Source organism: Electrophorus electricus, chromosome 9 (assembly GCF_041902795.1).
Source record: "Electrophorus electricus isolate QZ-2024a chromosome 9, ASM4190279v1, whole genome shotgun sequence".
Taxonomy (NCBI): domain Eukaryota; kingdom Metazoa; phylum Chordata; class Actinopteri; order Gymnotiformes; family Gymnotidae; genus Electrophorus; species Electrophorus electricus.
Window position 1 is genome coordinate 25,100,730 of NC_137505.1, and position 72,089 is coordinate 25,172,818.

A 72,089-nucleotide genomic window follows, 5' to 3' on the forward strand; every position below is an offset into this window, starting at 1 on the left:
GCGTAACGCTTTATATGTTAATATTTCTGGTCTCCTTGGGAGTAGAAAGTCTGTTCATGGCTCTTTTGAAAGGGCTGCATCTCCCCTGTAATCGCCTTCGAGCGGCACGCGGATCGAACCCACGTTTTTCACGCTAAGATTTTTTTTAAATGTGTTGCGCGGCAGAGAAAAGACGCGCGCAGGACGTATTTGCGGCTTAATATCTCTTGTCTCATTGGGTGTAGAAAGTCTGTTCATGGCTCTTTGGAAAGGGCTGCATCTCCCCTGTAATCGCCTTCGAGCGGCACGCGGATCGAACCCACGGTTTTCACGCTATGATTTTTTTAAATGTGGTGCGCGGCGGAGGAAATGCGCGCGTCGGACGTCATTTCGGCTTAATATCTCTTGTCTCCTTGGGAGTAGAAAGTCTTTTCATGGCTCTTTGGAAAGGGCTGCATCTCCGCTGTAATCGCCTTCGAGCGGCACGCGGATCGAACCCACGGTTTTCACGCTATGATTTTTTTAAATGTGGTGCGCGGCGGAGAAAATGCGCGCGTCGGACGTCATTTCGGCTTAATATCTATTGTCTCCTTGGGAGTAGAAAGTCTTTTCATGGCTCTTTGGAAAGGTTTGCATCTCCCCTGTAATCGCCTTTAAGCGGCACGCGGATTGGACCCACCATTCTTCCGATACGATTTTTTAAATGTGGTGCGCGGCGTAGAAAAGACGCGCGTAGGACGTATTTGCGGCTTAATATCTTTGGGCTCCTTGGGAGTAGGAAGTCTGTTCATGCCTCTTTGGAAAGGGCTGCATCTCCCCTGTAATCGCCTTCGAGCGGCACGCGGATCGAACCCACGGTTTTCACGCTATGATTTTTTTAAATGTGGTGCGCGGCGGAGGAAATGCGCGCGTCGGACGTCATTTCGGCTTAATATCTCTTGTCTCCTTGGGAGTAGAAAGTCTTTTCATGGCTCTTTGGAAAGGGCTGCATCTCCCCTGTAATCGCCTTCGAGCGGCACGCGGATCGAACCCACGGTTTTCACGCTATGATTTTTTTAAATGTGGTGCGCGGCGGAGGAAATGCGCGCGTCGGACGTCATTTCGGCTTAATATCTCTTGTCTCCTTGGGAGTAGAAAGTCTTTTCATGGCTCTTTGGAAAGGGCTGCATCTCCGCTGTAATCGCCTTCGAGCGGCACGCGGATCGAACCCACGGTTTTCACGCTATGATTTTTTTAAATGTGGTGCGCGGCGGAGAAAATGCGCGCGTCGGACGTCATTTCGGCTTAATATCTATTGTCTCCTTGGGAGTAGAAAGTCTTTTCATGGCTCTTTGGAAAGGTTTGCATCTCCCTTGTAATCGCCTTTAAGCGGCACGCGGATTGGACCCACCATTCTTCCGATACGATTTTTTAAATGTGGTGCGCGGCGTAGAAAAGACGCGCGTAGGACGTATTTGCGGCTTAATATCTTTGGGCTCCTTGGGAGTAGGAAGTCTGTTCATGCCTCTTTGGAAAGGGCTGCATCTCCCCTGTAATCGCCTTCGAGCGGCACGCGGATCGAACCCACGGTTTTCACGCTATGATTTTTTTAAATGTGTTGCGCGTCGGAGAAAATGCGCGCGTCGGACGTCATTGCGGCTTAATATCTCTTGTCTCCTTGGGAGTAGAAAGTCTTTTCATGGCTCTTTGGAAAGGTTTGCATCTCCCCTGTAATCGCATTTAAGAGGCACGCGGATCGGACCCACCGTTCTTACGCTACGATTTTTTAAATGTGGTGCGCGGCGTAGAAAAGACGCGCGTAGGACGTATTTGCGGCTTAATATCTTTGGGCTCCTTGGGAGTAGGAAGTCTGTTCATGGCTCTTTGGAAAGGACTGCATCTCCCCTGTAATCGCCTTCGAGCGGCACGCGGATCGAACCCACGGTTTTCACGCTATGATTTTTTAAAATGTGCTGCGCAGCGGAGAAAATGCGCGCGTCGGACGTCATTGCGGCTTAATATCTCTTGTCTCCTTGGGAATAGAAAGTCTGTTCATGGCTCTTAGGAAAGGGCTGCATCTCCACTGTAATCGCCTTCGAGCGGCACGCGGATCGGAACCATCGTTATCACGCTACGATTTTTTAATGCCTCTAGGGACGGGCCGAAAGCGTGGCAGGTGGCGTTCGTTAGGGACAGTCATGGAGGTGATGCCCACCGAGTTGCAGGCCATTTGGACCTGGCCCGGCCTAGATGTGAGCGTTCAAATTCAGCGCGTTTGTTTTAACTTTTTCCTCCAATTCGTTGCAATTGTACAAGCGTTTCTCGCTCATCCGACTGGAGCGTAACGCTTTATATGTTAATATTTCTGGTCTCCTTGGGAGTAGAAAGTCTGTTCATGGCTCTTTGGAAAGGGCTGCATCTCCCCTGTAATCGCCTTCGAGCGGCACGCGGATCGAACCCACGGTTTTCACGCTATGATTTTTTTAAATGTGGTGCGCGGCGGAGAAAATGCGCGCGTCGGACGTCATTTCGGCTTAATATCTCTTGTCTCATTGGGAGTAGAAAGTCTGTTCATGGCTCTTTGGAAAGGGCTGCATCTCCCCTGTAATCGCCTTCGAGCGGCACGCGGATGGAACCCACGGTTTTCACGCTATGATTTTTTTAAATGTGGTGCGCGGCGGAGAAAATGCGCGCGTCGGACGTCATTGCGGCTTAATATCTCTTGTCTCCTTGGGAGTAGAAAGTCTGTTCATGGCTCTTTGGAAAGGGCTGCATCTCCCCTGTAATCGCCTTTAAGCGGCACGCGGATCGGACCCACCGTTCTCACGCTACGATTTTTTAAATGTGGTGCGCGGCGCAATAAATGCGCGCGTCGGACGTCATTGCGGCTTAATATCTCTTGTCTCGTTGGGAGTAGGAAGTCTGTTCATGGCTCTTTGGAAAGGGCTGCATTTCCCTTGTAATCGCCTTTAAGCGGCACGCGGATCGGACCCACCGTTCTCACGCTAAGATTTTTTAAATGTGGTGCGCGGCGTAGAAAAGACGCGCGTAGGACGTATTTGCGGCTTAATATCTTTGGGCTCCTTGGGAGTAGAAAGTCTGTTCATGGCTCTTTGGAAAGGGATGCATCTCCCCTGTAATCGCCTTTAAGCGGCACGCGGATCGGACCCACCGTTCTCACGCTACGATTTTTTAAACGTGGTGCGCGTCGGAGAAAATGCGCGTAATATCTCTTGTCTCCTTGGGAGTAGAAAGTCTGTTCATGGCTCTTTGGAAAGGGCTGTATCTCCCCTGTAATCGCCTTCGAGCGGCACGCGCATCGGAACCATCGTTATCACGCTACGATTTTTTAATGCCGCCAGGGATAGGCCGAAAGCGTGGCAGGTGGCGTTCGTTAGGGACAGTCATGGAGGTGATGCGCACCGAGTTGCACGCCATTTGGAGTTGGCCCGGCCTAGATGTGAGCGTTCAAAGTCAGCGCGTTTGTTTAAAGTTTCTCCTCCAATTCGTTGCAATTGTACAAGCGTTTCTCGTTCATCCGACTGGAGCGTAACGCTTTATATGTTAATATTTCTGGTCTCCTTGGGAGTTGAAAGTCTGTTCATGGCTCTTTTGAAAGGGATGCATCTCCCCTGTAATCGCCTTCGAGCGGCACGCGGATCGAACCCACGTTTTTCACGCTACGATTTTTTTAAAATGTGTTGCGCGGCGGAGAAAAGACGCGCGCCGGACGTATTTGCGGCTTAATATCTCTTGTCTCATTGGGTGTAGAAAGTCTGTTCATGGCTCTTTGGAAAGGGCTGCATCTCCCCTGTAATCGCCTTTGAGCGGCACGCGGATGGAACCCACGGTTTTCACGCTATGATTTTTTTAAATGTGGTGCGCGGCGGAGGAAATGCGCGCGTCGGACGTCATTTCGGCTTAATATCTCTTGTCTCCTTGGGAGTAGAAAGTCTTTTCATGGCTCTTTGGAAAGGGCTGCATCTCCCCTGTAATCGCCTTCGAGCGGCACGCGGATCGAACCCACGGTTTTCACGCTATGATTTTTTTAAATGTGCTGCGCGGCGGAGAAAATGCGCGCGTCGGACGTCATTGCGGCTTAATATCTCTTGTCTCCTTGGGAGTAGAAAGTCTTTTCATGGTTCTTTGGAAAGGGTTGCATCTCCCCTGTAATCGCCTTTAAGCGGCACGCGGATCGGACCCACCGTTCTTACGCTACGATTTTTTAAATGTGGTGCGAGGCGTAGAAAAGACGCGCGTAGGACTTATTTGCGGCTTAATATCTTTGGGCTCCTTGGGAGTAGAAAGTCTGTTCATGGCTCTTTGGAAAGGGCTGCATCTCCCCTGTAATCACCTTCGAGCGGCACGCGGATCGAACCCACGTTTTTCACGCTACGATTTTTTTTAAATGTGTTGCGCGGCGGAGAAAAGACGCGCGCCGGACGTATTTGCGGCTTAATATCTCTTGTATCATTGGGTGTAGAAAGTCTGTTCATGGCTCTTTGGAAAGGGCTGCATCTCCCCTGTAATCGCCTTCGAGCGGCACGCGGATCGAACCCACGGTTTTCACGCTATGATTTTTTTAAATGTGGTGCGCGGCGGAGGAAATGCACGCGTCGGACGTCATTTCGGCTTAATATCTCTTGTCTCCTTGGGAGTAGAAAGTCTTTTCATGGCTCTTTGGAAAGGGCTGCATCTCCGCTGTAATCGCCTTCGAGCGGCACGCGGATCGAACCCACGGTTTTCACGCTATGATTTTTTTAAATGTGGTGCGCGGCGGAGAAAATGCGCGCGTCGGACGTCATTTCGGCTTAATATCTATTGTCTCCTTGGGAGTAGAAAGTCTTTTCATGGCTCTTTGGAAAGGTTTGCATCTCCCTTGTAATCGCCTTTAAGCGGCACGCGGATTGGACCCACCGTTCTTCCGATACGATTTTTTAAATGTGGTGCGCGGCGTAGAAAAGACGCGCGTAGGACGTATTTGCGGCTTAATATCTTTGGGCTCCTTGGGAGTAGGAAGTCTGTTCATGCCTCTTTGGAAAGGGCTGCATCTCCCCTGTAATCGCCTTCGAGCGGCACGCGGATCGAACCCACGGTTTTCACGCTATGATTTTTTTAAATGTGGTGCGCGGCGGAGGAAATGCGCGCGTCGGACGTCATTTCGGCTTAATATCTCTTGTCTCCTTGGGAGTAGAAAGTCTTTTCATGGCTCTTTGGAATGGGCTGCATCTCCCCTGTAATCGCCTTTAAGCGGCACGCGGATCGAACCCACGGTTTTCACGCTACGATTTTTTTAAATGTGTTGCGCGGCGGAGAATAGACGCGCGCCGGACGTATTTGCGGCTTGATATCTCTTGTCTCATTGGGAGTAGAAAGTCTGTTCATGGCTCTTTGGAAAGGGCTGCATCTCCCCTGTAATCGCCTTCGAGCGGCACGCGGATCGAACCCACGGTTTTCACGCTATGATTTTTTTAAATGTGTTGCGCGTCGGAGAAAATGCGCGCGTCGGACGTCATTGCGGCTTAATATCTCTTGTCTCCTTGGGAGTAGAAAGTCTTTTCATGGCTCTTTGGAAAGGTTTGCATCTCCCCTGTAATCGCCTTTAAGCGGCACGCGGATCGGAACCACCGTTCTTACGCTACGATTTTTTAAATGTGGTGCGCGGCGTAGAAAAGACGCGTGTAGGACGTATTTGCGGCTTAATATCTTTGGGCTCCTTGGGAGTAGGAAGTCTGTTCATGCCTCTTTGGAAAGGGCTCCGTCTCCCCTGTAATCGCCTTCGAGCGGCACGCGGATCGAACCCACGGTTTTCACGCTATGATTTTTTTAAATGTGGTGCGCGGCGGAGAAAATGCGCGCGTCGGACGTCATTGCGGCTTAATATCTCTTGTCTCCTTGGGAGTAGGAAGTCTGTTCATGCCTCTTTGGAAAGGGTTGCATCTCCCCTGTAATCGCCTTTAAGCGGCACGCGGATCGGACCCACCGTTCTCACGCTACGATTTTTTAAACGTGGTGCGCGTCGGAGAAAATGCGCGTAATATCTCTTGTCTCCTTGGGAGTAGAAAGTCTGTTCATGGCTCTTTGGAAAGGGCTGTATCTCCCCTGTAATCGCCTTCGAGCGGCACGCGCATCGGAACCATCGTTATCACGCTACGATTTTTTAATGCCGCCAGGGATAGGCCGAAAGCGTGGCAGGTGGCGTTCGTTAGGGACAGTCATGGAGGTGATGCACACCGAGTTGCACGCCATTTGGAGTTGGCCCGGCCTAGATGTGAGCGTTCAAAGTCAGCGCGTTTGTTTAAACTTTCTCCTCCAATTCGTTGCAATTGTACAAGCGTTTCTCGTTCATCCGACTGGAGCGTAACGCTTTATAAGTTAATATTTCTGGTCTCCTTGGGAGTAGAAAGTCTGTTCATGGCTCTTTGGAAAGGGCTGCATCTCCCCTGTAATCGCCTTTAAGCGGCACGCGGATCGAACCCACGGTTTTCACGCTACGATTTTTTTAAATGTGTTGCGCGGCGGAGAATAGACGCGCGCCGGACGTATTTGCGGCTTGATATCTCTTGTCTCATTGGGTGTAGAAAGTCTGTTCATGGCTCTTTGGAAAGGGCTGCATCTCCCCTGTAATCGCCTTCGAGCGGCACGCGGATCGAACCCACGGTTTTCACGCTATGATTTTTTTAAATGTGGTGCGCGGCGGAGGAAATGCGCGCGTCGGACGTCATTTCGGCTTAATATCTCTTGTCTCCTTGGGAGTAGAAAGTCTTTTCATGGCTCTTTGGAAAGGGCTGCATCTCCGCTGTAATCGCCTTCGAGCGGCACGCGGATAGAACCCACGGTTTTCACGCTATGATTTTTTTAAATGTGGTGCGCGGCGGAGAAAATGCGCGCGTCGGACGTCATTTCGGCTTAATATCTATTGTCTCCTTGGGAGTAGAAAGTCTTTTCATGGCTCTTTGGAAAGGTTTGCATCTCCCTTGTAATCGCCTTTAAGCGGCACGCGGATTGGACCCACCATTCTTCCGATACGATTTTTTAAATGTGGTGCGCGGCGTAGAAAAGACGCGCGTAGGACGTATTTGCGGCTTAATATCTTTGGGCTCCTTGGGAGTAGGAAGTCTGTTCATGCCTCTTTGGAAAGGGCTGCATCTCCCCTGTAATCGCCTTCGAGCGGCACGCGGATCGAACCCACGGTTTTCACGCTATGATTTTTTTAAATGTGGTGCGCGGCGGAGGAAATGCGCGCGTCGGACGTCATTTCGGCTTAATATCTCTTGTCTCCTTGGGAGTAGAAAGTCTTTTCATGGCTCTTTGGAAAGGGCTGCATCTCCCCTGTAATCGCCTTTAAGCGGCACGCGGATCGAACCACGGTTTTCACGCTACGATTTTTTTTAAATGTGTTGCGCGCGGAGAATAGACGCGCGCCGGACGTATTTGCGGCTTGATATCTCTTGTATCATTGGGAGTAGAAAGTCTGTTCATGGCTCTTTGGAAAGGGCTGCATCTCCCCTGTAATCGCCTTCGAGCGGCACGCGGATGGAACCCACGGTTTTCACGCTATGATTTTTTTAAATGTGGTGCGCGGCGGAGAAAATGCGCGCGTCGGACGTCATTGCGGCTTAATATCTCTTGTCTCCTTGGGAGTAGAAAGTCTGTTCATGCCTCTTTGGAAAGGGCTGCATCTCCCCTGTAATCGCCTTTAAGCGGCACGCGGATCGGACCCACCGTTCTCACGCTACGATTTTTTAAATGTGGTGCGCGGCGCAATAAATGCGCGAGTCGGACGTCATTGCGGCTAAATATCTCTTGTCTCGTTGGGAGTAGGAAGTCTGTTCATGGCTCTTTGGAAAGGGCTGCATCTCCCCTGTAATCGCCTTCGAGCGGCACGCGGATCGAACCCACGGTTTTCACGCTATGATTTTTTAAAATGTGTTGCGCGGCGGAGTAAATGCGCGCGTCGGACGTCATTTCGGCTTAATATCTCTTGTCTCCTTGGGAGTAGAAAGTCTGTTCATGGCTCTTTGGAAAGGGCTGCATCTCCCCTGTAATCGCCTTTAAGCGGCACGCGGATCGGACCCACCGTTCTCACGCTAAGATTTTTTAAATGTGGTGCGCGGCGTAGAAAAGACGCGCGTAGGACGTATTTGCGGCTTAATATCTTTGGGCTCCTTGGGAGTAGAAAGTCTGTTCATGGCTCTTTGGAAAGGGCTGCATCTCCCCTGTAATCGCCTTCGCGCGGCACGCGGATCGGAACCATCGTTATCACGCTACGATTTTTTAATGCCGACAGGGACGGGCCGAAAGCTTGGCAGGTGGCGTTCGTTAGGAAAAGTCATGGACGTGATGCGGACCGAGTTGCAGGCCATTTGGACCTGGCCCGGCCTAGATGTGAGCCTTCAAAGTCAGCGCGTTTGTTTAAACTTTCTCCTCCAATTCGTTGCAATTGTACAAGCGTTTCTCGCTCATCCGACTGGAGCGTAACGCTTTATCTGTTAATATCTCTGGTCTCCTTGGGAGTAGAAAGTCTGTTCATGGCTCTTTGGAAAGGGATGCATCTCCCCTGTAATCGCCTTTAAGCGGCACGCGGATCGGACCCACCGTTCTCACGCTACGATTTTTTAAACGTGGTGCGCGTCGGAGAAAATGCGCGTAATATCTCTTGTCTCCTTGGGAGTAGAAAGTCTGTTCATGGCTCTTTGGAAAGGGCTGTATCTCCCCTGTAATCGCCTTCGAGCGGCACGCGCATCGGAACCATCGTTATCACGCTACGATTTTTTAATGCCGCCAGGGATGGGCCGAAAGCGTGGCAGGTGGCGTTCTTCAGGGACAATCATGGAGGTGATGCGCACCGAGTTGCACGCCATTTGGAGTTGGCCCGGCCTAGATGTGAGCGTTCAAAGTCAGCGCGTTTGTTTAAACTTTCTCCTCCAATTCGTTGCAATTGTACAAGCGTTTCTCGTTCATCCGACTGGAGCGTAACGCTTTATATGTTAATATTTCTGGTCTCCTTGGGAGTAGAAAGTCTGTTCATGGCTCTTTTGAAAGGGATGCATCTCCCCTGTAATCGCCTTTAAGCGGCACGCGGATCGGACCCACCGTTCTCACGCTACGATTTTTTAAACGTGGTGCGCGTCGGAGAAAATGCGCGTAATATCTCTTGTCTCCTTGGGAGTAGAAAGTCTGTTCATGGCTCTTTGGAAAGGGCTGTATCTCCCCTGTAATCGCCTTCGAGCGGCACGCGCATCGGAACCATCGTTATCACGCTACGATTTTTTTTAAATGTGTTGCGCGGCGGAGAAAAGACGCGCGCCGGACGTATTTGCGGCTTAATATCTCTTGTCTCATTGGGTGTAGAAAGTCTGTTCATGGCTCTTTGGAAAGGGCTGCATCTCCCCTGTAATCGCCTTCGAGCGGCACGCGGATCGAACCCACGGTTTTCACGCTATGATTTTTTTAAATGTGGTGCGCGGCGGAGGAAATGCGCGCGTCGGACGTCATTTCGGCTTAATATCTCTTGTCTCCTTGGGAGTAGAAAGTCTTTTCATGGCTCTTTGGAAAGGGCTGCATCTCCGCTGTAATCGCCTTCGAGCGGCACGCGGATCGAACCCACGGTTTTCACGCTATGATTTTTTTAAATGTGGTGCGCGGCGGAGAAAATGCGCGCGTCGGACGTCATTTCGGCTTAATATCTATTGTCTCCTTGGGAGTAGAAAGTCTTTTCATGGCTCTTTGGAAAGGTTTGCATCTCCCTTGTAATCGCCTTTAAGCGGCACGCGGATTGGACCCACCATTCTTCCGATACGATTTTTTAAATGTGGTGCGCGGCGTAGAAAAGACGCGCGTAGGACGTATTTGCGGCTTAATATCTTTGGGCTCCTTGGGAGTAGGAAGTCTGTTCATGCCTCTTTGGAAAGGGCTGCATCTCCCCTGTAATCGCCTTCGAGCGGCACGCGGATCGAACCCACGGTTTTCACGCTATGATTTTTTTAAATGTGGTGCGCGGCGGAGGAAATGCGCGCGTCGGACGTCATTTCGGCTTAATATCTCTTGTCTCCTTGGGAGTAGAAAGTCTTTTCATGGCTCTTTGGAAAGGGCTGCATCTCCCCTGTAATCGCCTTCGAGCGGCACGCGGATCGAACCCACGGTTTTCACGCTATGATTTTTTTAAATGTGGTGCGCGGCGGAGGAAATGCGCGCGTCGGACGTCATTTCGGCTTAATATCTCTTGTCTCCTTGGGAGTAGAAAGTCTTTTCATGGCTCTTTGGAAAGGGCTGCATCTCCGCTGTAATCGCCTTCGAGCGGCACGCGGATCGAACCCACGGTTTTCACGCTATGATTTTTTTAAATGTGGTGCGCGGCGGAGAAAATGCGCGCGTCGGACGTCATTTCGGCTTAATATCTATTGTCTCCTTGGGAGTAGAAAGTCTTTTCATGGCTCTTTGGAAAGGTTTGCATCTCCCTTGTAATCGCCTTTAAGCGGCACGCGGATTGGACCCACCATTCTTCCGATACGATTTTTTAAATGTGGTGCGCGGCGTAGAAAAGACGCGCGTAGGACGTATTTGCGGCTTAATATCTTTGGGCTCCTTGGGAGTAGGAAGTCTGTTCATGGCTCTTTGGAAAGGGCTGCATCTCCCCTGTAATCGCCTTCGAGCGGCACGCGGATCGAACCCACGGTTTTCACGCTATGATTTTTTAAAATGTGCTGCGCAGCGGAGAAAATGCGCGCGTCGGACGTCATTGCGGCTTAATATCTCTTGTCTCCTTGGGAATAGAAAGTCTGTTCATGGCTCTTAGGAAAGGGCTGCATCTCCACTGTAATCGCCTTCGAGCGGCACGCGGATCGGAACCATCGTTATCACGCTACGATTTTTTAATGCCTCTAGGGACGGGCCGAAAGCGTGGCAGGTGGCGTTCGTTAGGGACAGTCATGGAGGTGATGCCCACCGAGTTGCAGGCCATTTGGACCTGGCCCGGCCTAGATGTGAGCGTTCAAATTCAGCGCGTTTGTTTTAACTTTTTCCTCCAATTCGTTGCAATTGTACAAGCGTTTCTCGCTCATCCGACTGGAGCGTAACGCTTTATATGTTAATATTTCTGGTCTCCTTGGGAGTAGAAAGTCTGTTCATGGCTCTTTGGAAAGGGCTGCATCTCCCCTGTAATCGCCTTCGAGCGGCACGCGGATCGAACCCACGGTTTTCACGCTATGATTTTTTTAAATGTGGTGCGCGGCGGAGAAAATGCGCGCGTCGGACGTCATTTCGGCTTAATATCTCTTGTCTCATTGGGAGTAGAAAGTCTGTTCATGGCTCTTTGGAAAGGGCTGCATCTCCCCTGTAATCGCCTTCGAGCGGCACGCGGATGGAACCCACGGTTTTCACGCTATGATTTTTTTAAATGTGGTGCGCGGCGGAGAAAATGCGCGCGTCGGACGTCATTGCGGCTTAATATCTCTTGTCGCCTTGGGAGTAGAAAGTCTGTTCATGGCTCTTTGGAAAGGGCTGCATCTCCCCTGTAATCGCCTTTAAGCGGCACGCGGATCGGACCCACCGTTCTCACGCTACGATTTTTTAAATGTGGTGCGCGGCGCAATAAATGCGCGCGTCGGACGTCATTGCGGCTTAATATCTCTTGTCTCGTTGGGAGTAGGAAGTCTGTTCATGGCTCTTTGGAAAGGGCTGCATTTCCCTTGTAATCGCCTTTAAGCGGCACGCGGATCGGACCCACCGTTCTCACGCTAAGATTTTTTAAATGTGGTGCGCGGCGTAGAAAAGACGCGCGTAGGACGTATTTGCGGCTTAATATCTTTGGGCTCCTTGGGAGTAGAAAGTCTGTTCATGGCTCTTTGGAAAGGGATGCATCTCCCCTGTAATCGCCTTTAAGCGGCACGCGGATCGGACCCACCGTTCTCACGCTACGATTTTTTAAACGTGGTGCGCGTCGGAGAAAATGCGCGTAATATCTCTTGTCTCCTTGGGAGTAGAAAGTCTGTTCATGGCTCTTTGGAAAGGGCTGTATCTCCCCTGTAATCGCCTTCGAGCGGCACGCGCATCGGAACCATCGTTATCACGCTACGATTTTTTAATGCCGCCAGGGATAGGCCGAAAGCGTGGCAAGGGGCGTTCGTTAGGGACAGTCATGGAGGTGATGCACACCGAGTTGCACGCCATTTGGAGTTGGCCCGGCCTAGATGTGAGCGTTCAAAGTCAGCGCGTTTGTTTAAACTTTCTCCTCCAATTCGTTGCAATTGTACAAGCGTTTCTCGTTCATCCGACTGGAGCGTAACGCTTTATATGTTAATATTTCTGGTCTCCTTGGGAGTAGAAAGTCTGTTCATGGCTCTTTTCAAAGGGATGCATCTCCCCTGTAATCTCCTTCGAGCGGCACGCGGATCGAACCCACGTTTTTCACGCTACGATTTTTTTTAAATGTGTTGCGCGGCGGAGGAAATGCGCGCGTCGGACGTCATTTGCGGCTTAATATCTCTTGTCTCCTTGGGAGTAGAAAGTCTTTTCATGGCTCTTTGGAAAGGGCTGCATCTCCGCTGTAATCGCCTTCGAGCGGCACGCGGATCGAACCCACGGTTTTCACGCTATGATTTTTTTAAATGTGGTGCGCGGCGGAGAAAATGCGCGCGTCGGACGTCATTTCGGCTTAATATCTATTGTCTCCTTGGGAGTAGAAAGTCTTTTCATGGCTCTTTGGAAAGGTTTGCATCTCCCTTGTAATCGCCTTTAAGCGGCACGCGGATTGGACCCACCGTTCTTCCGATACGATTTTTTAAATGTGGTGCGCGGCGTAGAAAAGACGCGCGTAGGACGTATTTGCGGCTTAATATCTTTGGGCTCCTTGGGAGTAGGAAGTCTGTTCATGCCTCTTTGGAAAGGGCTGCATCTCCTCTGTAATCGCCTTCGAGCGGCACGCGGATCGAACCCACGGTTTTCACGCTATGATTTTTTTAAATGTGGTGCGCGGCGGAGGAAATGCGCGCGTCGGACGTCATTTCGGCTTAATATCTCTTGTCTCCTTGGGAGTAGAAAGTCTTTTCATGGCTCTTTGGAAAGGGCTGCATCTCCCCTGTAATCCCCTTTAAGCAGCACGCGGATCGAACCCACGGTTTTCACGCTACGATTTTCTTTAAATGTGTTGCGCGGCGGAGAATAGACGCGCGCCGGACGTATTTGCGGCTTGATATCTCTTGTCTCATTGGGAGTAGAAGGTCTGTTCATGGCTCTTTGGAAAGGGCTGCATCTCCCCTGTAATCGCCTTCGAGCGGCACGCGGATCGAACCCACGGTTTTCACGCTATGATTTTTTTAAATGTGGTGCGCGGCGGAGAAATTGCGCGCGTCGGACGTCATTTCGGCTTAATATCTCTTGTCTCCTTGGGAGTAGAAAGTCTTTTCATGGCTCTTTGGAAAGGGCTGCATCTCCCCTGTAATCGCCTTTAAGCGGCACGCGGATCGGACCCACCGTTCTCACGCTAAGATTTTTTAAACGTGGTGCGCGTCGGAGAAAATGCGCGTAATATCTCTTGTCTCCTTGGGAGTAGAAAGTCTGTTCATGGCTCTTTGGAAAGGGCTGTATCTCCCCTGTAATCGCCTTTGAGCGGCACGCGCATCGGAACCATCGTTATCACGCTACGATTTTTTAATGCCGCCAGGGATAGGCCGAAAGCGTGGCAGGTGGCGTTCGTTAGGGACAGTCATGGAGGTGATGCACACCGAGTTGCACGCCATTTGGAGTTGGCCCGGCCTAGATGTGAGCGTTCAAAGTCAGCGCGTTTGTTTAAACTTTCTCCTCCAATTCGTTGCAATTGTACAAGCGTTTCTCGCTCATCCGACTGGAGCGTAACGCTTTATCTGTTAATATCTCTGGTCTCCTTGGGAGTAGAAAGTCTGTTCATGGCTCTTTGGAAAGGGATGCATCTCCCCTGTAATCGCCTTTAAGCGGCACGCGGATCGGACCCACCGTTCTCACGCTACGATTTTTTAAACGTGGTGCGCGTCGGACGTCATTGCGGCTTAATATCTCTTGTCTCCTTGGGAATAGAAAGTCTGTTCATGGCTCTTAGGAAAGGGCTGCATCTCCACTGTAATCGCCTTCGAGCGGCACGCGGATCGGAACCATCATTATCACGCTACGATTTTTTAATGCCTCTAGGGACGGGCCGAAAGCGTGGCAGGTGGCGTTCGTTAGGGACAGTCATGGAGGTGATGCGCACCGAGTTGCTGCTTAATATCTCTTGTCTCCTTGGGAGTAGGAAGTCTGTTCATGGCTCTTTGGAAAGGGCTGCATCTCCCCTGTAATCGCCTTCGAGCGGCACGCGGATCGAACCCACGGTTTTCACGCTATGAATTTTTTAAATGTGCTGAGCGGCGGAGAAAATGTGCGCGTCGGACGTCATTGCGGCTTAATATCTCTTGTCTCCTTGGGAATAGAAAGTCTTTTCATGGCTCTTTGGAAAGGGTTGCATCTCCCCTGTAATCGCCTTTAAGCGGCATGCGGATCGGACCCACCGTTATCACGCTACGATTTTTTAATGCCGACAGGGACGGGCCGAAAGCGTGGCAGGTGGCGTTCGTTAGGGACAGTCATGGAGGTGATGCGCGCCGAGTTGCAGGCCATTTGGACCTGGCCCGGCCTAGATGTGAGCGTTCAAAGTCAGCGCGTTTGTTTAAACTTTCTCCTCCAATTCGTTGCAATTGTACAAGCGTTTCTCGCTCATCCGACTGGAGCGTAACGCTTTATCTGTTAATATCTCTGGTCTCCTTGGGAGTAGAAAGTCTATTCATGGCTCTTTGGAAAGGGCTGCATCTCCCCTGTAATCGCATTTAAGCGGCACGCGGATCGGACCCACCGTTCTTACGATACGATTTTTTAAATGTGGTGCGCGGCGTAGAAAAGACTCGCGTAGGACGTATTTGCGGCTTAATATCTTTGGGCTCCTTGGGAGTAGGAAGTCTGTTCATGGCTCTTTGGAAAGGGCTGCATCTCCCCTGTAATCGCCTTTAAGCGGCACGCGGATTGGACCCACCGTTCTTCCGATACGATTTTTTAAATGTGGTGCGCGGCGTAGAAAAGACGCGCGTAGGACGTATTTGCGGCTTAATATCTTTGGGCTCCTTGGGAGTAGGAAGTCTGTTCATGCCTCTTTGGAAAGGGCTGCATCTCCCCTGTAATCGCCTTCGAGCGGCACGCGGATCGCACCCACGGTTTTCACGCTATGATTTTTTTAAATGTGGTGCGCGGCGGAGGAAATGCGCGCGTCGGACGTCATTTCGGCTTAATATCTCTTGTCTCCTTGGGAGTAGAAAGTCTTTTCATGGCTCTTTGGAAAGGGCTGCATCTCCCCTGTAATCGCCTTCGAGCGGCACGCGGATCGAACCCACGGTTTTCACGCTACGATTTTTTTTAAATGTGTTGCGCGGCGGAGAATAGACGCGCGCCGGACGTATTTGCGGCTTGATATCTCTTGTCTCATTGGGAGTAGAAAGTCTGTTCATGGCTCTTTGGAAAGGGCTGCATCTCCCCTGTAATCGCCTTCGAGCGGCACGCGGATCGAACCCACGGTTTTCACGCTATGATTTTTTTAAATGTGGTGCGCGGCGGAGGAAATGCGCGCGTCGGACGTCATTTCGGCTTAATATCTCTTGTCTCCTTGGGAGTAGAAAGTCTTTTCATGGCTCTTTGGAAAGGGCTGCATCTCCGCTGTAATCGCCTTCGAGCGGCACGCGGATCGAACCCACGGTTTTCACGCTATGATTTTTTTAAATGTGGTGCGCGGCGGAGAAAATGCGCGCGTCGGACGTCATTTCGGCTTAATATCTATTGTCTCCTTGGGAGTAGAAAGTATTTTCATGGCTCTTTGGAAAGGTTTGCATCTCCCTTGTAATCGCCTTTAAGCGGCACGCGGATAGCACCCACCGTTCTTCCGATACGATTTTTTAAATGTGGTGCGCGGCGTAGAAAAGACGCGCGTAGGACGTATTTGCGGCTTAATATCTTTGGGCTCCTTGGGAGTAGGAAGTCTGTTCATGCCTCTTTGGAAAGGGCTGCATCTCCCCTGTAATCGCCTTCGAGCGGCACGCGGATCGAACCCACGGTTTTCACGCTATGATTTTTTTAAATGTGCTGCGCGGCGGAGAAAATGCGCGCGTCGGATGTCATTGCGGCTTAATATCTCGTTTCCTTGGGAGTAGAAAGTCTTTTCATGGTTCTTTGGAAAGGGTTGCATCTCCCCTGTAATCGCCTTTAAGCGGCACGCGGATCGGACCCATCGTTCTCACGCTACGATTTTTTAAAATCCGCCAGGGACTGAACGAACGCTTGGCAGGTGGCGTTCGTGACGGACAGTCAAGCAGTTAATGCGCACCGAGCTGCAGGCCATTTGGACCTGGCCCAGCCTAGATGTGAGTATTCAAAGTCAGCACGTTTGTTTCAAAGTTCTCCACCAATTCGTTGTAATTGCGTGTGTGCGCGTGAACACCAGGTTTGTGGAGGAGTTCGTCCTTGGACTGTACAAGGGGAGACAGTGTGTGGCCTGGCTGCGTGAGGTTGCAGTTTGCTGGGCATGAGAGATTGGCATGTGGTGCCCTGGAGGTGTGGTTGTTCCAGGACGGGCAAGGTGGGGTAGTGTGGCTGGGTGACGGTGCGCTTCACTGGGGATGTGGTTGTGAGTTGCAGGCCCATTCCTTTGAATGACAGAAAGGATCTGATTTGTTTCCAGGTTTAAACGTACTTTGCTGGGTATGACTGTGACCTCTTGGGCCAGGAAGTCTGTTTCTAGTTTTATTTAAACGGTCAAACTGCGTGAAGTGTGCCCAGGCCCAGAGCTACTTTGATGGGCATGATTCTGTGACCTCTTGGGCCTTGAAATGTGGTGCTTTGAACGATTTAAAGAGTGAAACGGTCTGAAGTGTGCTCACGTTTAAAGTAACCTTGCTGGGCATGACTGTGTGACCTCTTGGGCCAGGAAGTCTGTTTCTAGTTTTATTTAAACGGTCAAACTGCGTGAAGTGTGCCCAGGCCCAGACCTACTTTGCTGGGCATGACTGTGTGACCTCTTGTGCCTGGAAGTCTGGTTGTAGTATGATTTTAAAGGGTCAAATGGTCTCCATTGTGTGTCCAGGTTTAAGGCTACTTTGCTGGGCATGTGATTTGGACCCATCGGGTACGGAAGCTTTTCCGTCACGTGCTCGTTTTCCACGCCTTCAGCGCAGGTAGCCTGCGAATTTAAAACCGACGTGCATTTTATTCTTTTCCCCTTTTATCCTTTCATATCTCTCCGCTACATTGGAGAAGAGAGACGCACACGAGTAAATAAAATGTAAATATCTGTACATATCTGTATAATATCTAAATAAAAGGAAGAAGTGGTTGTATAGTGTAGTCGTTTGATTATAAATAATCTCATAATAATTTTATCCTCAAATTCTTACACATTTATACATGTTTATCTCTCTCTTTCTGTGTGTGTGTGTGTGTGTGTGTGTGTGTGTGTGTGTGTGTGTGTGTGGTTCTGTGTCACTAGTGGGGCCTGTGGCCCGATTGGAGTGTTTGCGGTGTGAGAAGGAGGAGTTGGAGAACAGTTTGTTGGAGCAGCTGAAGGAGTTGAGGTTGCAGAAGGAGCTGCAGGTTCTTCAGGAGATGCTGAAACACAAGCAGCAGGAGGAGACAGAGCTCCTGCAGAAACAGCAGGAGGAGGAGGAGCATAACAGGTCCATCAAGAGTAAGTACTATGGAAATGCAATAATACTAACATAACTAATAATGAATGTTAGCCTTTAGGCTCCAATAAAAGTGACACTAATATATGTATAGTACTATATATATTATATTTTATATATTCAGTAGTAATTATGTAGTATATACAATCTGTGTTATATCCAGCAGTAATGATACTTGCTCTGGCAGATATGAAAATGGCCTGTGAACAGGAGAAGAAATCTCTGGAGGAAGAACTTGAGAAGCTCAGACTGTCACTGCAGGTAGAGATCCCTTATAGTGTCAGTACACATCCACCAGTAGCTCCACCTTTCACTTATAACGTCAGTACACATTCAGTACACATTCCCACCTTTCCATTGTACTGGCTGTAGTGATGATTCGTGTGTGTTTTATACCAGCCCATAGAGGAGGACATTATGAGTCTGAAAGTAGCGCTGGAGATGAAGAACCAGGAGATCAAAGATCAGCACGATCTTTTGGTCAAACTATATACTCTGTATGTATACTATATACTCTGTATGTAGTACCTGGTTTAACACTATATCCTCTGTATATATACTATATACTGTTTATGTAGTACCTGGTTTAACACTATACCCTCAGCTTACTCTAGTCTGCAGATGTGAAGAAATTAAACAGAATGTGTATCTGTGTATATGTGCCCACCTGTATGTGTCTGGTTTAGTTTTATTTAAACGGTCAAACTGCGTCATGTGTGCCCAGGCCCAGAGCTACTTTGCTGGGCATGACTGTGTGACCTCTTGGGCCTGGAAGTCTGGTTGTAGTATGATTTTAAAGGGTCAAATGGTCTCCATTGTGTGTCCAGGTTTAAGGCTACTTTGCTGGGCATGTGATTTGGACCCATCGGGTACGGAAGCCTTTCCGTCACGTGCTCGTTTTCCACGCCTTCAGCGCAGGTAGCCTGCGAATTTAAAACCGACGTGCATTTTATTCTTTTCCCCTTTTATCCTTTCATATCTCTCCGCTACCTTGGAGAAGAGAGACGCACGCGGGTAAATAAAATGTAAATATCTGTACATATCTGTATAATATCTAAATAAAAGGAAGAAGTGGTTGTATAGTGTAGTCGTTTGATTATAAATAATCTCATAATAATTTTATCCTCATATTCTTATACATTTATACATGTTTATCTCTCTCTCTGTGTGTGTGTGTGTGTGTGTGTGTGTGTGTGTGTGTGTGTGTGTGTGTGTGGTTCTGTGTCACTAGTGGGGCCTGTGGCGCGATTGGAGTGTTTGCGGTGTGAGAAGGAGGAGTTGGAGAACAGTTTGTTGGAGCAGCTGAAGGAGTTGAGGTTGCAGAAGCAGAAGGAGCTGCAGGTTCTTCAGGAGATGCTGAAACACAAGCAGCAGGAGGAGACAGAGCTCCTGCAGAAACAGCAGGAGGAGGAGGAGCATAACAGGTCCATCAAGAGTAAGTACTATGGAAATGCAATAATACTAACATAACTAATAATGAATGTTAGCCTTTAGGCTCCAATAAAAGTGACACTAATATATGTATAGTACTATATATATTATATTTTATATATTCAGTAGTAATTATGTAGTATATACAATCTGTGTTATATCCAGCAGTAATGATACTTGCTCTGGCAGATATGAAAATGGCCTGTGAACAGGAGAAGAAATCTCTGGAGGAAGAACTTGAGAAGCTCAAACTGTCACTGCAGGTAGAGATCCCTTATAGTGTCAGTACACATCCACCAGTACCACCACCTCTCACTTATAACGTCAGTACACATTCAGTACACATTCCCACCTTTCCATTGTACTGGCTGTAGTGATGATTCGTGTCTGTGTTATACCAGCCCATAGAGGAGGACATTGAGTCTGAAAGTGGCGCTGGAGATGAAGAACCAGGAGATCAAAGATCAGCACGATCTTTTGGTCAAACTATATACTCTGTATGTATACTATATACTCTGTATGTAGTACCTGGTTTAACACTATATCCTCTGTATATATACTATATACTGTTTATGTAGTACCTGGTTTAACACTATACCCTCAGCTTACTCTAGTCTGCAGATGTGAAGAAATTAAACAGAATGTGTATCTGTGTATATGTGCGCACCTGTATGTTTCTGGTTGTAGTATTATTTAAAGGGTCAAACTGCGTGAAGTGTGCCCAGGCGCAGAGCTACTTTGATGGGCATGATTCTGTGACCTCTTGGGTCTTGAAATGTGGTGCTTTGAATGATTTAAAGAGTGAAACGGTCTGAAGTGTGCCCACGTTTAAAGCATCCTTGCTGGGCATGACTGTGTGACCTCTTGGGCCTGGAAGTCTGGTTGTAGTATGATTTTAAAGGGTCAAATGGTCTCCATTGTGTGTCCAGGTTTAAGGCTACTTTGCTGGGCATGTGATTTGGACCCATCGGGTACGGAAGCCTTTCCGTCACGTGCTCGTTTTCCACGCCTTCAGCGCAGGTAGCCTGGGAATTTAAAACCGACGTGCATTTTATTCTTTTCCCCTTTTATCCTTTCATATCTCTCCGCTACCTTGGAGAAGAGAGACGCATGCGGGTAAATAAAATGTAAATATCTGTAAATATCTGTATAATATGTAAATAAAAGGAAGAAGTGGTTGTGTAGTGTAGTCGTTTGATTATGAATAATCTCATAATAATTTTATCCACAAATTCTTATACATTTATACATGTTTATCTCTCTCTTTGTGTGTGTGTGTGTGTGTGTGTGTGTGTGTGTGTGTGTTTGTGTGTGTGTGTGTGGTTCTGTGTCACTAGTGGGGCCTGTGGCCCGATTGGAGTGTTTGCGGTGTGAGAAGGAGGAGTTGGAGAACAGTTTGTTGGAGCAGCTGAAGGAGTTGAGGTTGCAGAAGCAGAAGGAGCTGCAGGTTCTTCAGGAGATGCTGAAACACAAGCAGCAGGAGGAGACAGAGCTCCTGCAGAAACAGCAGGAGGAGGAGGAGCATAACAGGTCCATCAAGAGTAAGTACTATGGAAATGCAATAATACTAACATAATAATGAATGCTAGCCATTAGGCTCCAATAAAAGTGATACTAATATATGTATAGTACTATATATATTATATTTTATATATTCAGTAGTAATTATGTAGTATATACAATCTATGTTATATCCAGCAGTAATGATACTTGCTCTGGCAGATATGAAAATGGCCTGTGAACAGGAGAAGAAATCTCTGGAGGAAGAACTTGAGAAGCTCAGACTGTCACTGCAGGTAGAGATCCCTTATAGTGTCAGTACACATCCACCAGTACCTCCACCTTTCACTTATAACGTCAGTACACATTCAGTACACATTCCCACCTTTCCATTGTACTGGCTGTAGTGATGATTCGTGTGTGTGGGTTATACCAGCCCATAGAGGAGGACATTATGAGTCTGAAAGTGGCGCTGGAGATGAAGAACCAGGAGATCAAAGATCAGCACGATCTTTTGGTCAAACTATATACTCTGTATGTATACTATATACTCTGTATGTAGTACCTGGTTTAACACTATATCCTCTGTATATATACTATATACTGTTTATGTAGTTCCTGGTTTAACACTATACCCTCAGCTTACTCTAGTCTGCAGATGTGAAGAAATTTAAACAGAATGTGTATCTGTGTATATGTGCGCACCTGTATGTGTCTGGTTGTAGTATTATTTAAAGGGTCAAATGGTCTCCATTGTGTGTCCAGGTTTAAGGCTACTTTGCTGGGCATGTGATTTGGACCCATCGGGTACGGAAGCCTTTCCGTCACGTGCTCGTTTTCCACGCCTTCAGCGCAGGTAGCCTGCGAATTTAAAACCGACGTGCATTTTATTCTTTTCCCCTTTTATCCTTTCATATCTCTCCGCTACCTTGGAGAAGAGAGACGCACGCGGGTAAATAAAATGTAAATATCTCTAAATATCTGTATAATATGTAAATAAAAGGAAGATGTGGTTGTGTAGTGTAGTCGTTTGATTATAAATAATCTCATAATAATTTTATCCACAAATTCTTATACATTTATACATGTTTATCTCTCTCTTTGTGTGTGTGTGTGTGTGTGTGTGTGTGTGTGTGTGTGTGTGTGTGGTTCTGTGTCACTAGTGGGGCCTGTGGCCCGATTGGAGTGTTTGCGGTGTGAGAATGAGGAATGAGGAGTTGGAGAACAGTTTGTTGGAGCAGCTGAAGGAGTTGAGGTTGCAGAAGCAGAAGGAGCTGCAGGTTCTTCAGGAGATGCTGAAACACAAGCAGCAGGAGGAGACAGAGCTCCTGCAGAAACAGCAGGAGGAGGAGGAGCATAACAGGTCCATCAAGAGTAAGTACTATGGAAATGCAATAATACTAACATAACTAATAATGAATGTTAGCCTTTAGGCTCCAATAAAAGTGATACTAATATATGTATAGTACTATATATATTATATTTTATATATTCAGTAGTAATTATGTAGTATATACAATCTGTGTTATATCCAGCAGTAATGATACTTGCTCTGGCAGATATGAAAATGGCCTGTGAACAGGAGAAGAAATCTCTGGAGGAAGAACTTGAGAAGCTCAGACTGTCACTGCAGGTAGAGATCCCTTATAGTGTCAGTACACATCCACCAGTACCTCCACCTCTCACTTATAACGTCAGTACACATTCAGTACACATTCCCACCTTTCCATTGTACTGGCTGTAGTGATGATTCGTGTGTGTGTTATACCAGCCCATAGAGGAGGACATTATGAGTCTGAAAGTGGCGCTGGAGATGAAGAACCAGGAGATCAAAGATCAGCACGATCTTTTGGTCAAACTATATAGTCTGTATGTAGTACCTGGTTTAACATTATATCCTCTGTATATATACTATATACTGTTTATGTAGTACATGGTTTAACACTATACCCTCAGCTTACTCTAGTCTGCAGATGTGAAGAAATTAAACAGAATGTGTATCTGTGTATATGTGCGCACCTGTATGTGTCTGGTTGTAGTATTATTTAAAGGGTCAAACTGCATGAAGTGTGCCCAGGCCCAGAGCTACTTTGATGGGCATGATTCTGTGACCTCTTGGGCCTTGAAATGTGGTGCTTTGAATGATTTAAAGAGTGAAACGGTCTGAAGTGTGCCCACGTTTAAAGCATCCTTGCTGGGCATGACTGTGTGACCTCTTGGGCCAGGAAGTCTGTTTCTACTTTTATTTAAACGGTCAAACTGCGTGAAGTGTGCCCATGCCCAGAGCTACTTTGCTGGGCATGACTGTGTGACCTCTTGGGCCTGGAAGTCTGCTTGTAGTATGATTTTAAAGGGTCAAATGGTCTCCATTGTGTGTCCAGGTTTAAGGCTACTTTGCTTGGCATGTGATTTGGACCCATCGGGTACGGAAGCCTTTCCGTCACGTGCTCATTTTCCACGCCTTCAGCGCAGGTAGCCTGCGAATTTTAAACCGACGTGCATTTTATTCTTTTCCCCTTTTATCCTTTCATATCTCTCCGCTACCTTGGAGAAGAGAGACGCACGCGGGTAAATAAAATGTAAATATCTGTAAATATCTGTATAATATGTAAATAAAAGGAAGAAGTGAATTATGTAGTATATACTATCTGTGTTATATCCAGCAGTAATGATACTTGCTCTGGCAGATATGAAAATGGCCTGTGAACAGGAGAAGAAATCTCTGGAGGAAGAACTTGAGAAGCACAGACTGTCACTGCAGGTAGAGATCCCTTATAGTGTCAGTACACATCCACCAGTACCTCCACCTTTCACTTATAACGTCAGTACACATTCAGTACACATTCCCACCTTTCCATTGTACTGGCTGTAGTGATGATTCGTGTGTGTGTTATACCAGCCCATAGAGGAGGACATTATGAGTCTGAAAGTGGCGCTGGAGATGAAGAACCAGGAGATCAAAGATCAGCACGATCTTTTGGTCAAACTATATACTCTGTATGTATACTATATACTCTGTATGTAGTACCTGGTTTAACACTATATCCTCTGTATATATACTATATACTGTTTATGTAGTACCTGGTTTAACACTATACCCTCAGCTTACTCTAGTCTGCAGATGTGAAGAAATTAAACAGAATGTGTATCTGTGTATATGTGCGCACCTGTATGTGTCTGGTTGTAGTATTATTTAAAGGGTCAAACTGCATGAAGTGTGCCCAGGCCCAGAGCTACTTTGCTGTGCATGACTGTGTGACCTCTAGGCCCTGGAAGTCTGGTGGTAGTAGTAGTATGATTTAAAGGCACAAAGTGATTGAAGTGTGCCCAGGCCCAGAGCTACTTTGCTGGGCATGACTGTGTGACCTCTTGGGCCAGGAAGTCTGTTTCTAGTTTTATTTAAACGGTCAAACTGCGTGAAGTGTGCCCAGGCCCAGACCTACTTTGCTGGGCATGACTGTGTGACCTCTTGTGCCTGGAAGTCTGGTTGTAGTATGATTTTAAAGGGTCAAATGGTCTCCATTGTGTGTCCAGGTTTAAGGCTACTTTGCTGGGCATGTGATTTGGACCCATCGGGTACGGAAGCTTTTCCGTCACGTGCTCGTTTTCCACGCCTTCATCGCAGGTAGCCTGCGAATTTAAAACCGACGTGCATTTTATTCTTTTCCCCTTTTATCCTTTCATATCTCTCCGCTACATTGGAGAAGAGAGACGCACACGAGTAAATAAAATGTAAATATCTGTATAATATGTAAATAAAAGGAAGAAGTGGTTGTGTAGTGTAGTCATTTGATTATAAATAATCTCATAATAATTTTATCCACAAATTCTCTGTTTTATCGTTTTTTCCTGATCAATAATAGAAAAAAAGAAAAAAAAAAGATGAACAGCACCCTCTAGCGATGAACCTCAATTATTTCAAGATAACTGTAAAACATGGCTAGGTTAAGTCGGCGTTAGAACAAAAAATGCTCAGATTAACTTGTGTCTCATGGCACGCAGCTGAGTTTAAAATTAAACACAATGAAATCAAATTAAACTGACCCAGCTGCAACAGGCTCAGCAACCACATTTAATTTCACTGATTGGTCAGTTAGCCAGGCTATACAAAACAGGCTATTGTTAGAAATTCTGCACATGTGCTTCGCTTAGCTTCACATCTCACACTGCTTATAATTATAAGATAACGTATCCACGTTCGTAATAACGTGGTGAAATCTGCCAAAAATGGTGAGACTGAGCATAATACGTAATAAGACAATCTGAGCACTTAGTCCACATATTTCTAAATGAGAAGAAAAAGTTCCTCCAAACAATACACACAGACACCCCCATACCAACATAATCATAGTGCAACTCTTTGTTTACGCACCAGAGACTGAGTGGGCAAGTGCGTGTATATGCGAGTTTAAATTATTATACACAAATGTAAGTAGTAGGCTATTTATGTGAAAATGTTTCATATGTATGTACAAGTAGTGTTTCCCTGATTTCTCCCTAAATGGCCCCTCATAGTTCAGCAGTAATGAGGCTAGTTAGATTTTGCTCAGAATTAAGTACACTTTGGGATGTTATACGTATCACAGTCTCCGGTGAGCCGTACATGGTTGATCAATCCAGGTTGAGGTAGAGTCACTGCATTAATGACACGTCTGTTTGCATTGCCAGTTGTTGCTATGGCAGCAATGAAATTAGGAAATTCAAAGAAAAACAACTCATCTACGCTCTTGGAACTTTAGAACCCCATATGTCCTGTGGCCCGATGTCACACGTGAGGGGAATCCCATGAACACCTTTACAGATCAGTCTGTGGAAAGACACTGAAGAGGACAGAGGAAAAATGAGGCGTTTCTGGAGCTGGTGTGCTGGAAGCATCGAGGACGAATACACAGACACAAAGGATGTGGAGGGTAAATGTAAATATAATGCCACTCACACCTGCGGTTGCTGGTGCTGGCACTCATACCTGTGGTTACAATTCCTTTTTTGTCTTTAGCGCTGCATTGTCGCCTCTATCTCCCAATAATTCATACTCGAGGCTTTAGAAATCTAAGTTTTTGGGGGGTATATGCCATTTCCTGTTATTTGTGCAGAATACACACACTTTCACTTTGGAATCCACAAAGTTTTATAAATGAGGTCCCTGAATAACATCTATCTATTTCTACACTATATGGCTTGCTAATTTGTGTGTGTGTGTGTGTGTGTGTGTGTGTGTGTTATACCAGCCCATAGAGGAGGACATGAGTCTGAAAGTGGTGCTGGAGATGAAGAACCAGGAGATCAAAGATCAGCACGATCTTTTGGTCAAACTATATACTCTGTATGTAGTACCTGGTTTAACATTATATCCTCTGTATATATATTATATACTGTTTATGTAGTACCTGGTTTAACACTATACCCTCAGCTTACTCTAGTCTGCAGATGTGAAGAAATTAAACAGAATGTGTATCTGTGTATATGTGCGCACCTGTATGTGTCTGGTTGTAGTATTATTTAAAGGGTCAAACTGCGTGAAGTGTGCCCAGACCCAGGCATGACTCTGTGACCTCTTGGGCCAGGAAGTCTGTTTCTAGTTTTATTTAAACGGTCAAACTGCGTGAAGTGTGCCCAGGCCCAGAGCTACTTTGCTGGGCATGACTGTGTGACCTCTTGGGCCTGGAAGTCTGGTTTTAGTATGATTTTAAAGGGTCAAATGGTCTCCATTGTGTGTCCAGGTTTAAGGCTAGTTTGCTGGGCATGTGATTTGGACCCATCGGGTACGGAAGCCTTTCCCTCAAGTGCTCGTTTTATACGCCTTCAGCGCAGGTAGCCTGCGAATTTAAAACCGACGTGCATTTTATTCTTTTCCCCTTTTATCCTTTCATATCTCTCCGCTACCTTGGAGAAGAGAGACGCACGCGGGTAAATAAAATGTAAATATCTGAATAATATGTAAATAAAAGGAAGAAGTGGTTGTGTAGTGTAGTCGTTTGATTATAAATAATCTCATAATAATTTTATCCACAAATTCTTATACATTTATACATGTTTATCTCTCTCTCTGTGTGTGTGTGTGTGTGTGTGTGTGTCTGTGTGTGTGTGTGGTTCTGTGTCACTAGTTGTGCCTGTGGCCCGATTGGAGTGTTTGCGGTGTGAGAAGGAGGAGTTGGAGAACAGTTTGTTGGAGCAGCTGAAGGATGTGAGGTTGCAGAAGCAGAAGGAGCTGCAGGTTCTTCAGGAGATGCTGAAACACAAGCAGCAAAAGGAGACAGAGCTCCTGCAGAAACAGCAGGAGGAGGAGGAGCATAACAGGTCCATCAAGAGTAAGTACTATGGAAATGCAATAATAATAACATAACTAATAATGAATGTTAGCCTTTAGGCTCCAATAAAAGTGATACTAATATATGTATAGTACTATATATATTATATTTTATATATTCAGTAGTAATTATTTAGTATATACAATCTGTGTTATATCCAGCAGTAATGATACTTGCTCTGGCAGATATGAAAATGGCCTGTGAACAGGAGAAGAAATCTCTGGAGGAAGAACTTGAGAAGCTCAGACTGTCACTGCAGGTAGAGATCCCTTATAGTGTCAGTACACATCCACCAGTACCTCCACCTTTCACTTATAACGTCAGTACACATTCAGTACACATTCCCACCTTTCCATTGTACTGGCTGTAGTGATGATTCGTGTGTGTGTTATACCAGCCCATAGAGGAGGACATTATGAGTCTGAAAGTGGCGCTGGAGATGAAGATCCAGGAGATCAAAGATCAGCACGATCTTTTGGTCAAACTATATACTCTGTATGTAGTACCTGGTTTAACATTATATCCTCTGTATATATACTATATACTGTTTATGTAGTACCTGGTTTAACACTATACCCTCAGCTTACTCTAGTCTGCAGATGTGAAGAAATTAAACAGAATGTGTATCTGTGTATATGTGCGCACCTGTATGCGTCTGGTTGTAGTATTATTTAAAGGGTCAAACTGCGTGAAGTGTGCCCAGGCCCAGAGCTACTTTGATGGGCATGATTCTGTGACCTCTTGGGCCTTGAAATGTGCTGCTTTGAATGATTTAAAGAGTGAAACGGTCTGAAGTGTGCCCACGTTTAAAGTAACCTTGCTGGGCATGACTGTGTGACCTCTTGTGCCTGGAAGTCTGGTTGTAGTATTATTTAAACGGTCAAACTGCGGGAAGTGTGCCCAGGCCCAGAGCTACTTTGCTGGGCATGACTGTGTGACCTCTTGGGCCTGGAAGTCTGGTTGTAGTATGATTTTAAAGGGTCAAATGGTCTCCATTGTGTGTCCAGGTTTAAGGCTACTTTGCTGGGCATGTGATTTGGACCCATCGGGTACGGAAGCCTTTCCGTCACGTGCTCGTTTTCCACGCCTTCAGCGCAGGTAGCCTGCGAATTTAAAACCGACGTGCATTTTATTCTTTTCCCCTTTTATCCCTTCATATCTCTCCGCTACCTTGGAGAAGAGAGACGCACGCGGGTAAATAAAATGTAAATATCTGTATAATATGTATATAAAAGGAAGAAGTGGTTGTGTAGTGTAGTCGTTTGATTATAAATAGTCTCATAATAATTTTATCCACAAATTCTTATACATTTATACATGTTTATCTTTCTCTGTGTGTGTGTGTGTGTGTGTGTGTGTGTGTGTGTGTGTGTGTGTGTGGTTCTGTGTCACTAGTGGGGCCTGTGGTCCGATTGGAGTGTTTGCGGTGTGAGAAGGAGGAGTTGGAGAACAGTTTGTTGGAGCAGCTGAAGGAGTTGAGGTTGCAGAAGCAGAAGGAGCTGCAGGTTCTTCAGGAGATGCTGAAACACAAGCAGCAGGAGGAGACAGAGCTCCTGCAGAAACAGCAGGAGGAGGAGGAGCATAACAGGTCCATCAAGAGTAAGTACTATGGAAATGCAATAATACTAACATAACTAATAATGAATGTTAGCCTTTAGGCTCCAATAAAAGTGATACTAATATATGTATAGTACTATATATATTATATTTTATATATTCAGTAGTAATTATGTAGTATATACAATCTGTGTTATATCCAGCAGTAATGATACTTGCTCTGGCAGATATGAAAATGGCCTGTGAACAGGAGAAGAAATCTCTGGAGGAAGAACTTGAGAAGCTCAGACTGTCACTGCAGGTAGAGATCCCTTATAGTGTCAGTACACATCCACCAGTACCTCCACCTTTCACTTATAACGTCAGTACACATTCAGTACACATTCCCACCTTTCCATTGTACTGGCTGTAGTGATGATTCGTGTGTGTGTTATACCAGCCCATAGAGGAGGACATTATGAGTCTGAAAGTGGCGCTGGAGATGAAGAACCAGGAGATCAAAGATCAGCACGATCTTTTGGTCAAACTATATACTCTGTATGTATACTATATACTCTGTATGTAGTACCTGGTTTAACACTATATCCTCTGTATATATACTATATACTGTTTATGTAGTACCTGGTTTAACACTATACCCTCAGCTTACTCTAGTCTGCAGATGTGAAGAAATTAAACAGAATGTGTATCTGTGTATATGTGCGCACCTGTATGCGTCTGGTTGTAGTATTATTTAAAGGGTCAAACTGCGTGAAGTGTGCCCAGGCCCAGAGCTACTTTGATGGGCATGATTCTGTGACCTCTTGGGCCTTGAAATGTGGTGCTTTGAATGATTTAAAGAGTGAAACGGTCTGAAGTGTGCCCACGTTTAAAGTAACCTTGCTGGGCATGACTGTGTGACCTCTTGTGCCTGGAAGTCTGGTTGTAGTATTATTTAAACGGTCAAACTGCGTGAAGTGTGCCCAGGCCCAGAGCTACTTTGCTGGGCATGACTGTGTGACCTCTTGGGCCTGGAAGTCTGGTTGTAGAATGATTTTAAAGGGTCAAATGGTCTCCATTGTGTGTCCAGGTTTAAGGCTACTTTGCTGGGCATGTGATTTGGACCCATCGGGTACGGAAGCCTTTCCGTCATGTGCTCGTTTTCCACGCCTTCAGCGCAGGTAGCCTGCGAATTTAAAACCGACGTGCATTTTATTCTTTTCCCCTTTTATCCTTTCATATCTCTCCGCTACCTTGGAGAAGAGAGACGCACGCGGGTAAATAAAATGTAAATATCTGTAAATATCTGTATAATATGTAAATAAAAGGAAGAAGTGGTTGTGTAGTGTAGTCGTTTGATTATAAATAATCTCATAATAATTTTATCCACAAATTCTCTATTTTATCGTTTTTTCCTGATCAATAATAGAAAAAAAAGAAAAAAAAAGATGAACATCACCCTCTAGCGATGAACCTCAATTATTTCAAGATAACTGTAAAACATGGCTAGGTTAAGTCGGCGTTAGAACAAAAAATGCTCAGATTAACTTGTGTCTCATGGCACGCAGCTGAGTTTAAAATTAAACACAATGAAATCAAATTAAATTGACCCAGCTGCAACAGGCTCTGCAACCACATTTTATTTCACTGATTGGTCAGTTAGCCAGGCTATACAAAACAGGCTATTGTTAGAAATTCTGCACATGTGCTTCGCTTAGCTTCACATCTCACACTGCTTATAATTATAAGATAACGTATCCACGTTCGTAATAACGTGGTGAAATCTGCCAAAAATGGTGAGACTGAGCATAATAAGTAATAAGACAATCTGAGCACTTAGTCCACATATTTCTAAATGAGAAGAAAAAGTTCCTCCAAACAATATAAGGCACACAATTCTATATGGGAAAACAGTTACAGTTGTCATTAAGAGAAGCACTACTCATTACACAGATGTCAATAACCGTCCTAATATTAATAGTTCAACAGTCTTCCTCTGTCTATTATACGCACTGTACACATGTTAAATATCTGCCTTGAAATGACAATGAAATGACTTCCGGGCGCACTGAAAATTGTTATATACACACAGACACCCCCATACCAACATAAGCATAGTGCAACTCTTTGTTTACGCACCAGAGATTGAGTGGGCAAGTGCGTGTATATGCGAGTTTAAATTATTATACACAAATGTAAGTAGTAGGCTATTTATGTGAAAATGTTTCATATGTATGTACAAGTAGTGTTTCCCTGATTTCTCCCTAAATGGCCCCTCATAGTTCAGCAGTAATGAGGCTAGTTAGATTTTGCTCAGAATTAAGTACACTTTGGGATGTTATACGTATCACAGTCTCCGGTGAGCCGTACATGGTTGATCAATCCAGGTTGAGGTAGAGTCACTGCATTAATGACACGTCTGTTTGCATTGCCAGTTGTTGCTATGGCAGCAATGAAATTAGGAAATTCAAAGAAAAACAACTCATCTACGCTCTTGGAACTTTAGAACCCCATATGTCCTGTGGCCCGATGTCACACGTGAGGGGAATCCCATGAACACCTTTACAGATCAGTCTGTGGAAAGACACTGAAGAAGACAGAGGAAAAATGAGGCGTTTCTGGAGATGGTGTGCTGGACGCATCGAGGACGAATACACAGACACAAAGGATGTGGAGGGTAAATGTAAATATAATGCCACTCACACCTGCGGTTGCTGGTGCTGCCACTCATACCTGTGGTTAAAATTCCTTTTTTGTCTTTAGCGCTGCATTGTCGCCTCTATCTCCCAATAATTCATACTCGAGGCTTTAGAAATCTAAGTTTTTGGGGGGTATATGCCATTTCCTGTTATTTGTGCAGAATACACACACTTTCACTTTGGAATCCACAAAGTTTTATAAATGAGGTCCCTGAATAACATCAATCTATTTCTACACTATATGGCTTGCTAATTTCATATGTCTGTGTGTCTTTCTGTTTGTCTGTGTGTGTGTGTGTGTGTGTGTGTGTGTGTGTGTGTGTGTGTGTGTGTGTGTGTGTGTGTGTGTGTGTGTGTTATACCAGCCCATAGAGGAGGACATGAGTCTGAAAGTGGCTGGAGATAAAGAACCAGGAGATCAAAGATCAGCACGATCTTTTGGTAAAACTATATACTGTTTACATAGTACCTGGTTTAACATTATACCCTCAGCTTACTCTAGTCTGCAGATGTGAAGAAATTAAACAGAATGTGTATCTGTGTATATGTGCGCACCTGTATGTGTCTGGTTGTAGTATTATTTAAAGGGTCAAACTGCGTGAAGTGTGCCCAGGCCCAGAGCTACTTTGATGGGCATGACTGTGTGACCTCTTGGGCCAGGAAGTCTGTTTCTAGTTTTATTTAAACGGTCAAACTGCGTGAAGTGTGTATAGGCCCAGAGTTACTTTTCTGGGCATGACTGTGTGACCTCTTGGGCCTGGAGGTCTGGTGTTTCCATTATATAAAAGGTGAAATGGCCTGAAGTGTACACAGGCCCAGAGCTACTTTGATGGGCATGATTCTGTGACCTCCTGGGCTTTGAGTTCTGTTTCTAGTTTTGGTTAAAGGGTCAAATTGCATGGTCTGCCCAGGCCCATAGCGACTTTGCTGGGCATGACTCTGTGACCTCTTCGGCTTGGAAGTCTGGTTGTAGTATTATTTAAAGGCACAAAGTACATGAAGTGTGCCCTGGCCCAGCACTACTTTGCTGTGCATGACTGTGTGACCTCTTGTGCCTGGAAGTCTGGTTGTAGTATTATTTAAAGGGTCAAACTGCATGAAGTGTGCCCAGGCCCAGAGCTACTTTGCTGGGCATGACTGTGTGACCTCTTGTGCCTGGAAGTCTGGTTGTAGTATTATTTAAAGGGTCAAACTGCATGAAGTGTGCCCAGGCCCAGAGCTACTTTGCTGGGCATGATTCTGTGACCTCTTGGGCCTTGAAATCTGGTGCTTTGAACGATTTAAAGAGTGAAACGGTCTGAAGTGTGCCCACGTTTAAAGCAACCTTGCTGGGCATGACTGTGTGACCTCTTGTGCCTGGAAGTCTGGTTGTAGTATTATTTAAAGGGTCAAACTGTGCCCTGTAAACCGCACTGTGCCCTTCTGCGAAGAGCAAAGATGGTAAGGAAATCTCACAATTAATATCGTGATATGTCATCAGCTTGGCAAACGTCACATCCGGGTCAACCCAACACCATCTCAGCCTGCAGATGGCGTAAGTTTACACGACGGATTCTTTTATTCTCTTCAACGACAAAACTCAGGTCTATACACCAAAAATATGGCTGATTAAAATGCACGTAAATTAAATTTTGAGTCAATAAAATGCATATGAATTGACGTTTTGACTGATAAGTAGTTTTATTTGACTCAAGTTTAATCAACTTATCTTTCAACTTTATCCATTTTTATTACTTGCCTTATTTATCGTTTATTTGAAGTTTGCGGGCGCAACGTTCTGATTGACATTTTTGCCTCGAGAGGCGGAAGTAACGAAAATTGCTTGGGTTAAACCATGGATTGATTAATTAATGAATGTTATTGGATAAACAAGGCAACTAAAACAGTTACTAATGTTAAGTGATAAAAGAGTCCGGTAACACAAACGGCTTGAGTTAAACGTTAAATGACGTGACACAAAGTTATTCCAATTATTTAATTATATACCACTGTAGTATTTAGTTCACATGCATTTGTTGTTTACACCCTCATAGAAACTCCCTTGGTCATGAATGATCAAACTTGATATTTGATTTTTAAAAATATATCAAATCAAGACTGTTTTAATCCTATCACTTACATTTTAAATTCACAAGCATTTTTTCATGACCAGTTTATATTTTCATGGATTTTTATCAGCTTCGATTTCATCATTTAGAATTTGCTAGTTCCTCCACTCATGTGCCTGAAATGTTACTAAATTAGTAGATTCATTCCTGTTTGAGGAATTCTGGCTTGTGTTTATTGTCTGTGGGCAGAAAGGCTTTCCTAGATGCCAACTGGCAAAATGTTCCAAGATTTCTAAGAAATTATTAAACTTCCCTGAAAAAAACACACACACAAAAAAACCAAATAAGTAAGCTGAGAGAACTAAAACGAAAGCTATAAATACAACTTGACAGTTTTCAGCAGCAGGCGAATTTGTACGGTTACTGAGCTGCTAGCTAGCTAGCGAGCTACCGGCTGCAAGGTTAACAGTGCAAAGTCAGTAGCTAGCTAGCTACAGTAGCTACTACTAGCTAGCTACTGACTTTGCACTGTTAAAAGTGCTTCCGGTAGCTAGCTAGCTACAGTAGCTACTACTAGCTAGCTAATGACTTTGCACTGTGAAAAGTGCTTCCGGTAGCTAGCTAGCTACAGTAGCTACTACTAGCTAGCTACTGACTTTGCACTGTTAAAAGTGCTTCCGGTAGCTAGCTAGCTAGCTAGGTAGCTTGGTAATGGCTTTGCACTGTTAACCGTGCAGCCGGTAACTAGCGGTATCTAGTGGTTTAAATGCTTGCGGTTTAAATGCTTGGTGGACATTTGTATGGTTTACTGAGCTGATAGCTAGCTAGCTAGCTACGGTTACTGAGCTGAAAGCTAGCTAGCTACTTTACTGGGTATGATTCTGTGAGCTCCTGGGCTTGCAGGTCTGTTTCTAGTTTTGGTTAAAGGGTCAAACTGCGTGAAGTGTGCCCAGGCCCAGAGCTACTTTGCTGGGCATGACTGTGTGACCTCTTGGGCCTGGAAGTCTGGTTGTAGTATGATTTTAAAGGGTCAAATGGTCTCCATTGTGTGTCCAGGTTTAAGGCTACTTTGCTGGGCATGTGATTTGGACCCATCGGGTACGGAAGCCTGTCCGTTACGTGCTCGTTTTCCACGCCTTCAGCGCAGGTAGCCTGCGAATTTAAAACCGACGTGCATTTTATTCTTTTCCCCTTTTATCCTTTCATATCTCTCCGCTACCTTGGAGAAGAGAGACGCACACGGGTAAATATCTGTAAATATCTGTATAATATGTAAATAAAAGGAAGAAGTGGTTGTGTAGTGTAGTCGTTTGATTATAAATAATCTCATAATAATTTTATCCACAAATTCTTATACATTTATACATGTTTATCTCTGTGTGTGTGTGTGTGGGGGGTTCTGTGTCACTAGTGGGGCCTGTGGCCCGATTGGAGTGTTTGCGGTGTGAGAAGGAGGAGTTGGAGAACAATTTGTTGGAGCAGCTGAAGGAGTTGAGGTTGCAGAAGCAGAAGGAGCTGCAGGTTCTTCAGGAGATGCTGAAACACAAGCAGCAGGAGGAGACTGAGCTCCTGCAGAAACAGCAGGAGGAGGAGGAGCATAACAGGTCCATCAAGAGTAAGTACTATGGAAATGCAATAATACTAACATAACTAATAATGAATGTTAGCCTTTAGGCTCCAATAAAAGTGATACTAATATATGTATAGTACTATATATATTATATTTTGTATATTCAGTAGTAATTATGTAGTATATACAATCTGTGTTATATCCAGCAGTAATGATACTTGCTCTGGCAGATATGAAAATGGCCTGTGAACAGGAGAAGAAATCTCTGGAGGAAGAACTTGAGAAGCTCAGACTGTCACTGCAGGTAGAGATCCCTTATAGTGTCAGTACACATCCACCAGTACCTCCACCTTTCACTTATAACGTCAGTACACATTCAGTACACATTCCCACCTTTCCATTGTACTGGCTGTAGTGATGATTTGTGTGTGTGTGTTATACCAGCCCATAGAGGAGGACATTATGAGTCTGAAAGTGGCGCTGGAGATGAAGAACCAGGAGATCAAAGATCAGCACGATCTTTTGGTCAAACTATATACTCTGTATGTATACTATATACTCTGTATGTAGTACCTGGTTTAACACTATATCCTCTGTATATATACTATATACTGTTTATGTAGTACCTGGTTTAACACTATACCCTCAGCTTACTCTAGTCTGCAGATGTGAAGAAATTAAACAGAATGTGTATCTGTGTATATGTGCCCACCTGTATGTGTCTGGTTGTAGTATTATTTAAAGGGTCAAACTGCGTGAAGTGTGCCCAGGCCCAGAGCTACTTTGCTGGGAATGACTATGTGACCTCTTGGGCCTGGAAGTCTGGTTGTAGTATGATTTTAAAGGGTCAAATGGTCTCCATTGTGTGTCCAGGTTTAAGGCTACTTTGCTGGGCATGTGATTTGGACCCATCGGGTACGGAAGCCTTTCCGTCACGTGCTCGTTTTCCACGCCTTCAGCGCAGGTAGCCTGCGAATTTAAAACCGACGTGCATTTTATTCTTTTCCCCTTTTATCCTTTCATATCTCTCCGCTACCTTGGAGAAGAGAGACGCACACGGGTAAATATCTGTAAATATCTGTATAATATGTAAATAAAAGGAAGAAGTGGTTGTGTAGTGTAGTCGTTTGATTATAAATAATCTCATAATAATTTTATCCACAAATTCTTATACATTTATACATGTTTATCTCTGTGTGTGTGTGTGGGGGGGGTTCTGTGTCACTAGTGGGGCCTGTGGCCCGATTGGAGTGTTTGCGGTGTGAGAAGGAGGAGTTGGAGAACAATTTGTTGGAGCAGCTGAAGGAGTTGAGGTTGCAGAAGCAGAAGGAGCTGCAGGTTCTTCAGGAGATGCTGAAACACAAGCAGCAGGAGGAGACTGAGCTCCTGCAGAAACAGCAGGAGGAGGAGGAGCATAACAGGTCCATCAAGAGTAAGTACTATGGAAATGCAATAATACTAACATAACTAATAATGAATGTTAGCCTTTAGGCTCCAATAAAAGTGATACTAATATATGTATAGTACTATATATATTATATTTTGTATATTCAGTAGTAATTATGTAGTATATACAATCTGTGTTATATCCAGCAGTAATGATACTTGCTCTGGCAGATATGAAAATGGCCTGTGAACAGGAGAAGAAATCTCTGGAGGAAGAACTTGAGAAGCTCAGACTGTCACTGCAGGTAGAGATCCCTTATAGTGTCAGTACACATCCACCAGTACCTCCACCTTTCACTTATAACGTCAGTACACATTCAGTACACATTCCCACCTTTCCATTGTACTGGCTGTAGTGATGATTTGTGTGTGTGTGTTATACCAGCCCATAGAGGAGGACATTATGAGTCTGAAAGTGGCGCTGGAGATGAAGAACCAGGAGATCAAAGATCAGCACGATCTTTTGGTCAAACTATATACTCTGTATGTATACTATATACTCTGTATGTAGTACCTGGTTTAACACTATATCCTCTGTATATATACTATATACTGTTTATGTAGTACCTGGTTTAACACTATACCCTCAGCTTACTCTAGTCTGCAGATGTGAAGAAATTAAACAGAATGTGTATCTGTGTATATGTGCCCACCTGTATGTGTCTGGTTGTAGTATTATTTAAAGGGTCAAACTGCGTGAAGTGTGCCCAGGCCCAGAGCTACTTTGCTGGGAATGACTATGTGACCTCTTGGGCCTGGAAGTCTGGTTGTAGTATGATTTTAAAGGGTCAAATGGTCTCCATTGTGTGTCCAGGTTTAAGGCTACTTTGCTGGGCATGTGATTTGGACCCATCGGGTACGGAAGCCTTTCCGTCACGTGCTCGTTTTCCACGCCTTCAGCGCAGGTAGCCTGCGAATTTAAAACCGACGTGCATTTTATTCTTTTCCCCTTTTATCCTTTCATATCTCTCTGCTACCTTGGAGAAGAGAGACGCACGCGGGTAAATAAAATGTAAATATCTCTAAATGTCTGTATAATATGTAAATAAAAGGAAGAAGTGGTTGTATAGTGTAGTCGTTTGATTATAAATAATCTCATAGTAATTTTATCCACAAATTCTTATACATTTATACATGTTTATCTCTCTCTTTGTGTGTGTGTGTGTGTGTGTGTGTGTGTGTGGTTCTGTGTCACTAGTGGGGCCTGTGGCCCGATTGGAGTGTTTGCGGTGTGAGAATGAGGAATGAGGAGTTGGAGAACAGTTTGTTGGAGCAGCTGAAGGAGTTGAGGTTGCAGAAGCAGAAGGAGCTGCAGGTTCTTCAGGAGATGCTGAAACACAAGCAGCAGGAGGAGACAGAGCTCCTGCAGAAACAGCAGGAGGAGGAGGAGCATAACAGGTCCATCAAGAGTAAGTACTATGGAAATGCAATAATACTAACATAACTAATAATGAATGTTAGCCTTTAGGCTCCAATAAAAGTGATACTAATATATGTATAGTACTATATATATTATATTTTATATATTCAGTAGTAATTATGTAGTATATACAATCTGTGTTATATCCAGCAGTAATGATACTTGCTCTGGCAGATATGAAAATGGCCTGTGAACAGGAGAAGAAATCTCTGGAGGAAGAACTTGAGAAGCTCAGACTGTCACTGCAGGTAGAGATCCCTTATAGTGTCAGTACACATCCACCAGTAGCTCCACCTTTCACTTATAACGTCAGTACACATTCAGTACACATTCCCACCTTTCCATTGTACTGGCTGTAGTGATGATTTGTGTGTGTGTGTTATACCAGCCCATAGAGGAGGACATTATGAGTCTGAAAGTGGCGCTGGAGATGAAGAACCAGGAGATCAAAGATCAGCACGATCTTTTGGTCAAACTATATACTCTGTATGTATACTATATACTCTGTATGTAGTACCTGGTTTAACACTATATCCTCTGTATATATACTATATACTGTTTATGTAGTACCTGGTTTAACACTATACCCTCAGCTTACTCTAGTCTGCAGATGTGAAGAAATTAAACAGAATGTGTATCTGTGTATATGTGCCCACCTGTATGTGTCTGGTTGTAGTATTATTTAAAGGGTCAAACTGCGTGAAGTGTGCCCAGGCCCAGAGCTACTTTGCTGGGAATGACTATGTGACCTCTTGGGCCTGGAAGTCTGGTTGTAGTATGATTTTAAAGGGTCAAATGGTCTCCATTGTGTGTCCAGGTTTAAGGCTACTTTGCTGGGCATGTGATTTGGACCCATCGGGTACGGAAGCCTTTCCGTCACGTGCTCGTTTTCCACGCCTTCAGCGCAGGTAGCCTGCGAATTTAAAACCGACGTGCATTTTATTCTTTTCCCCTTTTATCCTTTCATATCTCTCTGCTACCTTGGAGAAGAGAGACGCACGCGGGTAAATAAAATGTAAATATCTCTAAATGTCTGTATAATATGTAAATAAAAGGAAGAAGTGGTTGTATAGTGTAGTCGTTTGATTATAAATAATCTCATAGTAATTTTATCCACAAATTCTTATACATTTATACATGTTTATCTCTCTCTTGTGTGTGTGTGTGTGTGTGTGTGTGTGTGTGTGTGTGTGGTTCTGTGTCACTAGTGGGGCCTGTGGCCCGATTGGAGTGTTTGCGGTGTGAGAATGAGGAATGAGGAGTTGGAGAACAGTTTGTTGGAGCAGCTGAAGGAGTTGAGGTTGCAGAAGCAGAAGGAGCTGCAGGTTCTTCAGGAGATGCTGAAACACAAGCAGCAGGAGGAGACAGAGCTCCTGCAGAAACAGCAGGAGGAGGAGGAGCATAACAGGTCAATCAAGAGTAAGTACTATGGAAATGCAATAATACTAACATAACTAATAATGAATGTTAGCCTTTAGGCTCCAATAAAAGTGATACTAATATATGTATAGTACTATATATATTATATTTTATATATTCAGTAGTAATTATGTAGTATATACAATCTGTGTTATATCCAGCAGTAATGATACTTGCTCTGGCAGATATGAAAATGGCCTGTGAACAGGAGAAGAAATCTCTGGAGGAAGAACTTGAGAAGCTCAGACTGTCACTGCAGGTAGAGATCCCTTATAGTGTCAGTACACATCCACCAGTACCTCCACCTCTCACTTATAACGTCAGTACACATTCAGTACACATTCCCACCTTTCCATTGTACTGGCTGTAGTGATGATTCGTGTGTGTGTTATACCAGCCCATAGAGGAGGACTTTATGAGTCTGAAAGTGGCGCTGGAGATGAAGAACCAGGAGATCAAAGATCAGCACGATCTTTTGGTCAAACTATATACTCTGTATGTATACTATATACTCTGTATGTAGTACCTGGTTTAACACTATATCCTCTGTATATATACTATATACTGTTTATGTAGTACCTGGTTTAACACTATACCCTCAGCTTACTCTAGTCTTCAGATGTGAAGAAATTTAAACAGAATGTGTATCTGTGTATATGTGCGCACCTGTATGTGTCTGGTTGTAGTATTATTTAAAGGGTCAAACTGCGTGAAGTGTGCCCAGGCCCAGAGCTACTTTGATGGGCATGATTCTGTGACCTCTTGGGCCTTGAAATGTGGTGCTTTGAATGATTTAAAGAGTGAAACGGTCTGAAGTGTGCCCACGTTTAAAGCAACCTTGCTGGGCATGACTGTGTGACCTCTTGGGCCAGGAAGTCTGTTTCTAGTTTTATTTAAACGGTCAAACTGCGTGAAGTGTGCCCAGGCCCAGAGGTACTTTGCTGGGCATGACTGTGTGACCTCTTGGGCCTGGAAGTCTGCTTGTAGTATGATTTTAAAGGGTCAAATGGTCTCCATTGTGTGTCCAGGTTTAAGGCTACTTTGCTGGGCATGTGATTTGGACCCATCGGGTACGGAAGCCTTTCCGTCACGTGCTCGTTTTCCACGCCTTCAGCGCAGGTAGCCTGCGAATTTAAAACCGACGTGCATTTTATTCTTTTCCCCTTTTATCCTTTCATATCTCTCCGCTACCTTGGAGAAGAGAGACGCACGCGGGTAAATAAAATGTAAATATCTGTAAATATCTGTATAATATGTAAATAAAAGGAAGAAGTGGTTGTGTAGTGTAGTCGTTTGATTATAAATAATCTCATAATAATTTTATCCACAAATTATTATACATTTATACATGTTTATCTCTCTCTTTGTGTGTGTGTGTGTGTGTGTGTGTGTGTGTGTGTGTGTGTGTGTGTGTGTGGTTCTGTGTCACTAGTGGGGCCTGTGGCCCGATTGGAGTGTTTTCGGAGTGAGAAGGAGGAGTTGGAGAACAGTTTGTTGGAGCAACTGAAGGAGTTGAGGTTGCAGAAGCAGAAGGAGCTGCAGGTTCTTCAGGAGATGCTGAAACACAAGCAGCAGGAGGAGACACAGAGCTCCTGCAGAAACAGCAGGAGGAGGAGGAGCATAACAGGTCCATCAAGAGTAAGTACTATGGAAATGCAATAATACTAACATAACTAATAATGAATGTTAGCCTTTAGGCTACAATAAAAGTGATACTAATATATGTATAGTACTATATATATTATATTTTATATATTCAGTAGTAATTATGTAGTATATACAATCTGTGTTATATCCAGGAGTAATGATACTTGCTCTGGCAGATATGAAAATGGCCTGTGAACAGGAGAAGAAATCTCTGGAGGAAGAACTTGAGAAGCTCAGACTGTCACTGCAGGTAGAGATCCCTTCTAGTGTCAGTACACATCCACCAGTACCTCCACCTTTCACTTATAAAGTCAGTACACATTCAGTACACATTCCCACCTTTCCATTGTACTGGCTGTAGTGATGATTCGTGTGTGTGGGTTATACCAGCCCATAGAGGAAGACATTATGAGTCTGAAAGTGGCGCTGGAGATGAAGAACCAGGAGATCAAAGATCAGCACGATCTTTTGGTCAAACTATATACTCTGTATGTATACTATATACTCTGTATGTAGTACCTGGTTTAACACTATACCCTCAGCTTACTCTAGTCTGCAGATGTGAAGAAATTAAACAGAATGTGTATCTGTGTATATGTGCCCACCTGTATGTGTCTGGTTGTAGTATTATTTAAAGGGTCAAACTGCGTGAAGTGTGCCCAGGCCCAGAGCTACTTTGCTGGGCATGACTGTGTGACCTCTTGGGCCTGGAAGTCTGGTTGTAGTATGATTTTAAAGGGTCAAATGGTCTCCATTGTGTGTCCAGGTTTAAGGCTACTTTGCTTGGCATGTGATTTGGACCCATCGGGTACGGAAGCCTTTCTGTCACGTGCTCGTTTTCCACGCCTTCAGCGCAGGTAGCCTGCGAATTTAAAACCGACGTGCATTTTATTCTTTTCCCCTTTTATCCTTTCATATCTCTCCGCTACCTTGGAGAAGAGAGACGCACGCGGGTAAATAAAATGTAAATATCTGTATAATATGTAAATAAAAGGAAGAAGTGGTTGTGTAGTGTAGTCGTTTGATTATAAATAATCTCATAATAATTTTATCCACAAATTCTTATACATTTATACATGTTTATCTCTCTGTGTGTGTGTGTGTGTGTGTGTGTGTCTGTGTGTGTGTGTGGTTCTGTGTCACTAGTGGGGCCTGTGGTCCGATTGGAGTGTTTGCGGTGTGAGAAGGAGGAGTTGGAGAACAGTTTGTTGGAGCAGCCGAAGGAGTTGAGGTTGCAGAAGCAGAAGGAGCTGCAGGTTCTTCAGGAGATGCTGAAACACAAGCAGCAGGAGAAGACAGAGCTCCTGCAGAAACAGCAGGAGGAGGAGGAGCATAACAGGTCCATCAAGAGTAAGTACTATGGAAATGCAATAATACAAACATAACTAATAATGAATGTTAGCCTTTAGGCTCCAATAAAAGTGATACTAATATATGTATAGTACTATATATATTATATTTTATATATTCAGTAGTAATTATGTAGTATATACAATCTGTGTTATATCCAGGAGTAATGATACTTGCTCTGGCAGATATGAAAATGGCCTGTGAACAGGAGAAGAAATCTCTGAAGGAAGAACTTGAGAAGCTCAGACTGTCACTGCAGGTAGAGATCCCTTATAGTGTCAGTACACATCCACCAGTACCTCCACCTTTCACTTATAACGTCAGTACACATTCAGTATACATTCCCACCTTTCCATTGTACTGGCTGTAGTGATGATTCGTGTGTGTGTTATACCAGCCCATAGAGGAGGACATTATGAGTCTGAAAGTGGCGCTGGAGATGAAGAACCAGGAGATCAAAGATCAGCACGATCTTTTGGTCAAACTATATACTCTGTATGTAGTACCTGGTTTAACATTATATCCTCTGTATATATACTATATACTGTTTATGTAGTGCCTTGTTTAACACTATACCCTCAGCTTACTCTAGTCTGCAGATGTGAAGAAATTAAACAGAATGTGTATCTGTGTATATGTGCCCACCTGTATGTGTCTGGTTGTAGTATTATTTAAAGGGTCAAACTGCGTGAAGTGTGCCCAGGCCCAGAGCTACTTTGCTGGGCATGACTGTGTGACCTCTTGGGCCTGGAAGTCTGGTTGTAGTATGATTTTAAAGGGTCAAATGGTCTCCATTGTGTGTCCAGGTTTAAGGCTACTTTGCTGGGCATGTGATTTGGACCCATCGGGTACGGAAGCCTTTCCGTCACGTGCTCGTTTTCCACGCCTTCAGCGCAGGTTGCCTGCGAATTTAAAACCGACGTGCATTTTATTCTTTTCCCCTTTTATCCTTTCATATCTCTCCGCTACCTTGGAGAAGAGAGACGCACGCTTGTAAATAAAATGTAAATATCTCTAAATATCTGTATAATATGTAAATAAAAGGAAGATGTGGTTGTGTAGTGTAGTCGTTTGATTATAAATAATCTCATAGTAATTTTATCCACAAATTCTTATACATTTATACATCTTTATCTCTCTCTCTCTGTGTGTGTGTGTGTCTGTGTGTCTGTGTGTGTGTGTGTGGTTCTGTTTCACTAGTGGGGCATGTGGCCCGATTGGAGTGTTTGCAGTGTGAGAAGGAGGAGTTGGAGAACAATATGTTGGAGCAGCTGAAGGAGTTGAGGTTGCAGAAGCAGAAGGAGCTGCAGGTTCTTCAGGAGATGCTGAAACACAAGCAGCAAGAGGAGACAGAGCTCCTGCAGAAACAGCAGGAGGAGGAGGAGCATAACAGGTCCATCAAGAGTAAGTACTATGGAAATGCAATAATACTAACATAACTAATAATGAATGTTAGCCTTTAGGCTCCAATAAAAGTGATACTAATATATGTATAGTACTATATATATTATATTTTATATATTCAGTAGTAATTATGTAGTATATACAATCTGTGTTATGTCCAGCAGTAATGATACTTGCTCTGGCAGATATGAAAATGGCCTGTGAACAGGAGAAGAAATCTCTGGAGGAAGAACTTGAGAAGCTCAGACTGTCACTGCAGGTAGAGATCCCTTATAGTGTCAGTACACATCCACCAGTACCTCCACCTTTCACTTATAACGTCAGTACACATTCGGTACACATTCCCACCTTTCCATTGTACTGGCTGTAGTGATGATTCGTGTGTGTGTTATACCAGCCCATAGAGGAGGACATTGAGTCTGAAAGTGGCGCTGGAGATGAAGAACCAGGAGATCAAAGATCAGCACGAACTCTTGGTCAAACTATATACTCTGTATGTAGTACCTGGTTTAACATTATATCCTCTGTATATATACTATATACTGTTTATGTAGTACATGGTTTAACACTATACCCTCAGCTTACTCTAGTCTGCAGATGTGAAGAAATTAAAAAGAATGTGTATATGTGCGCACCTGTATGTGTCTGGTTGTAATATTATTTAAAGGGTCAAACTGCGTGAAGTGTGCCCAGGCCCAGAGCTACTTTGATGGGCATGACTGTGTGACCTCTTGGGCCAGGAAGTCTGTTTCTAGTTTTATTTAAATGGTCAAACTGCGTGAAGTGTACCCAGGCCCGGAGCTACTTTGCTGTGCATGACTGTGTGACCTCTTGGCCCTGGAAGTCTGGTAGTAGTAGTATGATTTAAAGGCACAAATTGATTGAAGTGTGCCCAGGCCCAGAGCTACTTTGCTGTGCATGACTGTGTTTGACCTCTTGGGCCTGGAAGTCTGGTAGTAGTAGTAGTATGATTTAAAGGTACAAAGTGAATGAAGTGTGCCCAGGCCCAGAGCTACTTTGCTGTGCATGACTGTGTGACCTCTTGGGCCTGGAAGTCTGGTAGTAGTAGTAGTATGATTTAAAGGTACAAAGTGAATGAAGTGTGCCCAGGCCCAGAGCTACTTTGCTGTGCATGACTGTGTGACCTCTTGTGCCTGGAAGTCTGGTTGTAGTATTATTTAAAGGGTCAAACTGCGTGAAGTGTGCCCAGGCCCAGAGCTACTTTGCTGGGCATGACTGTGTGACCTCTTGGGCCTGGAAGTCTGGTTGTAGTATGATTTTAAAGGGTCAAATGGTCTCCATTGTGTGTCCAGGTTTAAGGCTACTTTGCTGGGCATGTGTTTTGGACCCATCGGGTACGGAAGCCTTTCCGTCACGTGCTCGTTTTCCACGCCTTCAGCGCAGGTAGCCTGCGAATTTAAAACCGACGTGCATTTTATTCTTTTCCCCTTTTATCCTTTCATATCTCTCCGCTACCTTGGAGAAGAGAGACGCACGCGGGTAAATAAAATGTAAATATCTGTAAATATCTGTATAATATGTAAATAAAAGGAAGAAGTGGTTGTGTAGTGTAGTCGTTTGATTATGAATAATCTCATAATAATTTTATCCACAAATTCTTATACATTTATACATGTTTATCTCTCTCTTTGTGTGTGTGTGTGTGTGTGTGTGTGTCTGTGTGTGTGTGTGTGTGGTTCTGTGTCACTAGTGGGGCCTGTGGCCCGATTGGAGTGTTTGCGGTGTGAGAAGGAGGAGTTGGAGAACAGTTTGTTGGAGCAGCTGAAGGAGTTGAGGTTGCAGAAGCAGAAGGAGCTGCAGGTTCTTCAGGAGATGCTGAAACACAAGCAGCAGGAGGAGACAGAGCTCCTGCAGAAACAGCAGGAGGAGGAGGAGCATAACAGGTCCCTCAAGGGTAAGTACTATGGAAATGCAATAATACTAACATAACTAATAATGAATGTTAGCCTTTAGGCTCCAATAAAAGTGATACTAATATATGTATAGTACTATTTATATTATATTTTATATATTCAGTAGTAATTATGTAGTATATACAATCTGTGTTATATCCAGCAGTAATGATACTTGCTCTGGCAGATATGAAAATGGCCTGTGAACAGGAGAAGAAATCTCTGGAGGAAGAACTTGAGAAGCTCAGACTGTCACTGCAGGTAGAGATCCCTTATAGTGTCAGTACACATCCACCAGTAGCTCCACCTTTCACTTATAACGTCAGTACACATTCAGTACACATTCAGTACACATTCCCACCTTTCCATTGTACTGGCTGTAGTGATGATTCGTGTGTGTGTTATACCAGCCCATAGAGGAGGACATTATGAGTCTGAAAGTGGCGCTGGAGATGAAGAACCAGGAGATCAAAGATCAGCACGATCTTTTGGTCAAACTATATACTCTGTATGTATACTATATACTCTGTATGTAGTACCTGGTTTAACACTATATCCTCTGTATATATACTATATACTGTTTATGTAGTACCTGGTTTAACACTATACCCTCAGCTTACTCTAGTCTGCAGATGTGAAGAAATTAAACAGAATGTGTATCTGTGTATATGTGCGCACCTGTATGCGTCTGGTTGTAGTATTATTTAAACGGTCAAACTGCGTGAAGTGTGCCCAGGCCCAGAGCTACTTTGCTGGGCATGACTGTGTGACCTCTTGGGCCTGGAAGTCTGGTTGTAGAATGATTTTAAAGGGTCAAATGGTCTCCATTGTGTGTCCAGGTTTAAGGCTACTTTGCTGGGCATGTGATTTGGACCCATCGGGTACGGAAGCCTTTCCGTCATGTGCTCGTTTTCCACGCCTTCAGCGCAGGTAGCCTGCGAATTTAAAACCGACGTGCATTTTATTCTTTTCCCCTTTTATCCCTTCATATCTCGCCGCTACCTTGGAGAAGAGAGACGCACGCGGGTAAATAAAATGTAAATATCTGTATAATATGTAAATAAAAGGAAGAAGTGGTTGTGTAGTGTAGTCGTTTGATTATAAATAATCTCATAATAATTTTATCCACAAATTCTCATACATTTATACATGTTTATCTCTCTCTGTGTGTGTGTGTGTGTGTGTGTGTGTGTGTGTGTGTGTGTGTGTGGTTCTGTGTCACTAGTGGGGCCTGTGGCCCGATTGGATTGTTTGCGGTGTGAGAAGGAGGAGTTGGAGAACAATTTGTTGGAGCAGCTGAAGGAGTTGAGGTTGCAGAAGCAGAAGGAGCTGCAGGTTCTTCAGGAGATGCTGAAACACAAGCAGCAGGAGGAGACAGAGCTCCTGCAGAAACAGCAGGAGGAGGAGGAGCATAACAGGTCCATCAAGAGTAAGTACTATGGAAATGCAATAATACTAACATAATAATGAATGTTAGCCTTTAGGCTCCAATAAAAGTGATACTAATATATGTATAGTACTATATATATTATATTTTATATATTCAGTAGTAATTATGTAGTATATACAATCTGTGTTATATCCAGCAGTAATGATACTTGTTCTGGCAGATATGAAAATGGCCTGTGAACAGGAGAAGAAATCTCTGGTGGAAGAACTTGAGAAGCTCAGACTGTCACTGCAGGTAGAGATCCCTTATAGTGTCAGTACACATCCACCAGTACCTCCACCTTTCACTTATAACGTCAGTACACATTCAGTACACATTCCCACCTTTCCATTGTACTGGCTGTAGTGATGATTCGTGTGCGTGGGTTATACCAGCCCATAGAGGAGGACATTATGAGTCTGAAAGTGGCGCTGGAGATGAAGAACCAGGAGATCAAAGATCAGCACGATCTTTTGGTCAAACTATATACTCTGTATGTATACTATATACTCTGTATGTAGTACCTGGTTTAACACTATATCCTCTGTATATATACTATATACTGTTTATGTAGTACCTGGTTTAACACTATACCCTCAGCTTACTCTAGTCTGCAGATGTGAAGAAATTAAACAGAATGTGTATCTGTGTATATGTGCGCACCTGTATGTGTCTGGTTGTAGTATTATTTAAAGGGTCAAACTGCGTGAAGTGTGCCCAGGCCCAGAGCTACTTTGATGGGCATGATTCTGTGACCTCTTGGGCCTTGAAATGTGGTGCTTTGAATGATTTAAAGAGTGAAACGGTCTGAAGTGTGCCCACGTTTAAAGCAACCTTGCTGGGCATGACTGTGTGACCTCTTGGGCCAGGAAGTCTGTTTCTAGTTTTATTTAAACGGTCAAACTGCGTAAAGTGTGCCCAGGCCCAGAGCTACTTTGCTGGGCATGGCTGTGTGACCTCTTGGGCCTGGAAGTCTGCTTGTAGTATGATTTTAAAGGGTCAAATGGTCTCCATTGTGTATCCAGGTTTAAGTCTACTTTGCTGGGCATGTGATTTGGACCCATCGGGTACGGAAGCCTTTCCGTCACGTGCTCGTTTTCCACGCCTTCAGCGCAGGTAGCCTGCGAATTTAAAACCGACGTGCATTTTATTCTTTTCCCCTTTTATCCTTTCATATCTCTCCGCTACCTTGGAGAAGAGAGACGCACGCGGGTAAATAAAATGTAAATATCTCTAAATATCTGTATAATATGTAAATAAAAGGAAGATGTGGTTGTGTAGTGTAGTTGTTTGATTATAAATAATCTCATAATAATTTTATCCACAAATTCTTATACATTTATACATGTTTATCTCTCTCTGTGTGTGTGTGTGTGTGTGTGTGTGTGTGTGTGTGTGTGTGTCTGTGTCTGTGTGTGTGTGTGTGGTTCTGTGTCACTAGTGGGGCCTGTGGCCCGATTGGAGTGTTTGCGGTGTGAGAAGGAGGAGTTGGAGAACAGTTTGTTGGAGCAGCTGAAGGAGTTGAGGTTGCAGAAGCAGAAGGAGCTGCAGGTTCTTCAGGAGATGCTGAAACACAAGCAGCATGAGGAGACAGAGCTCCTGCAGAAACAGCAGGAGGAGGAGGAGCATAACAGGTCCATCAAGAGTAAGTACTATGGAAATGCAATAATACTAACATAACTAATAATGAATGCTAGCCTTTAGGCTCCAATAAAAGTGATACTAATATATGTATAGTACTATATATATTATATTTTATATATTCAGTAGTAATTATGTAGTATATACAATCTATGTTATATCCAGCAGTAATGATACTTGCTCTGGCAGATATGAAAATGGCCTGTGAACAGGAGAAGAAATCTCTGGAGGAAGAACTTGAGAAGCTCAGACTGTCACTGCAGGTAGAGATCCCTTATAGTGTCAGTACACATCCACCAGTACCTCCACCTTTCACTTATAACGTCAGTACACATTCAGTACACATTCCCACCTTTCCATTGTACTGGCTGTAGTGATGATTCGTGTGTGTGGGTTATACCAGCCCATAGAGGAGGACATTATGAGTCTGAAAGTGGCGCTGGAGATGAAGAACCAGGAGATCAAAGATCAGCACGATCTTTTGGTCAAACTATATACTCTGTATGTATACTATATACTCTGTATGTAGTACCTGGTTTAACACTATATCCTCTTTATATATACTATATACTGTTTATGTAGCTCCTGGTTTAACACTATACCCTCAGCTTACTCTAGTCTGCAGATGTGAAGAAATTAAACAGAATGTGTATCTGTGTATATGTGCGCACCTGTATGTGTCTGGTTGTAGTATTATTTAAAGGGTCAAACTCCGTAAAGTGTGCCCAGGCCCTGAGCTACTTTGATGGGCATGATTCTGTGACCTCTTGGGCCTTGAAATGTGGTGCTTTGAATGATTTAAAGAGTGAAACGGTCTGAAGTGTGCCCACGTTTAAAGCAACCTTGCTGGGCATGACTGTGTGACCTCTTGGGCCAGGAAGTCTGTTTCTAGTTTTATTTAAACGGTCAAACTGCGTGAAGTGTGCCCAGGCCCAGAGCTACTTTGCTGGGCATGACTGTGTGACCTCTTGGGCCTGGAAGTCTGGTTGTAGTATGATTTTAAAGGGTCAAATGGTCTCCATTGTGTGTCCAGGTTTAAGGCTACTTTGCTGGGCATGTGATTTGGACCCATCGGGTACGGAAGCCTTTCCGTCACGTGCTCGTTTTCCACGCCTTCAGCGCAGGTAGCCTGCGAATTTAAAACCGACGTGCATTTTATTCTTTTCCCCTTTTATCCTTTCATATCTCTCCGCTACCTTGGAGAAGAGAGACGCACGCGGGTAAATAAAATGTAAATATCTCTAAATATCTGTATAATATGTAAATAAAAGGAAGATGTGGTTGTGTAGTGTAGTCGTTTGATTATAAATAATCTCATAATAATTTTATCCACAAATTCTTATACATTTATACATGTTTATCTCTCTCTGTGTGTGTGTGTGTGTGTGTGTGTGTGTGTGTGTGTGGTTCTGTGTCACTAGTGGGGCCTGTGGCCCGATTGGATTGTTTGCGGTGTGAGAAGGAGGAGTTGGAGAACAATTTGTTGGAGCAGCTGAAGGAGTTGAGGTTGCAGAAGCAGAAGGAGCTGCAGGTTCTTCAGGAGATGCTGAAACACAAGCAGCAGGAGGAGACAGAGCTCCTGCAGAAACAGCAGGAGGAGGAGGAGCATAACAGGTCCATCAAGAGTAAGTACTATGGAAATGCAATAATACTAACATAATAATGAATGTTAGCCTTTAGGCTCCAATAAAAGTGATACTAATATATGTATAGTACTATATATATTATATTTTATATATTCAGTAGTAATTATGTAGTATATACAATCTGTGTTATATCCAGCAGTAATGATACTTGTTCTGGCAGATATGAAAATGGCCTGTGAACAGGAGAAGAAATCTCTGGAGGAAGAACTTGAGAAGCTCAGACTGTCACTGCAGGTAGAGATCCCTTATAGTGTCAGTACACATCCACCAGTACCTCCACCTTTCACTTATAACGTCAGTACACATTCAGTACACATTCCCACCTTTCCATTGTACTGGCTGTAGTGATGATTCGTGTGCGTGGGTTATACCAGCCCATAGAGGAGGACATTATGAGTCTGAAAGTGGCGCTGGAGATGAAGAACCAGGAGATCAAAGATCAGCACGATCTTTTGGTCAAACTATATACTCTGTATGTATACTATATACTCTGTATGTAGTACCTGGTTTAACACTATATCCTCTGTATATATACTATATACTGTTTATGTAGTACCTGGTTTAACACTATACCCTCAGCTTACTCTAGTCTGCAGATGTGAAGAAATTAAACAGAATGTGTATCTGTGTATATGTGCGCACCTGTATGTGTCTGGTTGTAGTATTATTTAAAGGGTCAAACTGCGTGAAGTGTGCCCAGGCCCAGAGCTACTTTGATGGGCATGATTCTGTGACCTCTTGGGCCTTGAAATGTGGTGCTTTGAATGATTTAAAGAGTGAAACGGTCTGAAGTGTGCCCACGTTTAAAGCAACCTTGCTGGGCATGACTGTGTGACCTCTTGGGCCAGGAAGTCTGTTTCTAGTTTTATTTAAACGGTCAAACTGCGTAAAGTGTGCCCAGGCCCAGAGCTACTTTGCTGGGCATGGCTGTGTGACCTCTTGGGCCTGGAAGTCTGCTTGTAGTATGATTTTAAAGGGTCAAATGGTCTCCATTGTGTATCCAGGTTTAAGTCTACTTTGCTGGGCATGTGATTTGGACCCATCGGGTACGGAAGCCTTTCCGTCACGTGCTCGTTTTCCACGCCTTCAGCGCAGGTAGCCTGCGAATTTAAAACCGACGTGCATTTTATTCTTTTCCCCTTTTATCCTTTCATATCTCTCCGCTACCTTGGAGAAGAGAGACGCACGCGGGTAAATAAAATGTAAATATCTCTAAATATCTGTATAATATGTAAATAAAAGGAAGATGTGGTTGTGTAGTGTAGTTGTTTGATTATAAATAATCTCATAATAATTTTATCCACAAATTCTTATACATTTATACATGTTTATCTCTCTCTGTGTGTGTGTGTGTGTGTGTCTGTGTGTGTGTGTGTGTGTGGTTCTGTGTCACTAGTGGGGCCTGTGGCCCGATTGGAGTGTTTGCGGTGTGAGAAGGAGGAGTTGGAGAACAGTTTGTTTGAGCAGCTGAAGGAGTTGAGGTTGCAGAAGCAGAAGGAGCTGCAGGTTCTTCAGGAGATGCTGAAACACAAGCAGCAGGAGGAGACAGAGCTCCTGCAGAAACAGCAGGAGGAGGAGGAGCATAACAGGTCCATCAAGAGTAAGTACTATGGAAATGCAATAATACTAACATAACTAATAATGAATGTTAGCCTTTAGGCTCCAATAAAAGTGACACTAATATATGTATAGTACTATATATATTATATTTTATATATTCAGCAGTAATTATGTAGTATATACAATCTGTGTTATATCCAGCAGTAATGATACTTGCTCTGGCAGATATGAAAATGGCCTATGAACAGGAGAAGAAATCTCTGGAGGAAGAACTTGAGAAGCTCAGACTGTCACTGCAGGTAGAGATCCCTTATAGTGTCAGTACACATCCACCAGTACCTCCACCTTTCACTTATAACGTCAGTACACATTCAGTACACATTCCCACCTTTCCATTGTACTGGCTGTAGTGATGATTCGTGTGTGTGGGTTATACCAGCCCATAGAGGAGGACATTATGAGTCTGAAAGTGGCGCTGGAGATAAAGAACCAGGAGATCAAAGATCAGCACGATCTTTTGGTCAAACTATATACTCTGTATGTATACTATATACTCTGTATGTAGTACCTGGTTTAACACTATATCCTCTTTATATATACTATATACTGTTTATGTAGCTCCTGGTTTAACACTATACCCTCAGCTTACTCTAGTCTGCAGATGTGAAGAAATTAAACAGAATGTGTATCTGTGTATATGTGCGCACCTGTATGTGTCTGGTTGTAGTATTATTTAAAGGGTCAAACTCCGTAAAGTGTGCCCAGGCCCAGAGCTACTTTGATGGGCATGATTCTGTGACCTCTTGGGCCTTGAAATGTGGTGCTTTGAATGATTTAAAGAGTGAAACGGTCTGAAGTGTGCCCACGTTTAAAGCAACCTTGCTGGGCATGACTGTGTGACCTCTTGGGCCAGGAAGTCTGTTTCTAGTTTTATTTAAACGGTCAAACTGCGTGAAGTGTGCCCAGGCCCAGAGCTACTTTGCTGGGCATGACTGTGTGACCTCTTCGGCCTGGAAGTCTGGTTGTAGTATGATTTTAAAGGGTCAAATGGTCTCCATTGTGTGTCCAGGTTTAAGGCTACTTTGCTGGGCATGTGATTTGGACCCATCGGGTACGGAAGCCTTTCCGTCACGTGCTCGTTTTCCACGCCTTCAGCGCAGGTAGCCTGCGAATTTAAAACCGACGTGCATTTTATTCTTTTCCCCTTTTATCCTTTCATATCTCTCCGCTACCTTGGAGAAGAGAGACGCACGCGGGTAAATAAAATGTAAATATCTCTAAATATCTGTATAATATGTAAATAAAAGGAAGATGTGGTTGTGTAGTGTAGTCGTTTGATTATAAATAATCTCATAATAATTTTATCCACAAATTCTTATACATTTATACATGTTTATCTCTCTCTGTGTGTGTGTGTGTGTGTGTGTGTGTGTGTGTGTGTGGTTCTGTGTCACTAGTGGGGCCTGTGGCCCGATTGGATTGTTTGCGGTGTGAGAAGGAGGAGTTGGAGAACAGTTTGTTTGAGCAGCTGAAGGAGTTGAGGTTGCAGAAGCAGAAGGAGCTGCAGGTTCTTCAGGAGATGCTGAAACACAAGCAGCAGGAGGAGACAGAGCTCCTGCAGAAACAGCAGGAGGAGGAGGAGCATAACAGGTCCATCAAGAGTAAGTACTATGGAAATGCAATAATACTAACATAATAATGAATGTTAGCCTTTAGGCTCCAATAAAAGTGATACTAATATATGTATAGTACTATATATATTATATTTTATATATTCAGTAGTAATTATGTAGTATATACAATCTGTGTTATATCCAGCAGTAATGATACTTGTTCTGGCAGATATGAAAATGGCCTGTGAACAGGAGAAGAAATCTCTGGAGGAAGAACTTGAGAAGCTCAGACTGTCACTGCAGGTAGAGATCCCTTATAGTGTCAGTACACATCCACCAGTACCTCCACCTTTCACTTATAACGTCAGTACACATTCAGTACACATTCCCACCTTTCCATTGTACTGGCTGTAGTGATGATTCGTGTGCGTGGGTTATACCAGCCCATAGAGGAGGACATTATGAGTCTGAAAGTGGCGCTGGAGATGAAGAACCAGGAGATCAAAGATCAGCACGATCTTTTGGTCAAACTATATACTCTGTATGTATACTATATACTCTGTATGTAGTACCTGGTTTAACACTATATCCTCTGTATATATACTATATACTGTTTATGTAGTACCTGGTTTAACACTATACCCTCAGCTTACTCTAGTCTGCAGATGTGAAGAAATTAAACAGAATGTGTATCTGTGTATATGTGCGCACCTGTATGTGTCTGGTTGTAGTATTATTTAAAGGGTCAAACTGCGTGAAGTGTGCCCAGGCCCAGAGCTACTTTGATGGGCATGATTCTGTGACCTCTTGGGCCTTGAAATGTGGTGCTTTGAATGATTTAAAGAGTGAAACGGTCTGAAGTGTGCCCACGTTTAAAGCAACCTTGCTGGGCATGACTGTGTGACCTCTTGGGCCAGGAAGTCTGTTTCTAGTTTTATTTAAACGGTCAAACTGCGTAAAGTGTGCCCAGGCCCAGAGCTACTTTGCTGGGCATGGCTGTGTGACCTCTTGGGCCTGGAAGTCTGCTTGTAGTATGATTTTAAAGGGTCAAATGGTCTCCATTGTGTATCCAGGTTTAAGTCTACTTTGCTGGGCATGTGATTTGGACCCATCGGGTACGGAAGCCTTTCCGTCACGTGCTCGTTTTCCACGCCTTCAGCGCAGGTAGCCTGCGAATTTAAAACCGACGTGCATTTTATTCTTTTCCCCTTTTATCCTTTCATATCTCTCCGCTACCTTGGAGAAGAGAGACGCACGCGGGTAAATAAAATGTAAATATCTCTAAATATCTGTATAATATGTAAATAAAAGGAAGATGTGGTTGTGTAGTGTAGTTGTTTGATTATAAATAATCTCATAATAATTTTATCCACAAATTCTTATACATTTATACATGTTTATCTCTCTCTGTGTGTGTGTGTGTGTGGTTCTGTGTCACTAGTGGGGCCTGTGGCCCGATTGGAGTGTTTGCGGTGTGAGAAGGAGGAGTTGGAGAACAATTTGTTGGAGCAGCTGAAGGAGTTGAGGTTGCAGAAGCAGAAGGAGCTGCAGGTTCTTCAGGAGATGCTGAAACACAAGCAGCAAGAGGAGACAGAGCTCCTGCAGAAACAGCAGGAGGAGGAGGAGCATAACAGGTCCATCAAGAGTAAGTACTATGGAAATGCAATAATACTAACATAACTAATAATGAATGTTAGCCTTTAGGCTCCAATAAAAGTGATACTAATATATGTATAGTACTATATATATTATATTTTATATATTCAGTAGTAATTATGTTGTATATACAATCTGTGTTATATCCAGCAGTAATGATACTTGCTCTGGCAGATATGAAAATGGCCTGTGAACAGGAGAAGAAATCTCTGGAGGAAGAACTTGAGAAGCTGAGACTGTCACTGCAGGTAGAGATCCCTTATAGTGTCAGTACACATCCACCAGTAGCTCCACCTTTCACTTATAACGTCAGTACACATTCAGTACACATTCCCACCTTTCCATTGTACTCGCTGTAGTGATGATTCGTGTGTGTGTTATACCAGCCCATAGAGGAGGACATTATGAGTCTGAAAGTGGCGCTGGAGATGAAGAACCAGGAGATCAAAGATCAGCACGATCTTTTGGTCAAACTATATACTCTGTATGTATACTATATACTCTGTATGTAGTACCTGGTTTAACACTATACCCTCAGCTTACTCTAGTCTGCAGATGTGAAGAAATTAAACAGAATGTGTATCTGTGTATATGTGCGCACCTGTATGTGTCTGGTTGTAGTATTATTTAAAGGGTCAAACTCCGTAAAGTGTGCCCAGGCCCAGAGCTACTTTGATGGGCATGATTCTGTGACCTCTTGGGCCTTGAAATGTGGTGCATTGAATGATTTAAAGAGTGAAACGGTCTGAAGTGTGCCCACGTTTAAAGCAACCTTGCTGGGCATGACTGTGTGACCTCTTGGGCCAGGAAGTCTGTTTCTAGTTTTATTTAAACGGTCAAACTGCGTGAAGTGTGCCCAGGCCCAGAGCTACTTTGCTGGGCATGACTGTGTGACCTCTTGGGCCTGGAAGTCTGGTTGTAGTATGATTTTAAAGGGTCAAATGGTCTCCATTGTGTGTCCAGGTTTAAGGCTACTTTGCTGGGCATGTGATTTGGACCCATCGGGTACGGAAGCCTTTCCGTCACGTGCTCGTTTTCCACGCCTTCAGCGCAGGTAGCCTGCGAATTTAAAACCGACGTGCATTTTATTCTTTTCCCCTTTTATCCTTTCATATCTCTCCGCTACCTTGGAGAAGAGAGACGCACGCGGGTAAATAAAATGTAAATATCTCTAAATATCTGTATAATATGTAAATAAAAGGAAGATGTGGTTGTGTAGTGTAGTCGTTTGATTATAAATAATCTCATAATAATTTTATCCACAAATTCTTATACATTTATACATGTTTATCTCTCTCTGTGTGTGTGTGTGTGTGTGTCTGTGTGTGTGTGTGTGTGTGGTTCTGTGTCACTAGTGGGGCCTGTGGCCCGATTGGAGTGTTTGCGGTGTGAGAAGGAGGAGTTGGAGAACAGTTTGTTTGAGCAGCTGAAGGAGTTGAGGTTGCAGAAGCAGAAGGAGCTGCAGGTTCTTCAGGAGATGCTGAAACACAAGCAGCAGGAGGAGACAGAGCTCCTGCAGAAACAGCAGGAGGAGGAGGAGCATAACAGGTCCATCAAGAGTAAGTACTATGGAAATGCAATAATACTAACATAACTAATAATGAATGTTAGCCTTTAGGCTCCAATAAAAGTGATACTAATATATGTATAGTACTATATATATTATATTTTATATATTCAGTAGTAATTATGTAGTATATACAATCTGTGTTATATCCAGCAGTAATGATACTTGCTCTGGCAGATATGAAAATGGCCTGTGAACAGGAGAAGAAATCTCTGGAGGAAGAACTTGAGAAGCTGAGACTGTCACTGCAGGTAGAGATCCCTTATAGTGTCAGTACACATCCACCAGTAGCTCCACCTTTCACTTATAACGTCAGTACACATTCAGTACACATTCCCACCTTTCCATTGTACTCGCTGTAGTGATGATTCGTGTGTGTGTTATACCAGCCCATAGAGGAGGACATTATGAGTCTGAAAGTGGCGCTGGAGATGAAGAACCAGGAGATCAAAGATCAGCACGATCTTTTGGTCAAACTATATACTCTGTATGTATACTATATACTCTGTATGTAGTACCTGGTTTAACACTATACCCTCAGCTTACTCTAGTCTGCAGATGTGAAGAAATTAAACAGAATGTGTATCTGTGTATATGTGCGCACCTGTATGTGTCTGGTTGTAGTATTATTTAAAGGGTCAAACTCCGTAAAGTGTGCCCAGGCCCAGAGCTACTTTGATGGGCATGATTCTGTGACCTCTTGGGCCTTGAAATGTGGTGCATTGAATGATTTAAAGAGTGAAACGGTCTGAAGTGTGCCCACGTTTAAAGCAACCTTGCTGGGCATGACTGTGTGACCTCTTGGGCCAGGAAGTCTGTTTCTAGTTTTATTTAAACGGTCAAACTGCGTGAAGTGTGCCCAGGCCCAGAGCTACTTTGCTGGGCATGACTGTGTGACCTCTTGGGCCTGGAAGTCTGGTTGTAGTATGATTTTAAAGGGTCAAATGGTCTCCATTGTGTGTCCAGGTTTAAGGCTACTTTGCTGGGCATGTGATTTGGACCCATCGGGTACGGAAGCCTTTCCGTCACGTGCTCGTTTTCCACGCCTTCAGCGCAGGTAGCCTGCGAATTTAAAACCGACGTGCATTTTATTCTTTTCCCCTTTTATCCTTTCATATCTCTCCGCTACCTTGGAGAAGAGAGACGCACGCGGGTAAATAAAATGTAAATATCTCTAAATATCTGTATAATATGTAAATAAAAGGAAGATGTGGTTGTGTAGTGTAGTCGTTTGATTATAAATAATCTCATAATAATTTTATCCACAAATTCTTATACATTTATACATGTTTATCTCTCTCTGTGTGTGTGTGTGTGTGTGTCTGTGTGTGTGTGTGTGTGTGGTTCTGTGTCACTAGTGGGGCCTGTGGCCCGATTGGAGTGTTTGCGGTGTGAGAAGGAGGAGTTGGAGAACAGTTTGTTTGAGCAGCTGAAGGAGTTGAGGTTGCAGAAGCAGAAGGAGCTGCAGGTTCTTCAGGAGATGCTGAAACACAAGCAGCAGGAGGAGACAGAGCTCCTGCAGAAACAGCAGGAGGAGGAGGAGCATAACAGGTCCATCAAGAGTAAGTACTATGGAAATGCAATAATACTAACATAACTAATAATGAATGTTAGCCTTTAGGCTCCAATAAAAGTGATACTAATATATGTATAGTACTATATATATTATATTTTATATATTCAGTAGTAATTATGTAGTATATACAATCTGTGTTATATCCAGCAGTAATGATACTTGTTCTGGCAGATATGAAAATGGCCTGTGAACAGGAGAAGAAATCTCTGGAGGAAGAACTTGAGAAGCTCAGACTGTCACTGCAGGTAGAGATCCCTTATAGTGTCAGTACACATCCACCAGTACCTCCACCTTTCACTTATAACGTCAGTACACATTCAGTACACATTCCCACCTTTCCATTGTACTGGCTGTAGTGATGATTCGTGTGCGTGGGTTATACCAGCCCATAGAGGAGGACATTATGAGTCTGAAAGTGGCGCTGGAGATGAAGAACCAGGAGATCAAAGATCAGCACGATCTTTTGGTCAAACTATATACTCTGTATGTATACTATATACTCTGTATGTAGTACCTGGTTTAACACTATATCCTCTGTATATATACTATATACTGTTTATGTAGTACCTGGTTTAACACTATACCCTCAGCTTACTCTAGTCTGCAGATGTGAAGAAATTAAACAGAATGTGTATCTGTGTATATGTGCGCACCTGTATGTGTCTGGTTGTAGTATTATTTAAAGGGTCAAACTGCGTGAAGTGTGCCCAGGCCCAGAGCTACTTTGATGGGCATGATTCTGTGACCTCTTGGGCCTTGAAATGTGGTGCTTTGAATGATTTAAAGAGTGAAACGGTCTGAAGTGTGCCCACGTTTAAAGCAACCTTGCTGGGCATGACTGTGTGACCTCTTGGGCCAGGAAGTCTGTTTCTAGTTTTATTTAAACGGTCAAACTGCGTAAAGTGTGCCCAGGCCCAGAGCTACTTTGCTGGGCATGGCTGTGTGACCTCTTGGGCCTGGAAGTCTGCTTGTAGTATGATTTTAAAGGGTCAAATGGTCTCCATTGTGTATCCAGGTTTAAGTCTACTTTGCTGGGCATGTGATTTGGACCCATCGGGTACGGAAGCCTTTCCGTCACGTGCTCGTTTTCCACGCCTTCAGCGCAGGTAGCCTGCGAATTTAAAACCGACGTGCATTTTATTCTTTTCCCCTTTTATCCTTTCATATCTCTCCGCTACCTTGGAGAAGAGAGACGCACGCGGGTAAATAAAATGTAAATATCTCTAAATATCTGTATAATATGTAAATAAAAGGAAGATGTGGTTGTGTAGTGTAGTTGTTTGATTATAAATAATCTCATAATAATTTTATCCACAAATTCTTATACATTTATACATGTTTATCTCTCTCTGTGTGTGTGTGTGTGTGGTTCTGTGTCACTAGTGGGGCCTGTGGCCCGATTGGAGTGTTTGCGGTGTGAGAAGGAGGAGTTGGAGAACAATTTGTTGGAGCAGCTGAAGGAGTTGAGGTTGCAGAAGCAGAAGGAGCTGCAGGTTCTTCAGGAGATGCTGAAACACAAGCAGCAAGAGGAGACAGAGCTCCTGCAGAAACAGCAGGAGGAGGAGGAGCATAACAGGTCCATCAAGAGTAAGTACTATGGAAATGCAATAATACTAACATAACTAATAATGAATGTTAGCCTTTAGGCTCCAATAAAAGTGATACTAATATATGTATAGTACTATATATATTATATTTTATATATTCAGTAGTAATTATGTTGTATATACAATCTGTGTTATATCCAGCAGTAATGATACTTGCTCTGGCAGATATGAAAATGGCCTGTGAACAGGAGAAGAAATCTCTGGAGGAAGAACTTGAGAAGCTGAGACTGTCACTGCAGGTAGAGATCCCTTATAGTGTCAGTACACATCCACCAGTAGCTCCACCTTTCACTTATAACGTCAGTACACATTCAGTACACATTCCCACCTTTCCATTGTACTCGCTGTAGTGATGATTCGTGTGTGTGTTATACCAGCCCATAGAGGAGGACATTATGAGTCTGAAAGTGGCGCTGGAGATGAAGAACCAGGAGATCAAAGATCAGCACGATCTTTTGGTCAAACTATATACTCTGTATGTATACTATATACTCTGTATGTAGTACCTGGTTTAACACTATACCCTCAGCTTACTCTAGTCTGCAGATGTGAAGAAATTAAACAGAATGTGTATCTGTGTATATGTGCGCACCTGTATGTGTCTGGTTGTAGTATTATTTAAAGGGTCAAACTCCGTAAAGTGTGCCCAGGCCCAGAGCTACTTTGATGGGCATGATTCTGTGACCTCTTGGGCCTTGAAATGTGGTGCATTGAATGATTTAAAGAGTGAAACGGTCTGAAGTGTGCCCACGTTTAAAGCAACCTTGCTGGGCATGACTGTGTGACCTCTTGGGCCAGGAAGTCTGTTTCTAGTTTTATTTAAACGGTCAAACTGCGTGAAGTGTGCCCAGGCCCAGAGCTACTTTGCTGGGCATGACTGTGTGACCTCTTGGGCCTGGAAGTCTGGTTGTAGTATGATTTTAAAGGGTCAAATGGTCTCCATTGTGTGTCCAGGTTTAAGGCTACTTTGCTGGGCATGTGATTTGGACCCATCGGGTACGGAAGCCTTTCCGTCACGTGCTCGTTTTCCACGCCTTCAGCGCAGGTAGCCTGCGAATTTAAAACCGACGTGCATTTTATTCTTTTCCCCTTTTATCCTTTCATATCTCTCCGCTACCTTGGAGAAGAGAGACGCACGCGGGTAAATAAAATGTAAATATCTGTACATATCTGTATAATATCTAAATAAAAGGAAGAAGTGGTTGTATAGTGTAGTCGTTTGATTATAAATAATCTCATAATAATTTTATCCTCAAATTCTTATACATTTATACATGTTTATCTCTCTCTGTGTGTGTGTGTGTGTGTGTGTGTGTGTGTGTGTGTGTGTGTGTGTGTGTGTGTGTGGTTCTGTGTCACTAGTGGGGCCTGTGGCCCGATTGGAGTGTTTGCGGTGTGAGAAGGAGGAGTTGGAGAACAGTTTGTTGGAGCAGCTGAAGGAGTTGAGGTTGCAGAAGCAGAAGGAGCTGCAGGTTCTTCAGGAGATGCTGAAACACAAGCAGCAGGAGGAGACAGAGCTCCTGCAGAAACAGCAGGAGGAGGAGGAGCATAACAGGTCCATCAAGAGTAAGTACTATGGAAATGCAATAATACTAACATAACTAATAATGAATGTTAGCCTTTAGGCTCCAATAAAAGTGACACTAATATATGTATAGTACTATATATATTATATTTTATATATTCAGTAGTAATTATTTAGTATATACAATCTGTGTTATATCCAGCAGTAATGATACTTGCTCTGGCAGATATGAAAATGGCCTGTGAACAGGAGAAGAAATCTCTGGAGGAAGAACTTGAGAAGCTCAGACTGTCACTGCAGGTAGAGATCCCTTATAGTGTCAGTACACATCCACCAGTACCTCCACCTTTCACTTATAACGTCAGTACACATTCAGTACACATTCCCACCTTTCCATTGTACTGGCTGTAGTGATGATTCGTGTGTGTGTTATACCAGCCCATAGAGGAGGACATTATGAGTCTGAAAGTGGCGCTGGAGATGAAGATCCAGGAGATCAAAGATCAGCACGATCTTTTGGTCAAACTATATACTCTGTATGTATACTATATCGAACCCACGGTTTTCTCGCTACGATTTTTTTAAATGTGGTGAGCTGCGGAGAAAAGTCGCGGTCCGGACGTATTTGTGGCTTAATATCTTTGGGCTCCTTGGGAGTAGGAAGTCTGTTCATGCCTCTTTGGAAAGGGTTGCGTTTCCCCTGTAATCGCCTTTAAGCGGCACGCGGATCGGACCCACCGTTCTTACGCTACGATTTTTTAAATGTGGTGCGCGGCGTAGAAAAGACGCGCGTAGGACGTATTTGCGGCTTAATATCTTTGGGCTCCTTGGGAGTAGGAAGTCTGTTCATGGCTCTTTGGAAAGGGCTGCATCTCCCCTGTAATCGCCTTCGCGCGGCACGCGGATCGGAACCATCGTTATCACGCTACGATTTTTTAATGCCTCTAGGGACGGGCCGAAAGCGTGGCAGGTGGCGTTCGTTAGGGACAGTCATGGAGGTGATGCGCGCCGAGTTGCAGGCCATTTGGTCCTGGCCCGGCCTAGATGTGAGCGTTCAAAGTCAGCGCGTTTGTTTAAACTTTCTCCTCCAATTCGTTGCAATTGTACAAGCGTTTCTCGCTCATCCGACTAGAGCGTAACGCTTTATCTGTTAATATCTCTGGTCTCCTTGGGAGTAGAAAGTCTGTTCATGGCTCTTTGGAAAGGGCTGCATCTCCCCTGTAATCGCCTTCGAGCGGCACGCGGATCGAACCCACGGTTTTCACGCTATGATTTTTTTAAATGTGCTGCGCAGCGGAGAAAATGCGCGCGTCGGACGTCATTGCGGCTTAATATCTCTTGTCTCCTTGGGAATAGAAAGTCTGTTCATGGCTCTTAGGAAAGGGCTGCATCTCCCCTGTAATCGCCTTCGAGCGGCACGCGGATGGAACCCACGGTTTTCACGCTATGATTTTTTTAAATGTGGTGCGCGGCGGAGAAAATGCGCGCGTCGGACGTCATTGCGGCTTAATATCTCTTGTCTCCTTGGGAGTAGAAAGTCTGTTCATGGCTCTTTGGAAAGGGCTGCATCTCCCCTGTAATCGCCTTTAAGCGGCACGCGGATCGGACCCACCGTTCTCACGCTACGATTTTTTAAATGTGGTGCGCGGCGCAATAAATGCGCGCGTCGGACGTCATTGCGGCTTAATATCTCTTGTCTCGTTGGGAGTAGGAAGTCTGTTCATGGCTCTTTGGAAAGGGCTGCATCTCCCCTGTAATCGCCTTCGAGCGGCACGCGGATCGAACCCACGGTTTTGACGCTATGATTTTTTAAAATGTGTTGCGCGGCGGAGAAAATGCTCGCGTCGGACGTCATTTCGGCTTAATATCTCTTGTCTCCTTGGGAGTAGAAAGTGTTTTCATGGCTCTTTGGAAAGGGCTGCATTTCCCTTGTAATCGCCTTTAAGCGGCACGCGGATCGGACCCACCGTTCTCACGCTAAGATTTTTTAAATGTGGTGCGCGGCGTAGAAAAGACGCGCGTAGGACGTATTTGCGGCTTAATATCTTTGGGCTCCTTGGGAGTAGAAAGTCTGTTCATGGCTCTTTGGAAAGGGCTGCATCTCCCCTGTAATCGCCTTCGCGCGGCACGCGGATCGGAACCATCGTTTTCACGCTACGATTTTTTAATGCCGACAGGGACGGGCCGAAAGCGTGGCAGGTGGCGTTCGTTAGGGACAGTCATGGAGGTGATGCGCGCCGAGTTGCAGGCCATTTGGACCTGGCCCGGCCTAGATGTGAGCGTTCAAAGTCAGCGCGTTTGTTTAAACTTTCTCCTCCAATTCGTTGCAATTGTACAAGCGTTTCTCGCTCATCCGACTGGAGCGTAACGCTTTATCTGTTAATATCTCTGGTCTCCTTGGGAGTAGAAAGTCTGTTCATGGCTCTTTGGAAAGGGATGCATCTCCCCTGTAATCGCCTTTAAGCGGCACGCGGATCGGACCCACCGTTCTCACGCTACGATTTTTTAAAGTCTGTTCATGGCTCTTTGGAAAGGGTTGCATCTCCCTTGTAATCGCCTTTAAGCGGCACGCGGATTGGGCCCACCGTTCTTACGATACGATTTTTTAAATGTGGTGCGCGGCGTAGAAAAGACGCGCGTAGGACGTATTTGCGGCTTAATATCTTTGGGCTCCTTGGGAGTAGGAAGTCTGTTCATGTCTCTTTGGAAAGGGCTGCATCTCCCCTGTAATCTCCTTCGGGCGGCACGCGGATCGAACCCACGGTTTTCACGCTATGATTTTTTTAAATGTGGTGCGCGGCGGAGGAAATGCGCGCGTCGGACGTCATTTCGGCTTAATATCTCTTGTCTCCTTGGGAGTAGAAAGTCTTTTCATGGCTCTTTGGAAAGGGCTGCATCTCCCCTGTAATCGCCTTTAAGCGGCACGCGGATCGAACCCACGGTTTTCACGCTACGATTTTTTTTAAATGTGTTGCGCGCGGAGAATAGACGCGCGCCGGACGTATTTGCGGCTTGATATCTCTTGTCTCATTGGGAGTAGAAAGTCTGTTCATGGCTCTTTGGAAAGGGCTGCATCTCCCCTGTAATCGCCTTCGAGCGGCACGCGGATGGAACCCACGGTTTTCACGCTATGATTTTTTTAAATGTGGTGCGCGGCGGAGAAAATGCGCGCGTCGGACGTCATTGCGGCTTAATATCTCTTGTCTCCTTGGGAGTAGAAAGTCTGTTCATGGCTCTTTGGAAAGGGCTGCATCTCCCCTGTAATCGCCTTTAAGCGGCACGCGGATCGGACCCACCGTTCTCACGCTACGATTTTTTAAATGTGGTGCGCGGCGCAATAAATGCGCGCGTCGGACGTCATTGCGGCTTAATATCTCTTGTCTCGTTGGGAGTAGGAAGTCTGTTCATGGCTCTTTGGAAAGGGCTGCATCTCCCCTGTAATCCCCTTCGAGCGGCACGCGGATCGAACCCACGGTTTTCACGCTATGATTTTTTAAAATGTGTTGCGCGGCGGAGAAAATGCTCGCGTCGGACGTCATTTCGGCTTAATATCTCTTGTCTCCTTGGGAGTAGAAAGTCTTTTCATGGCTCTTTGGAAAGGGCTGCATTTCCCTTGTAATCGCCTTTAAGCGGCACGCGGATCGGACCCACCGTTCTCACGCTGATTTTTTAAATGTGGTGCGCGGCGTAGAAAAGACGCGCGTAGGACGTATTTGCGGCTTAATATCTTTGGGCTCCTTGGGAGTAGAAAGTCTGTTCATGGCTCTTTGGAAAGGGCTGCATCTCCCCTGTAATCGCCTTCGCGCGGCACGCGGATCGGAACCATCGTTATCACGCTACGATTTTTTAATGCCGACAGGGACGGGCCGAAAGCGTGTCAGGTGGCGTTCGTTAGGGACAGTCATGGAGGTGATGCGCGCCGAGTTGCAGGCCATTTGGACCTGGCCCGGCCTAGATGTGAGCGTTCAAAGTCAGCGCGTTTGTTTAAACTTTCTCCTCCAATTCGTTGCAATTGTACAAGCGTTTCTCGCTCATCCGACTGGAGCGTAACGCTTTATCTGTTAATATCTCTGGTCTCCTTGGGAGTAGAAAGTCTGTTCATGGCTCTTTGGAAAGGGATGCATCTCCCCTGTCATCGCCTTTAAGCGGCACGCGGATCGGACCCACCGTTCTCACGCTACGATTTTTTAAAGTCTGTTCATGGCTCTTTGGAAAGGGTTGCATCTCCCTTGTAATCGCCTTTAAGCGGCACGCGGATTGGGCCCACCGTTCTTACGATACGATTTTTTAAATGTGGTGCGCGGCGTAGAAAAGACGCGCGTAGGACGTATTTGCGGCTTAATATCTTTGGGCTCCTTGGGAGTAGGAAGTCTGTTCATGTCTCTTTGGAAAGGGCTGCATCTCCCCTGTAATCGCCTTCGAGCGGCACGCGGATCGAACCCACGGTTTTCACGCTATGATTTTTTTAAATGTGGTGCGCGGCGGAGGAAATGCGCGCGTCGGACGTCATTTCGGCTTAATATCTCTTGTCTCCTTGGGAGTAGAAAGTCTTTTCATGGCTCTTTGGAAAGGGCTGCATCTCCCCTGTAATCGCCTTTAAGCGGCACGCGGATCGAACCCACGGTTTTCACGCTACGATTTTTTTTAAATGTGTTGCGCGCGGAGAATAGACGCGCGCCGGACGTATTTGCGGCTTGATATCTCTTGTCTCATTGGGAGTAGAAAGTCTGTTCATGGCTCTTTGGAAAGGGCTGTATCTCCCCTGTAATCGCCTTCGAGCGGCACGCGCATCGGAACCATCGTTATCACGCTACGATTTTTTAATGCCGCCAGGGATAGGCCGAAAGCGTGGCAGGTGGCGTTCGTTAGGGACATTCATGGAGGTGATGCGCACCGAGTTGCACGCCATTTGGAGTTGGCCCGGCCTAGATGTGAGCGTTCAAAGTCAGCGCGTTTGTTTAAACTTTCTCCTCCAATTCGTTGCAATTGTACAAGCGTTTCTCGTTCATCCGACTGGAGCGTAACGCTTTATATGTTAATATTTCTGGTCTCCTTGGGAGTAGAAAGTCTGTTCATGGCTCTTTTGAAAGGGCTGCATCTCCCCTGTAATCGCCTTTAAGCGGCACGCGGATCGGACCCACCGTTCTCACGCTACGATTTTTTAAATGTGGTGCGCGGCGCAATAAATGCGCGCGTCGGACGTCATTGCGGCTTAATATCTCTTGTCTCCTTGGGAGTAGAAAGTCTTTTCATGGCTCTTTGGAAAGGTTTGCATCTCCCCTGTAATCGCCTTTAAGCGGCACGCGGATCGGACCCACCGTTCTTACGCTACGATTTTTTAAATGTGGTGCGCGGCGTAGAAAAGACGCGCGTAGGACGTATTTGCGGCTTAATATCTTTGGGCTCCTTGGGAGTAGGAAGTCTGTTCATGCCTCTTTGGAAAGGGCTGCATCTCCCCTGTAATCGCCTTCGAGCGGCACGCGGATCGAACCCACGGTTTTCACGCTATGATTTTTTTAAATGTGGTGCGCGGCGGAGAAAATGCGCGCGACGGACGTCATTGCGGCTTAATATCTCTTGTCTCATTGGGAGTAGAAAGTCTGTTCATGGCTCTTTGGAAAGGGCTGCATCTCCCCTGTAATCGCCTTCGAGCGGCACGCGGATGGAACCCACGGTTTTCACGCTATGATTTTTTTAAATGTGGTGCGCGGCGGAGAAAATGCGCGCGTCGGACGTCATTGTGGCTTAATATCTCTTGTCTCCTTGGGAGTAGAAAGTCTGTTCATGGCTCTTTGGAAAGGGCTGCATCTCCCCTGTAATCGCCTTTAAGCGGCACGCGGATCGGACCCACCGTTCTCACGCTACGATTTTTTAAATGTGGTGCGCGGCGCAATAAATGCGCGCGTCGGACGTCATTGCGGCTTAATATCTCTTGTCTCGTTGGGAGTAGGAAGTCTGTTCATGGCTCTTTGGAAAGGGCTGCATCTTCCCTGTAATCGCCTTCGAGCGGCACGCGGATCGAACCCACGGTTTTCACGCTATGATTTTTTAAAATGTGTTGCGCGGCGGAGAAAATGCGCGCGTCGGACGTCATTTCGGCTTAATATCTCTTGTCTCCTTGGGAGTAGAAAGTCTTTTCATGGCTCTTTGGAAAGGGCTGCATTTCCCTTGTAATCGCCTTTAAGCGGCACGCGGATCGGACCCACCGTTCTCACGCTAAGATTTTTTAAATGTGGTGCGCGGCGTAGAAAAGACGCGCGTAGGACGTATTTGCGGCTTAATATCTTTGGGCTCCTTGGGAGTAGAAAGGCTGTTCATGGCTCTTTGGAAAGGGCTGCATCTCCCCTGTAATCGCCTTCGCGCGGCACGCGGATCGGAACCATCGTTATCACGCTACGATTTTTTAATGCCGACAGGGACGGGCCGAAAGCGTGGCAGGTGGCGTTCGTTAGGGACAGTCATGGAGGTGATGCGCGCCGAGTTGCAGGCCATTTGGACCTGGCCCGGCCTAGATGTGAGCGTTCAAAGTCAGCGCGTTTGTTTAAACTTTCTCCTCCAATTCGTTGCAATTGTACAAGCGTTTCTCGCTCATCCGACTGGAGCGTAACGCTTTATCTGTTAATATCTCTGCTCTCCTTGGGAGTAGAAAGTCTGTTCATGGCTCTTTGGAAAGGTTTGCATCTCCCCTGTAATCGCCTTTAAGCGGCACACGGATGGGACCCACGGTTTTCACGCTACGATTTTTTTTAAATGTGTTGCGCGGCGGAGAATAGACGCGCGCCGGATGTATTTGCGGCTTGATATCTCTTGTCTCATTGGGAGTAGAAAGTCTGTTCATGGCTCTTTGGAAAGGGCTGCATCTCCCCTGTAATCGCCTTCGAGCGGCACGCGGATCGGACCCACCGTTCTTACGCTAAGATTTTTTAAATGTGGTGCGCGGCGTAGAAAAGACGCGCGTAGGACGTATTTGCGGCTTAATATCTTTGGGCTCCTTGGGAGTAGAAAGTCTGTTCATGGCTCTTTGGAAAGGGCTGCATCTCCCCTGTAATCGCCTTCGAGCGGCACGCGGATCGAACCCACGGTTTTCACGCTATGATTTTTTTAAATGTGGTGCGCGGCGGAGGAAATGCGCGCGTCGGACGTCATTTCGGCTTAATATCTCTTGTCTCCTTGGGAGTAGAAAGTCTTTTCATGGCTCTTTGGAAAGGGCTGCATCTCCCCTGTAATCGCCTTTAAGCGGCACGCGGATCGAACCCACGGTTTTCACGCTACGATTTTTTTTAAATGTGTTGCGCGCGGAGAATAGACGCGCGCCGGACGTATTTGCGGCTTGATATCTCTTGTCTCATTGGGAGTAGAAAGTCTGTTCATGGCTCTTTGGAAAGGGCTGCATCTCCCCTGTAATCGCCTTCGAGCGGCACGCGGATCGAACCCACGGTTTTCACGCTATGATTTTTTTAAATGTGTTGCGCGTCGGAGAAAATGCGCGCGTCGGACGTCATTGCGGCTTAATATCTCTTGTCTCCTTGGGAGTAGAAAGTCTTTTCATGGCTCTTTGGAAAGGTTTGCATCTCCCCTGTAATCGCCTTTAAGCGGCACGCGGATCGGACCCACCGTTCTTACGCTACGATTTTTTAAATGTGGTGCGCGGCGTAGAAAAGACGCGCGTAGGACGTATTTGCGGCTTAATATCTTTGGGCTCCTTGGGAGTAGGAAGTCTGTTCATGCCTTTTTGGAAAGGGCTCCATCTCCCCTGTAATCGCCTTCGAGCGGCACGCGGATCGAACCCACGATTTTCACGCTATGATTTTTTTAAATGTGCTGCGCGGCGGAGAAAATGCGCGCGTCGGACGTCATTGCGGCTTAATATCTCTTGTCTCCTTGGGAGTAGAAAGTCTTTTCATGGTTCTTTGGAAAGGGTTGCATCTCCCCTGTAATCGCCTTTAAGCGGCACGCGGATCGGACCCACCGTTCTTACGCTACGATTTTTTAAATGTGGTGCGAGGCGTAGAAAAGACGCGCGTAGGACTTATTTGCGGCTTAATATCTTTGGGCTCCTTGGGAGTAGAAAGTCTGTTCATGGCTCTTTGGAAAGGGCTGCATCTCCCCTGTAATCGCCTTCGCGCGGCACGCGGATCGGAACCATCGTTATCACGCTACGATTTTTTAATGCCGACAGGGACGGGCCGAAAGCTTGGCAGGTGGCGTTCGTTAGGAAAAGTCATGGACGTGATGTGGACCGAGTTGTAGGCCATTTGGACCTGGCCCGGCCTAGATGTGAGCCTTCAAAGTCAGCGCGTTTGTTTAAACTTTCTCCTCCAATTCGTTGCAATTGTACAAGCGTTTCTCGCTCATCCGACTGGAGCGTAACGCTTTATCTGTTAATATCTCTGGTCTCCTTGGGAGTAGAAAGTCTGTTCATGGCTCTTTGGAAAGGGATGCATCTCCCCTGTAATCGCCTTTAAGCGGCATGCGGATCGGACCCACCGTTCTCACGCTACGATTTTTTAAACGTGGTGCGCGTCGGAGAAAATGCGCGTAATATCTCTTGTCTCCTTGGGAGTAGAAAGTCTGTTCATGGCTCTTTGGAAAGGGCTGTATCTCCCCTGTAATCGCCTTCGAGCGGCACGCGCATCGGAACCATCGTTATCACGCTACGATTTTTTAATGCCGCCAGGGATAGGCCGAAAGCGTGGCAGGTGGCGTTCGTTAGGGACATTCATGGAGGTGATGCGCACCGAGTTGCACGCCATTTGGAGTTGGCCCGGCCTAGATGTGAGCGTTCAAAGTCAGCGCGTTTGTTTAAACTTTCTCCTCCAATTCGTTGCAATTGTACAAGCGTTTCTCGTTCATCCGACTGGAGCGTAACGCTTTATATGTTAATATTTCTGGTCTCCTTGGGAGTAGAAAGTCTGTTCATGGCTCTTTTGAAAGGGCTGCATCTCCCCTGTAATCGCCTTTAAGCGGCACACGGATCGGACCCACCGTTCTCACGCTACGATTTTTTAAATGTGGTGCGCGGCGCAATAAATGCTCGCGTCGGACGTCATTGCGGCTTAATATCTCTTGTCTCCTTGGGAGTAGAAAGTCTTTTCATGGCTCTTTGGAAAGGTTTGCATCTCCCCTGTAATCGCCTTTAAGCGGCACGCGGATCGGACCCACCGTTCTTACGCTACGATTTTTTAAATGTGGTGCGCGGCGTAGAAAAGACGCGCGTAGGACGTATTTGCGGCTTAATATCTTTGGGCTCCTTGGGAGTAGGAAGTCTGTTCATGCCTCTTTGGAAAGGGCTCCATCTCCCCTGTAATCGCCTTCGAGCGGCACGCGGATCGAACCCACGGTTTTCACGCTATGATTTTTTTAAATGTGGTGCGCGGCGGAGAAAATGCGCGCGTCGGACGTCATTGCGGCTTAATATCTCTTATCTCCTTGGGAGTAGAAAGTCTTTTCATGGTTCTTTGGAAAGGGTTGCATCTCCCCTGTAATCGCCTTTAAGCGGCACGCGGATCGGACCCACCGTTCTTACGCTACGATTTTTAAAATGTGGTGCGAGGCGTAGAAAAGACGCGCGTAGGACTTATTTGCGGCTTAATATCTTTGGGCTCCTTGGGAGTAGAAAGTCTGTTCATGGCTCTTTGGAAAGGGCTGCATCTCCCCTGTAATCGCCTTCGCGCGGCACGCGGATCGGAACCATCGTTATCACGCTACGATTTTTTAATGCCGACAGGGATAGGCCGAAAGCGTGGCAGGTGGCGTTCGTTAGGGACAGTCATGGAGGTGATGCGCACCGAGTTGCACGCCATTTGGAGTTGGCCCGGCCTAGATGTGAGCGTTCAAAGTCAGCGCGTTTGTTTAAACTTTCTCCTCCAATTCGTTGCAATTGTACAAGCGTTTCTCGTTCATCCGACTGGAGCGTAACGCTTTATATGTTAATATTTCTGGTCTCCTTGGGAGTAGAAAGTCTGTTCATGGCTCTTTTGAAAGGGATGCATCTCCCCTGTAATCGCCTTCGAGCGGCACGCGGATCGAACCCACGTTTTTCACGCTACGATTTTTTTTAAATGTGTTGCGCGGCGGAGAAAAGACGCGCGCCGGACGTATTTGCGGCTTAATATCTCTTGTCTCATTGGGTGTAGAAAGTCTGTTCATGGCTCTTTGGAAAGGGCTGCATCTCCCCTGTAATCGCCTTCGAGCGGCACGCGGATCGAACCCACGGTTTTCACGCTATGATTTTTTTAAATGTGGTGCGCGGCGGAGGAAATGCGCGCGTCGGACGTCATTTCGGCTTAATATCTCTTGTCTCCTTGGGAGTAGAAAGTCTGTTCATGGCTCTTTGGAAAGGGCTGCATCTCCCCTGTAATCGCCTTCGAGCGGCACGCGGATCGAACCCACGGTTTTCACGCTATGATTTTTTTAAATGTGGTGCGCGGCGGAGAAAATGCGCGCGTCGGACGTCATTGCGGCTTAATATCTCTTGTCTCATTGGGAGTAGAAAGTCTGTTCATGGCTCTTTGGAAAGGGCTGCATCTCCCCTGTAATCGCCTTTAAGCGGCACGCGGATCGGACCCACCGTTCTCACGCTACGATTTTTTAAATGTGGTGCGCGGCGCAATAAATGCGCGCGTCGGACGTCATTGGGGCTTAATATCTCTTGTCTCGTTGGGAGTAGGAAGTCTGTTCATGGCTCTTTGGAAAGGGCTGCATCTCCCCTGTAATCGCCTTCGAGCGGCACGCGGATCGAACCCACGGTTTTCACGCTATGATTTTTTTAAATGTGTTGCGCGTCGGAGAAAATGCGCGCGTCGGACGTCATTGCGGCTTAATATCTCTTGTCTCCTTGGGAGTAGAAAGTCTTTTCATGGCTCTTTGGAAAGGTTTGCATCTCCCCTGT